A 71,826-nucleotide genomic window follows, 5' to 3' on the forward strand; every position below is an offset into this window, starting at 1 on the left:
AATTTCAATTACGGTCATTAAATGGCTAGAAAATCACTTAAATGTCTTAAAAGGTCAAATGACCCCTGAATTTCCAAAATTTGACATGACAGTTGTATTAGTAGTACAAATTTTCTCGTACATTTAAAACACCATTCATTGCCACTTTACTCCAAATTTGTCTTTCACAGCTAATAAAAAATATCTACAACATCACACACAGTTGTTTTCTAGGAACCATTTGCGATGAAAATATCTTGGTCTATCTAAGTCTCCCTCCTTAAGCTTCGCCAGCTCATCTGCTCCAGTGCCGGCAACCCCCGAATCCACGAATCCCGATCCCCATTCCCGCACCCCCTTCTTGCAAAGATGACGCCGTGGAAACGCTTCGTGAAGGCCCGTACGATGGTCGCGTCCCCCCGAGCGCCGCCGCCTACACCGAGAGTGCCGCCGCATCCGCATTGAGCGCGGCCGCTTCCACCGAGAGGGCGTCTGCGGTAGCCGACAGGGCAGCTGTAGCAGCCGAGACGGCTGCAGCTGCTGCTGCGACGATGGCTGCAAATGCCGAGGGCGCTCGAGCTGCCATCTGTGTCGCCGATGTCGCCCTGGCCCGGGTCGAGGCCATCCACGCCAAGATCGAGGATGCACACACCAAGATATTCCAGGCCACCTCGGACTCCAGCATGCAACCCACGTTTGAAAAGGCGGCGGTAGCCATGGAGCACCTGCTTCCTCATGAGGTCGCCGAACGGGAGCTAGAGATGCAGGAGGCGGCGGAGATCGAGGAGCACCGGGAGGAGGAGTTGCGCATGGCCGAGGTCGAGGTAGAGAAGAGTTTGTCCGTCGAGGAATCGGCGGTGGAGTACCAACACGAGCTCTGGCATAGCCACTACTACAAGTACTACAACCTTGAGGGCGGCGCTGAGGACGAGGACAAGGATGAGGACGAGGACGCGGTCGACTTCAGCAGGGGGGTGCGGAGTCCACCAACGGCGGCATGTCGCCAGGACAAGTCATCGACGTCTCATCTCACACCGGAGATGCATAGGCCGGCGCGGCGGCGGATTTGTTAAAATTATGCGTACCTAGGCTTTGTTTTTAATGCTGGTCTTTTGTTAGAGCAATGTTTAGGTCAACTGGCTCTGTTTAATTAGTAAAATTGCTCGATTCAGTAAGTGTGGTCTGTCTGCTGTATGCTCTTTTGTGTGCCCAAATTAGCAAGCGATGTTAAATTATGCAATGACATACCTGGGGAAATTTCCACCAAAATTTGAATTACCAAACTCATCCCATGCACGTAAAGCAGAAGAATCATTTGCGATGCACACAATCATTCAAAGTGAATGGTCTGGCGGCACCGCGCGCAAAGTTTCCTCCACATTTCCAAAATTTTGGCCTACCGCCAAAATATCTACCCCCGCCCGCTCCCCCTTCCCCACCCCCTTTTCTCCCTGACCACAAGTCACATTTCCCCTGTTTCCTCCTTCCTTCCTTCCTTCCTAAGATATAGCCGCTTCCTCGCTCTCGCCGTCTCGCATCCTACCGCCGGGGTCGCGATGGTCTTCTTCAAAGACCTCTCCAGCGGTTCCTCCTCCGGCGACGACTCCTTCACCACCCGGGTATGCCTCTCTTCTCTCTCTCGGGCTATGACTTGGAATGAAGGATTTTTACCCGGCGGTCAATTTGAGTCATTTCTTCCTCTTGTAGCTCCCTAGGACCATCAGTGGCAACGAATGGAGCGGGGTGGCTGAAGATCTATCTGCTCGTTGTCACCATCAATCTCCATGCGTGAAGCTAGTTGTGTTTGAATCTGTGGATAGTGGGAGGAAGTTTCTAGCATGTGCAGAGAAGGTTAGACCCTCTTTCGTTGTTACAAATCATTTGTTAGATGTCATTCAGACACTGTCACGGTCCCAACCCATTCATACCACACCTTCAACCAAACGCATCCTAAGACAATGTCACAGTTTGTACCTAGTATCTAAAATTGTTGCCATCTCATCAGCGGTGCCATTAGAAAATTATTTGGCACCGCTTCAGCAGTTTGTGCAGCCAACTTTGGTCCACACATTCGAGCAGCCAAGCAGTAAAATACTAAATCTTTATGGCACGAAGGAACTGGGTATCAGAGCAACTAGGTGCTCCGGAGTCCGGGTCCCTGATTTTTTTCGCTACATCGGCTCGCCAGTGCAGGGCACCGGTGCGAGATGTAGCAACAGTTGTCTTTACACCAGTTTTGGCATACATAGTGGACGGCCTTAGCGCTATTAGTTCTATGTTACTAAATTTGTGCATGTACACACCTGTTAGTATCAATTTGTTGTCATCCAAACACTGTCGCTATGCTGTTACAGTTATATTTACCTTCCTCATAAAATGTTCAATTTGTTATTTATTGTACGTGAGTAAGAACTTGTAGCGTTGTTGTAGTTAATTATAGCTTTTGGTGTTCCAAAATTTGGTTGTTGTCTCAGTAGCAATTAATTCATTTGCACATTGATCTTTTTGAGAAGATATGTCATAATTAACATGTTTCTTCAGTTTTTCAAAATAAGCATTGGTGATTTTCTATGTTGCTATAAACTCATTTCCCCTACAATTGTTACTGATCTAGTTTTAAATATTATAGGATGAACGGAAGTGTTCTTACTTGGAGTGGGTTGATCAAGAGTGGCCACAGTCTTTGAAGATGTGCCTAGCGAAGCTCTGGAGCATGTATGAGTAAGAGAACAGAGAAAGTGTTGTCAATGCTGAAGAATATTTGAAGATGCGGGATAAAAAGAGGAAGGTGGAGAATGAGTTCAGATTTTTTTAAATCAGACTTTGCTAAGATGGTGTTGGCGAAGGAGGAGGCACTTTCCCAGTTGGCCAGTGCAAAACAGGTTCTTACTGAACTGAAAGCAGAGGTGGATAAGACGAGCCTGGATGATCTCGATTAGGGAAATGAATATATTATTCTAATATTGTTCTTATGAAGTTAAACTAGAAATATGTTGTACTGTGATGTTTTCATGTAGCTATCGTACTGTGATGTTAAAATATATTTATGTGTCTGATATGAAATTGGCAAACAACTATTCGATATGAAATGTGAATTTTTGTAATACTGGAATTATTAATTGTAAACTAATAAACCTTTTAAATGTGTGATGGAACTTTGCAAACGGTTCTAGCAGTAAAAGCGCTTGTGACGGATAGCCCAATGTCACACAGTTTTCTTCTTCAAATCGTGTGTGATTTAGTTGATAAAAGCAAACAGTTAACCAAGGCAGAGCATGTGTGATAGTTACATCTTTCACACACGAGCCTACACATAAAACTGTGTAAGATGTACATACGAACGGGAACGTTTTCCCTGGATTGACTATGTGGGATGTACATAAGAACAAAAACGTATTCCTTAGATTGACTGTGTGTGATAAACATACGAATGGAAACGTTTTCCCTGGATTGATTGTGTGGGATGTACATAAAAACGGAAACGTATTCCTTGGATTGACTGTGTGTGATATACATACGAATGGAAATGTTTTTCTGGGATTCACCGTGTGGGGTGTACATACGAATGGAAATGATTGGGTTGCGATGCCTCGCCCAATCGCACACGAGCTCATTTTGCCCCAGCCTGTGTCCCAGGAGGGCCTATCCCCGACGATTTCTGGGTCGTGTGGGAAGGACCCCCTATCGCCCACACTCACTTGGCGACGGTTCCAAATGCCGTCGCGGAAAGGGGTTAAAAACCGTTTGTATAGCACCGACGCGTACCAGCGAGGGGAGGGGGGTTTGGTCTATTTTTTTAGTTTTTCCTTGCTTGCTATTTTCTATTTAATTGGGTATCCAAATGATTTTAATGGAGAGTAAAACTTGGCACAAAATTACTAGGCAATATAACAATGCCACACACACAAGTTGTTGGAAAATTTGACAAGTACAAATATTGGTTTGAATATCAAAGGGGTGATTAAATGTTGCCGGTCCAATTTTTGTTAGGTTATGGGCATTTTAAATGTTCAATTAATGTTGATTTATTTATGACAATTTCTTACTAAATATTTTCAAAAACATGAACACTTTAGCTCTGCAATTTGAAGAAATAATAAATTGACTTGTATTTTGAATTTGAATTTGAGTTGAATTATTTCCTAAATGCAATTTATTTAGGATGATCATGATGACATGACAATTTAATTAGCTTAATGGTAGGGTTAAGATCTGGGAATGTTACAAGTCTCCACCACTATAAGAAATCTCATCCCGAGATTTAAGAGGTGGAGTAAGGGGAAAGAATTGGTTACGAAATTCTAATGAGTCTTCTCGGTCTTGGTTGCTCTTCCCGAAGTAGTCGATCCTTTGAGTTGATGTCTTTATTTCTCTGCTTCAGGGCATCGTGATGAAGTTGTCATTCTTCCTTCAGGATCTCCATCGTACTTACGGAAAATATAAGGGGGGGAACTCGGGAAGGATGGAGCTCAACACATGTTAGGTACCTGGGGGCTATCTCCGTGAACAAGGCATAAAGTCATCTCTCGAGTTGAGATTCAAGAAAGTCATCGAGAGCAAAATAGGTACAATAAGAAGTTTCAATCGGATAGATAATCGTTCGATGTCTAAAACATAGTGTGAGAGGGGTCCAGAGCAACGAGAATAAGTATTGCGTATGATAACAGAATAGATCACTTGGAAGGTGGACCGTGAATTACATACAAAGTCAAGCGCGAGGAATAACTTTGGCAATAGGGGTGTACAGGAGAGTCAGGTTTTGATCCTGTGGAACTGTGGTTGATGGGCCCACAATGCTTGGAAGTGTCGGATAAAAAACTATGCTCAAAGGTACCAGTTCTTGTTGGGATGGACCCAAAAGAAACAAACCTTGGTGGTATCGGAGTGAAAAAAAGACGGTTCCGAACAGACAAAAGAACATGGTTCTCTTAGTAGGCTCGCTCATTCTTTATAGGGTCGATATTGCCGAACAAAAAATAATCATAATTATCGAGGATAGAAAAAATGGGGGATTGAGTGGCAGAAGTCAAAAACCCAGAGATTTTAGTTGTGGATCTTCACTTGGAATTCAATCCTAGTTATTTTGCTTGTGCCCCTCTTTGATAAGATGATTGCCCTTAAACTCGGTGTCAATCTTGGATTCATCAACACTACTAGGGAAAACCCTAGTAGTAGCGCGGGTTTAATGCCCACTAGTAGCGCGGGACACCGTGCTACTAGTAAGGCGCTACACCTATTCCTTAGCAGTAGCGCGTTCGACACGCGCTACTGCTAAGACATATAGCCACAGCGTTTGTTCACTCCCGCACTACTGCTAATATAGCCAGTAGTAGCGTGTTTACTCTCCATCGCTACTAGTATTCTTTTTCTCATTTTTTTTTAATTTTAGTGTATTTATACGCCGTTATACAAATTTTGGTACAATACCAATTATGAGGTTGTTATATCAATATGTCCATAACAGTGTGTCAAATGAAGGTGGATTAGGTTCAAGTGGAGGCAACATGTGGTGCATGTCAAAAGTATACTACTAATCCAAACTTGATCTAGTTTGGACTAGTAGTACTTTCGATGTGCACCACATGTTGCCTCCACTTGAATCTAATCCGCCAACACAAGCTATTTAATCATCATCATAGTCATTACCACCAACAGTAGCTATTTAATCATCATAGTCATAGTGTAGCACACATCATCATATTCAAACTCATTCTAGCTAGCTAATCACCACCAACACTAGCTGCGGTACCTATCTAATCACCACCAACACTAGCTAATAATAATCATCATAGTCATTACCACCAACACTAGCTGTTTAATCATCATAACTCATTTCTAGCTAGCTAATCACTCCTGCTGCTCTCTCTCAGGTAAAATAACATAAAACATGTGTAGCACTCCTGCTTCATCAAGTTGGAGCATGCAGATGAACCTGTCTCCTAATCGTGGGATGCGCTTCTGATTGCTGCCCCTAGTACTTCTCTGCGATCGTTCACAATTTTGCTCCAGTCTTTCACTATTAAGCATTCCTCGCTATTAGAAATCCTGAATGCACTAAAGTGCATTGTAGGATATCTTGGTCGTAAGCTAACAATTCTCATGGGACCTTTAGTCTCGATCCAATGAGGCATAACATTCATCGGGAGTCCCTGTTGAAGAACATCGTATAGTAACATACTTAGCAATGAAGTTTAGCTTAAAAAATAATGTATGCAAAAGATGCACTGAGGACAAATAGTAAAAATCTTACCATCTTTCCTAAATAGACGTTACCGTAGTTCAGTACGAACACTATTGGTCGCACGTTTTGAGTACTAAGATTTTTAAGTCCAGGAAAATACTTTGTCTTGACAGTATGAAGATCTTCAAGCCATGAAACATAATGACCTATCTCCTCGCAGTTTAGTTCTGCCCCGGGACAGTGGACGGTCATGTCTACCAAGCGCCGGACATGTTTGCTTGAATGGAAATAAGCTGTCAATAGAAATTAGTTGTCAACTATTTTTGAATAAACAATATCGAAGACATAAATATGGTTGAGAAACTCACATAATGGTATAACTGGAGGCGTCTGCACATCGACCCAGATGTCTCTATTACCTTCAATATCATCTTCGGGGCGAATATCAAAGGTGATAAACATATCAGGCTCAAATGCATAAGCCTTGCATAGTGCTTGCCAAGTTTTGCATTCAAAATAGGTGTAGGTGTCTGCGTTGTATAATTTTGCGTGGAAAGTATAACCATGCTCGGTCTTCAAGTAAACTCTCTTTACCTCCATAGTAGTTTTCATAGGACTGAAACCTATCTTATCCAAGACAAAAACTCTTGCATGGCAGGGGATACGTGATACGTTTCCGTCGTATCTACTTTTCCAAACACTTTTGCCCTTGTTTTGGACTCTAACTTGCATGATTTGAATGGAACTAACCCAAACTGACGCTATTTTCAGCAGAATTGCCATGGTGTTATTTATGTGCGGAAACAAAAGTTCTTAGAATGACCTGAAACTCCACGGAGATTATTTTTGGAAATAATAAAAAATACTGGCAAAAGAATCAAGGCCAAGGGGCCCACACCCTTGCCATGAGGGTGGGGGCGCGTCTGCCCCCCTGGGCGCACCCCCTGCCTCGTGGGCCCCCTGGAGCTCCACCGACCTCAACTCCAACTCCATATATTCGTGTTCGGGGAGAAAAAAAGATTCATCATGTTTTACGATATGGAGCCGCCGCCAAGCCCTAAACTCTCTCGGGAGGGCTAATCTGGAGTCCGTTCGGGGCTCCGGAGAGGGGAATCCGTCGCCATCGTCATCATCAACCATCCTCCATCACCAATTTCATGATGCACACCGCCGTGCGTGAGTAATTCCATCGTAGGCTTGCTGGACGGTGATGGGTTGGATGAGATTTACCATGTAATCGAGTTAGTTTTGTTAGGGTTTGATCCCTAGTATCTACTATGTTCTGAGATTGATGTTGCTATGACTTTGCTATGCTTAATGCTTGTCACTAGGGCCCGTGTGCCATGATTTCAGATCTGAACCTATTATGTTTTCATGAATATATGTGAGTTCTTGATCCTATCTTGCAAGTCTATAGTCACCTACTATGTGTTATGATCCGGCAACCCCGAAGTGACAATAATCGGGACCGCTCCCGGTGATGACCATAGTTTGAGGAGTTCATGTATTCACTATGTGTTAATGCTTTGGTCCGGTACTCTATTAAAAGGAGGCCTTAATATCCCTTAGTTCCAATAGGACCCCGCTGCCACGGGAGGGTAGGACTAAAGATGGCATGCAAGTTTTTTTTTCCATAAGCACGTATGACTATATTCGGAATACATGCCTACATTACATTGATGAATTGGAGCTAGTTCTGTGTCACCCTATGTTATGACTGTTACATGATGAACCGCATCCGGCATAATTCTCCATCACCGATCCAATGCCTACAAGCTTTTCACATATTGTTCTTCGCTTATTTACTTTTCCGTTGCTACTGTTACAATCACTACAAAACCCAAAAATATTACTTTTGCTACCATTACCGTTACTTCCATACTACTTTGCTACTAAATACTTTGCTGCAGATACTAAGTTATCCAGGTGTGGTTGAATTGACAACTCAACTGCTAATACTTGAGAATATTCTTTGGCTCTCCTTGTGTCGAATCAATAAATTTGGGTTGAATACTCTACCCTCGACAACTGTTGCGATCCCCTATACTTGTGGGTTATCAAGACTATTTTCTGGCGCCGTTGCTGGGAGCATAGCTCTATTCTTTGAGTCACTTGGGATTTATATCTGCTGGTCACTATGAAGAACTTGAAAGACGTGAAAACAAAAATTTATCCCTCAACTACGAGGGGAGGTAAGGAACTACCATCTAGCTCTGCACTTGATTCACCTTCTGTTTTGAGTAAGCTTGCGACACCTAAACCTGCTTCTGCTATTAATTCTGATATGTCGCATGTTATTGATGATGCCACTTCTGCTATGCATGATACTTATGATGAAACTACTTCTATGCTTGATACTACTGTGCCACTTGGTGAATTTCTTGATGAACAACTTGCTAGGTCTAGAGAGAATGAAATTATTGAAACTGATAATATTGAAGAAAGTGATGATGAAGACTCTCCTAATAAATATGAATTGCCTGTTGTGCCTGAGGGCTATGTTATGGATGAAGAAACTGCTAGAGACTTTCTTGCTTGCAATGATAGAAGTGATCTTAAGAAATTATTAGCTAAACTTAAACAAAAAACTCTGAATGCTAGAATGAAATATGATCCTGCTTATGCTACTTCACCTATCTTCGTTACTGATAAGGATTATGAATTTTTTGTTGATCCTGATATAATTAGTTTGGTTGAGTTTGATCCTTTTTATGGTTATGAATCTGAAACTGTTGTGGCACATCTTACTAAATTAAATGATATAGCCACCCTGTTCACTAATGATGAGAAAACTCGCTACTATTATATCCTTAAAATATTTCCGTTCTCATTAAAGGGTATGCTAAGATATGGTTTAATTCTCTTGATCCTGGTTGTATGCGTAGTCCCCAGGATATGATTTATTACTTCTCTGCTAAATATTTCCCTGCTCATAAGAAACAAGCTGCTTTAAGGGAATATATAATTTTGTGCAAATTGAAGAAGAGAGTCTCCCACAAGCTTGGGGGAGGCTTCTCCAATTACTTAATGCTTTGCCTGATCATCCTCTTAAGAAAAATGAAATACTTGATATCTTTTATAATGGACTAACCGATGCTTCCAGAGACCACCTGGATAGTTGTGCTGGTTCTGTTTTCAGGGAAAGAACACCAGATGAAGCTGAAATCCTATTGAATAATATGTTGACCAATGAAAATAATTGGACACTTCCTGAACCAACTCCTAAGCCAACTTCGAAGAAGAGGGGTGTTCTATTCCTCAGTCCTGAAGATATGCAAGAGGCAAAGAAATCTATGAAAGAAAAGGGTATTAAAGCTGAAGATGTTAAGAATTTACCTCCTATTGAAGAAATACATGGTCTTAATTTACCGCCTGTTCAAGAAATATATGATCTTAATTCATCACCTATTGAAGAAACACATGGTCTTGATAACCCGACACAGGTAGTAAAGGTAAATTCTCTCTATAGATATGATAAAGCTGAAATCCCTCCTACTAAGTTTGCTAGCCAATGTTTGGATGAGTTTGATAACTTTATGGTTAAGCAAGAAAATTTCAATGCTTATGTTGGTAGACAATTAAAACAAAATGCTTATATGATTGAACACTTGGGTGATTATATGTCTAGAGTTAAAGGTGAGCTTAAACTCATTAGTAAACATGCTTCTATGGTTACCACTCAAGTAGAACAAGTACTTAAGGCTCAAAATGATTTGCTCAATGAATTGAATAGTGAGAATAATGATTTTGCTGTTAGAGTGGCTACTAGAACTGGTAAAATGACTCAGGAACCTTTGTATCCTGAAGGCCATCCTAAGAGAATTGAGCAAGATTCTCAGAGAAATAATATAGATGCACCTAGTCCCTCTAAAAAGAAGAAAAAGAAAAATGATAGGACTTTGCATGCTTCTAGTGAACCTATTGCTGAACCACCTGAGAATCCTAATGATATTTCTATTTATGATGCTGAAACACAATCCGGTAATGAACATGAACCTAGTGATAATGTTAATGATGATGTTCATGTCGATGCTCAACCTAGTAATGATAATGATGTAGAAATTGAACCTGCTGTTGATCTTGATAACCCACAATCAAAGAATCAACGTTATGATAAGAGAGACTTTGTTGCTAGGAAGCATGGTAAAGAAAGAGAACCATGGGTTCAGAAACCCATGCCTTTTCCTCCCAAACCATCCAAGAAAAAGGATGATGAGGATTTTGAGCGCTTTGCTGAAATGATTAGACCTATCTTTTAGCGTATGCGTTTGACTGATATGCTTAAAATGAATCCTTATGCTAAGTATATGAAAGAAATTGTTACTAATAAAAGAAAAATACCGGAAGCTGAAATTTCCACCATGCTTGCTAATTATACTTTTAAGGGTGGAATACCTAAGAAACTAGGAGATCCAGGAGTACCAACTATACCATGCTCCATTAAAAGAAACTATGTTAAAACTGCTTTATGTGATCTTAGAGCCGGTGTTAGTGTTATGCCTCTCTCTTTATATCATAGACTTGATTTGAATAAGTTGACACCTACTGAAATATCTTTGCAAATGGCTGATAAATCAACTGCTATACCTGTCGGTATTTGTGAGGATGTGCCTGTTGTGGTTGCAAACGTTACTATTTTAACGGACTTTGTTATTCTTGATATTCCCGAGGACGATAGTATGTCTATTATTCTTGGAAGACCTTTTTTGAATACTGCAGGGGCTGTTATTGATTGCAACAAAGGCAATGTCACTTTTCATGTTAATGGTAATGAGCATACGGTACACTTTCCAAGAAACAACCTCAAGTCCACAGTATCAATTCTATTGGAAAAATTCCATCGATTATTTTTGGAGGTTTTGAATTTCCTCTTCCTACTGTCAAGAAGAAATATGATACTCTTATTATTGGGGATGTGCATATCCCCGTTGAGGTAACATAGTGTTATTCGAAATTTCTCCGGTTTCATGTTACTCGAAATGAGTTTGTTAACAAGACTTGATCAACCTTGGTAGTGGATTCCTTTTGATGAGCATGAGATGGATGAAGTTAGAAAGCACAACCTTCTGTACCCTCCTTTTACTTTCTGTTATTTAGTTGAAATAAAGTAAAATTAGTATTTTCTGTCTGTTTTCTGAATTATCCGTGCAATATAAAAATACCCCGAAATTAAAAGTTCTCCAAATGCCCCGAAATTGAAATATGATTTTTTCTAGAATATTTAAGAATATCTGGCACTGAGAACACAGCAGGGGGAGCAAGCACCTGGGCACGAGGGTCCAGGGCGTGCCCACCCCCCTGGGCGTGCCCCCATGCCTCGTGGGCCCATGGTGGCTCCCCTCCACTTATTCCTGCACCCACACACTTCTTCCTCCCAAAAAATCACCATCCAGCTCAAGCACGAGTTCTAGCTCATTTTGCTGCGATTTTCGATCTCCTTGCTCAAAGCACCTCTCACAAAACTGCTTTGGGGGATTGTTCCTTGGTATGTGACTCCTCCATTGGTCCAATTAGTTTTTGTTCTAGTGCTTTATTCATTGCAAATTTGTGCTGCCTAGGTGACCATGTTCTTGAGCTTGCATGTCAAATTTAGATGGTTCCAAGTAGTTCTAATGCATGATATAGTCTCTAGGCACTTGTAGGAGTAGTTGCTATCAATTTTGTTGAGTTTGGTTTACTTTTATTTGAAGTTACTAAAAATTTTAGAAATTTTCAGAAAGTGATGAAGAGATTTTTGAGGGGCTCATCGAGCCGAAGCTCGAAGGAAAAGCAAAGTGAAGAAGCAGAGAGGCCCAAATATAATCTGCCTCGCACCACGGAAGTTCGGCCGTGTGAATGGCCTTGTGATGATTTCTTGAGAGCAGCCGGGATTTATGATGATTTTTATGAATTGGCTGAGAATGCGGGCCTCACCGACTTCCTTCACGACCAGATCGAACAGTATCTCTTACTCACCAATACTTTTGTGCAAAACTTCTACTATTATCCTAAGGAATCACCTCCTTCAGTAGAGTTGCATTTATATGATGTGATTAAGAAGATGTCACTATATGAATTTTGCAGGGTTTGCAAAATACCTTTCGAGGGTAGCTTAGAGGAACCACATCGTAGAGATGTGGATGGGTTTATTGATACTATTACTGTAGGGGAAACTAGGAAGGTTTTCGATGCAAGAATCACTAGCATACATTTTCCTGTTTTACGCTACTTTGCAATATTTGCTAGTCCTTGCTTAATTGGTCGCGGAAACTGTGGAAACCTTAGTGTTCCTGATATTATTATTTTGTTCCATGCTTTATTCCGTGATGACTCTGTTAGTATGGGCGCTATTATTGCCAAACGGTTAAGTCTGAACTGTACAAAGGGCCCCATCTTTGGAGGTGTCTATGCTTCGCGCCTCGCTGCATACTATAACATACCTATTAGGCACTATGAGAAAGAAGAAAAATTGCTGCCTACTGTTTATTTAGATTATAAGAGTATGGTAGCACATGACTTTATTGTTAAGAATAGGGAAGGGGCGCTTAAATACAAACTGTTATTTGATAAACATCACCCTGAGACTATTACCTCGCCTGCTCCTTCCTTGTTTGATTTATCTGCAGGCCAGTATCTCGTTCCGCTAGCGACCATCCAGGCGTACCGGAATCCTACATCAGCCACAGAGTCAGAGCCGGAACCACAATTTGATCCTCCACGACAGTCTAATTACCAGTGGGATCCGAAAGTAATTGCCAACCAGTGGCAATCAGAGGCTTCTTCATCTCAGTACAACCCCAACTATAACTTTGGATATCCGCCAGGCCATCCATGGCAATAAACCAACTTAGTCCAAAAGCCTAAGCTTGGGGGAGTACGTATTTCCCACCGACATTACATTTATGTTCACACACTCATTGCTAGTTGTCGGTGCTCATACTCTTTCATTGTACTATCCATGCTAGTTTATTTTCCTTTTTATGCTTTCTTCTTGTGTGTTTAATAAACCTTAAGAAAACCAAAAAACTAGTTGTAGCTTTTAGCTAGTTTACTTTCTTGCTGTAGTAGTAATAATTAAAAAGAAAACCCAAAAAGATTTCATGTTCTTCTTTTGCTTATTGGGAGCTTTCCCGTGTAAATAGTTTTTATTTCTTTTCTTTTCTTTGGGGTCGATAGGAGAAGACCATGATTAAATTGTTGAAGTGGCTCTTATATGCATTATTGTTGATTTAACCAAGAGCCCATATTGCCTTGTCTTCTCCTGTTTATTGAATGCTCGCAGATTCCAGCTTAGTCCAATGCACGTGCACTATTATTATTATTCACATCGTTCGGTCGTGCAAGTGAAAGGCAATTATGACGATATATGATGGACTGACTGAGATGAGAGAAGCTGGTATGAACTCAACCTCTCTTGTTTTTGTAAATATGATTAGTTCATCATTCCTGATTCAGCCTATTATGAATAAACATGTTTGCAATGACAATTAGAGATCATAGTTGCTCGTGCCATGCTTGATTAGCTAGGAGCTTATAATGGTTTACCTTGCATGCCAACATGCTATTAAAATGGTTGTGATGTGGTATGATGGGGTGGTATCCTCCTTTGAATGATTCAAGTGACTTGACTTGGCACATGTTCACACATGTAGTTGAAACAAATCAACATAGCCTTCATGATATTTATGTTCATGGTGGATTATATCCTACTCATGCTTGCACTCAATGTTCATTAATTTAATGCATGTTCATGACTGTTGTCGCTCTCTAGTTGGTCGCTTCCCAGTCTTTTGCTAGCCTTCACTTGTACTAAGCGGGAATACTGCCTGTGCATCCAATCCCTTAAACCGCAAAGTTATTCCATATGAGTCCACTATACCTTCCTATATGCGGTATCTACCTGCCGTTACAAGTAAATTTGTATGTGCCAAACTCTAAACCTTCAAATGAAATTTTGTTTTGTATGCTCGAATAGCTCATGTATCAACTAGGGTTGTCCGTATCTTCCATGCTAGGCGGGTTATTCTCAAGAGGAGTGGACTCCGCCCCTCACTCACGAGAAAATGGCTGGTCACCGGGATGCCCAGTCCCATGCTTTATGCAAATCAAATCAAAATAATTGCAAACAAAACTCCCCTGGGACTGTTGTTAGTTGGAGGCACTCGTTGTTTCGAGCAAGCCATGGATTGATGCTTTGGTGGAGGGGGAGTATAAACTTTACCATTCTGTTTGGGAACCGCCTATAATGTGTGTAGCATGGAAGATATCGCCATCTCTTGGTTGTTATGTTGACAATGAAAGTATGCCGCTCAAAATATTATTTATCTCTATTTTAAAACCAAGCTCTGGCACCTCTACAAATCCCTGCTTCTCTATGTGAAGGGCCTATCTATTTACTTTTATGTTGAGTCATCACCCTCTTATTAAAAAGCACCAGCTGGAGAGCACCGCTGTCATTTGCATCCATTACTATTAATTTATATTGGGTATGACTATGACTGGATCTCTTTTACCATGAATTACAATGTCTAGTCAGTCCTTGATCTTTAAAGGTGCTCTGCATTTATGTTTTGCGGTCTCAGAAAGGGCTAGCGAGATACCATCTTGTTATATCATATCATGATTGTTTTGAGATAGTGTTGTCATCCGAGATATATTATTATTGCTCGCTAGTTGATTATGCCATTGATATGAGTAAACATGGGACCTAAGAGTTATTGTGAATATGGTTAATTCATAATCTTTGCTGAAAACTTGAATGCTGGCTTTACATATTTACAACAACAAGAGCAAACAGTGTTTGTAAAAGTTTTTCTTTATCACTTTCAGTTTATCAACTGAATTGCTTGAGGACAAGCAAAGGTGTAAGCTTGGGGAGTTGATACGTCTCCGTCGTATCTACTTTTCCAAACATTTTTGCCCTTGTTTTGGACTCTAACTTGCATGATTTGAATGGAACTAACCCGGACTGACGCTGTTTTCAGCAGAATTGCCATGGTGTTATTTATGTGCAGAAACAAAAGTTCTCGGAATGACCTGAAACTCCACGGAGATTATTTTTGGAAATAATAAAAAATACTAGTGAAAGAATCAAGGCCAGGGGGCCCACACCCTTGCCACGAGGGTGGGGGCGCGCCTGCCCCCCTGGGCGCGCCCCCCTGCCTCGTGGGCCCCCTGGAGCTCCACCGACCTCAACTCCAACTCCATATATTCGTGTTCGGGGAGAAAAAATCAGAGAGAAAGATTCATCACGTTTTACGATACGGAGCCGCCGCCAAGCCCTAAACTCTCCCGGGAGGGCTGATCTGGAGTCCGTTCGGGGCTCCGGAGAGGGGAATCCGTCGCCATCGTCATCATCAACCATCCTCCATCACCAATTTCATGATGCTCACCGCCGTGCGTGAGTAATTCCATCGTAGGCTTGCTGGACGGTGATGGGTTGGATGAGATTTATCATGTAATCGAGTTAGTTTTGTTAGGGTTTGATCCCTAGTATCCACTATGTTCTGAGATTGATGTTCCTATGACTTTGCTATGCTTAATGCTTGTCACTAGGGCCCGAGTGCCATGATTTCAGATCTGAACCTATTATGTTTTCATGAATATATGTGAGTTCTTGATCCTATCTTGCAAGTCTATAGTCACCTACTATGTGTTATGATCCGGCAACCCCAAAGTGACAAAAATCGGGACCACTCCCGGTGATGACCATAGTTTGAGGAGTTCATGTATTCACTATGTGTTAATGCTTTGGTCCGGTACTCTATTAAAAGGAGGCCTTAATATCCCTTAGTTTCCAATAGGACCCCGCTGCCACGGGAGGGTAGGACAAAAGATGGCATGCAAGTTTTTTTTCCATAAGCACGCATGACTATATTCGGAATACATGCCTACATTACATTGATGAATTGGAGCTAGTTCTGTGTCACCCTATGTTATGACTGTTACATGATGAACCGCATCCGGCATAATTCTCCATCACCGATTCAATGCCTACAAGCTTTTCACATATTGTTCTTCGCTTATTTACTTTTCCGTTGCTACTGTTACAATCACTACAAAACCCAAAAATATTACTTTTGCTACCATTACCGTTACTTCCATACTACTTTGCTACTAAATACTTTGCTGCAGATACTAAGTTATCCAGGTGTGGTTGAATTGACAACTCAACTGCTAATACTTGAGAATATTCTTTGGCTCCCCTTGTGTCGAATCAATAAATTTCGGTTGAATACTCTACCCTTGAAAACTGTTGCGATCCCTATACTTGTGGGTTATCAATACGCTAGTAGAATAGTAAAAGATTTAAATTATAAGTTGAAGCAAATGTCATGCTTAATTACGAAAAAAGACTTGTCGTTGTGACTTACTGTATCCACTTCGAAGTTCTAGTCCAGCTTGATGCTGAAGCGCTATCATCATCTAGGAAGATTCTGTCGCACAGGCCGCGCTCGTCTTCGTAGTATTCACAAATACCGAAATCCTTTTCGTCATCAGACATTTCCTATGTTCATAGTTGAAACATTAATTGAAAATCGATCGAAGGCAACTACCAGGATACTCAACACACAAATCCGGGGCACTCGATATTTCCTACATATTCTGGCACAAGTCATGCCAAAATTCACGAAAAAATCCGGCATGAGCTTTGCTAAAATAGGACATATCGAGCGCCTGAAATTTGCTGGAACGGAAATGAATCAACACTTCAGCAAAACATAGGCCACTCGGAGGTGTAACTTGCAAACATGACCGGCCACTTGGGCAAGCACATATCCTATTTGAGCAACACAAGATATACATTTCAAAATATCTTATAGGACTCATATTGACATGAGCATTCAATAAGCAAAACCAAATCATAAAATAAATAAGTATTCAAATTAGCATGCATTCAATAAGCAAAAGTAAATCATCTCATGCGTCCATACATCGTCGAATATTATCACTAATACATCCCGAATAGTATCATACATATAACATCACTAATACAACTAAAACCCTAGCGCACGACGGGTATCGGCGCGGGCGGTGGACACCCAAAGAGAAGGAACCATCACAGGATCATAGCTCTAGTGAGATCCCTGGAGAACCTGCCAGGTATTGGAGAACCTGTGCTCCAACGCAAACAAGTAGCGACGGACGTGCGCGTCCTCCTCACTAACACGGTGACGTACCACCTCCGCGGGGTCCTCGAGCCTCTGGACCGTCACTGGCCCACGCGACCGCCACCAAAGAAGGTTCGGGTCAACGACGGGCTGACTCCTCACCAAGCTGCGCCCCCCGGTAGGTAGAGCCTCCGAGTACCAGCCCGGCGGAGCCCAGTCCCGGACATGGCCCATCTGGTCAAGCAGGTGTCCTCCGCCGAGTCGACGACGATGAGGATGCGGGATAGGCATCGTCGACGTCGATGCGGGAATAATTGCTTTAACTAAAAAAATAACAACAAATGTGACATGTTCAACTAGTTCTATTAATTCAACTAGTTCTTACTAAAAATAAACTTATTATAAAAAAACTAGTACCTAATTAGTACCTAGTTCTTACTAACTAATTAGTACCTAGGAACTACTGCCCTAATTACCATCTAATTTGATGAACCTAGGGGTGGAAAGTGGTAGCGGATATTCCAATTATCCAACTTAAAAGTGAAATAAGTGGTCAAATTTTACTCATTTTATTATGCATTACAATAGTGTTTATTCATCATGTAAGAAAACATCCAAGCCACATCCGTATCCAATAACATCCGCATCCGATTCGTTTCCACCCATAGATGAACCCTAACTAATTTGATGCAACTAAAATTTGAAGAACCCTAGGCAGAGGTAGGGGAGGGGGAGGAGCAGGCGTGCTCACCTCGAGTGCCTGCGGCGAGGGAGGGGCAGGCGGCGTCGAGGTCGGGGTCGGGGCTCGGGCGCGCGGCGAAGGGCGGCGTCGAGGTCAGGGTCGGGGGCGGCGTCAAGGTCGGGGGTGGCGTCGAGGTCGGGGTCGGGGGCGGCGTTGAGGGTGTGCGGAGAGCGACGGGAGAGCGCGCGGTGGCCGACGGGCGACGACGGCGACAACGAAGGAGTTGGATTTGGGGGAAGTGGCCGTGTGGAAGAACGAACCGCGCAATTAAGTTAGAAGTAGCAGTAGCGCGTTCCAGGAAGTGCGCTGCTGCTAAGCTAGCTACAGCGCGTTCCTCGATACGCGCTACTGCTATTCCTTTCTCTTTTTTCCCCTTTTCATTTATTTTTCTTTACATTTTATTTTTTTCCTTTCACCTTTTTCTATTTTTTTCATTTTCATTTACTTTTCTATTTGCTCTCCATTTAATTCTATTTCCTTTAGCAGTAGCGCCTTTCAGCGTAAACGCGCTGCTACAAAGCAAGTAGCGGTAGCGCGGTTCGACGTAGATCGCTACTACTATGTGTAGCCTATCGGCTAAGCCGTGGGAATTTTAGTAGTAGCGCTTTTATCTTCAGGCGCGCTACTGCTACAACTGTATCTGTATCTGTAGTGCCGTTTACATCAGCGCGCTACTGCTACTTAGCACCAGCGTGCCTTTTTAACACGCGCTGCTGCTAAAGTTATGTGTATAGGTTTTCCCTAGTAGTGCAAAGTCCTACATGCTATGAGCTTGAAAAAGACAACCACTTAGTAACACAGAAACTAAGGATCACCAATGATGTTTCCACTCATCAATGAGGACCATTTTCCTTAAAATGGACCTGAAAACACTAGTCGTTTTAATTTCCTTGTCGTCAATTACCAAAACCCAATAGGACATAAGGTGCCCTTTCATGTGTCTCTGCTTCCGGTGATGCTGCTCTTGCAGACGAACTTATGAAAGAAAAAGATTTTCCAATCAAATGTGAGGGCCTTGATATTGATGACCTTATCACCACCTCCCCTGCAAAGTTGGCAGGTTTCCTTGGAAAATATTCGGGCTCCCCTTTGCCTTTCAGGCACATGCGCAAGTGGACTTTCAGAGATTCTAAGAATGAAGGTAAACGATTCCGACACATCGTGGGAGGGTAGTTCCCGTTGAATAAGCCATCATGGCATCTACAACTTACCACGTGTCAACCATTCCCTATATCGACGTGGCCATGAAATAAGCTTGGCAAAATAGATTGAGGGTTCATTTGAAATGGCGATAACAAGGAGTCTCTCAAATGTTGAGACCACGCCCCACCTTAGCAGAGACCGCGTTTTTTCTCAGGAGGTGTGAAAAAACATTAAATATTGAGTTGGGCATCCCACTACCATATTTTGGTGTATCAACTAAGAACATAAATCAAAGTTGGTAGGCTTTCCTTGCAACTCCATCAAACACGTAAATCAAAGTTGGTAGGCTTTCCTTGTGACTCCATCAAACGCCAAGGCTTGGATGCGAGCCGTCACCTCGTCTAGTTATGTGGTGGATAAACACATCACTAGGTTGCAGAAAAAGTTATGGTAGATATTCTCCTGTGTGCATGTGCATCGTATCTTATGCGGGAAGTTGATGCGTCGCTTTTTACACGTGCATGTATATTGTAAATGCAAATCTACTTCTCTTAATTGATTTTTTTTCTGCGGGTTTCTCGAGAAATAATATTATTTTGGCACCCTGTTAAAATTCATGTGTTCGAAATTACTGTAGTTCCCTCCTCGGAAATAGAGAACGGTTGACTTTTGTTTGACCATCCGAACAGAAGAAGAGTCGAGGTCCAAAAGAAGGGCAAGGCGAGCCATGGCGAGTGGTGGTGGGATGGAGGTGGAGGTGCGCGTCGTGGGCGGTGCCCGGAGCTGCTTCGTCGCGCTCCCGCTCCACCTCATCGAGGCCCTCTCCCGCACCTCCGCCTCAGGCGACCTCCCGCCCGTCCTCGCGCTCGACCTCCGCGCGGCCGCCGGCGCACGGTGGTCCCTCGCCTGGTCCGGCGCCGCGTCCCGATCCCGTGCCATCGAGGCGAGTGACTCCTTCATCCCTAGTATGAATTGATAGCCATGGCATCTGGTTGGTTAGATAGAGCCTCCAGGAGTCGGAATTTACTGCTACGTTTCACTGAACTGATGCTTGCTTCGGAGGTTTTGGGGATCAAATTTATTGAGATTCCGTTAAGTCGTTTCAATTTCTTTAATATTGTAAATTCTGTTCTTCGTGGATCTGAGGTCTCCGTCTTAGTATGTCTGTGTACTAAGAACAAGAAAAGTCATGAAAACAAGATCCCTGCGTGGAGAGAATTATGGAATTTTACTTAACTGTTTGATGGGTCGCTGTTGGGGTTGCATGGAATCAGAATCATCGAGATTTGTCTACTTGTTGTCAATCCAATCCAGTACTTGTTGTAAACTGGTTATCCCTTGTGCAGAATTGTAACGATCATCTATGATTTGCCCTTGATTTGTTTACCTTAAACACGTTTCTATACATTATATAAAAGAAAAAATATGCTCCAGATATTTGCAGTATGACATCAAATGGTGGAGCCTTGCAGGTTGCACAGGAGTTAGCAGAGTGCATTTCATTGCCTGATGGAACAATAGCTCAACTCAGTGTAGCTCGCTCTCTGACCAGAGCTGACTCGGTCAGTATAGAGCCCTTTAGTGAGGATGATTGGGAGATACTAGAGAGCCGTGCTGATTTGGCTGAAGAAACGATTTTGCAGCAGGTATTATCTGTCTTCTTTAGTAGTTGGTTTGTTTGCTGTGCTTGCTGATTTCATCTGCCATTAAAACCTAGTGAAGTTATAAGTTCTGCAGCAAATTATTTCTCTTAATCATATGCTACACCAACTGTTAATTCAGGTCTTACAATGAATTAAATCATCTGTACAATGCACTTAAGTGTTTCTGTATTACTTATTTACAAATCCATTTTCAGTTCTAATCCGTAAAATTTCAATTTTGTTCTTCAAACTAGGTCGGTATTGTTTATGAGGGCATGAAATTTCCGCTGTGGTTGGATGGCCATAATATTGTAAAGTTTGTTGTGGTTTCATCTTGTCCCAAGAAGTCAGTTGGTATGCCCCCCCCCCCCCCCCCTCCATTCACTTGCACGATACTGTTACATCCTTTGAACGTATGCGGCTTTCAATGCCCATGTAAAATCATATGTTGTAATTTCATCTTCCTATTTTTTTCTAGATTAAGTCATATGATGTACATTTTTAGGGAGGCTTGTGTGCACTTGGTAAGAAAGTAGCCTTTTAGATGTGTGCCTCGCAAAAAAAAATCACTTCTTATAAATTACTTTACACTGAAAGGATCTTGTTTTCATGATTTTTCTTGTATCAAGTGTGTTCTTGGAGAAAGCAAATTGAGCATGTCAGTATCTTCTGTCCATCCCCAAGTATGTTAATGGTTTGTGAGGTTTCATGTTATCTGGAACCAAGCATTAGCCCAAAACTTAAATTGCACAAAATCTTATTGCAGCATTTTGATGCTCCTTAGAGCATCTACAATGCTAGACGCTTGTATAGATGCTTATAGATTAAAATATCATAAATTAAAAGAGCATCTAAGCACTCCAGCTTTCATGTTGGATGCTAATTACATGTGCTAACTAAACAACCTAGGCGCTTGGTGCGGGAGGAAAAAGGACCAAGCGACTGGTGCATAGTTTTGTGCCGGTGCACGACCTGACACCGGGATTTAACTGGGCAACTACTAATCTGTCAGGAATCTGAACCTGGGGCCCGGGCTAAGTCTCCCCCATTGGGCATGGCCTTAAAAGGTTTGCAAACTAGTACAGTGTCAAGATTATGTATACTTCAGTGAAATATCAAAATATTCCAATTATCATCTCATCTCTTATAAACAAAATGTATTATGCTAGTTCATTAAAACGAAATGACTCTTTTGCGGCCGCGCATGCCAACGCTCGAACCAATACACAGGCCATTGTCAGCTTTCCAACAGGTAGTAGCATTAAATGCACAGGATCCACTTCCTTTTGCATGGGAGCGGCCTACACCAAGTACTACATACGCAAGCGCTCCGCGCATGCCGCGGTCAACGTGTAGGTTATTATGGTAAGCAGGCCCACCTAATCTACATTTAATCGCCCCCCCCCCCCTTCTGAATTTCAGGGGAGTGGAGTGGGCATTCTAAATTAATCCTTCAACTAATCCTAAGGCAATCAAGAATGCACTGCACACTTTCCATTTTGGGAGAAGGTCTCCTGTCGGAAACCGAGCGTTTGGACGCTCGCGCGCGAGATAGCAATGCCCTGATTAAAATTGTATCAGAATAAGCAGGGTATGCTGTATAATTTCTGAACACTGTTATTGTGTTCAAATTTAGTCTCTATAACTAGGTAAACTATTGCAATTATCTTTTCTCTACAGACAACGCTTTGTAGCTTCTCTAGTGCACTAGTACTGCACATGACTGTAGCTAATGTAATATCCTCTCAAGAGATCCTATGTATAGTTCTAGCCTCTAGGGCATCATATGGCTTGAAGTTTCTTTGCTGCACTGTACTGTATACTGTAATTACTGCTACTCCTTATTTCAAGTTATCTATTGTGCCCATTTTTCAGTTCAACTTGTGCCGGGAACTGAAGTTGCCGTGGCACCCAAAAAACGTAAAGAGAAATATCAAGATGTGCAAAAGCAAGGTTCATTGAAGGAACAGGTCGAAACAAAGGCACTCTTGCGTGTGCAAGCAGCAGATAGAAAGTATGCACATAAATTTAAATCTAAGGGCATCGAGCTGGGGGTGGTTCTGAGCTATGCTGTGCTGATACATCCAGATACAGCTGCAAGGACTTCATTCGGTAATCTCCAGTTGGTCACTATTTCATCTAAATCATCGCCTAAGGGGCTTATTGAACAAGGCAAAGAAGCTGCACAAAAGAAGGGTGTTTCAGTACCCAAAAGGACCCGAGAAGTAGTTGTCTATGTCTTATTCTCAGACTCTGTTGCTAAAGGACATGTTATGCTTCCCTACTCTATTCGTCACTTTATAAGTGCAGACACACATTCATGTGAGTTCACAGGCCAGATTTTTTCTTCCATATACCAAGAGTTATCCAGTTTTAATCTATGAATTATGGTTACAAATTGAAGCATTTCTCAATAGCCATTTTGCCAGTCTATTGTTGCATCTTCTCTGCTGCTTACTTTGCAATTATCTGAAATGGTGTTTGTCTGTTCCAGGGGTTTATGTGAAGAAATACACTGCTAATGTCAAGAAGGATGAGCCTATAATGAAAATGTGTCCATTACATTTCAGTATGCACGAAAAATATGTGCATGATAACAGCGATTTAGGCGGTCATGAAAAGGACACTTGGAGGAACACCAGTATTCCTTCAGAAAATGGCAATTTTTTTCAGAAAGCTCCTAACAATGAGCATCTTCTGAGTACAGATGCTGATAGTATTTCTGAATCCATGTCAGAACAGAAGGTACTTATTAAGCATTGGTTTATTGGGCAACTTAAAGAAATGGCCTTTCATGCTGAAAATTCTGAGATAAGTTCAGTAGTTTTACCAGCCAAAGTTTTGATCCATTTTGAAGTGGTAGATGGGAAACTAAGCAGAGGAGTTGATTTTCTCTACCTGTTAACAATTACTTTTGAAAACCCTGGTTACAACAATTCACAAGGCAATGTTGAGATTACTTGGAAAGCCCCAACTGATGATTTAGAAAACTTGGAATTGAATTTCGGGAGGTTGGAGCTGGGTGAAGCTTTATCATTTGATTCTGTAGTGGACGATGGCTTCAACAATGCTTTTAAGCTGACTCGATCTTCGTTAGGTTGGATGGAGAATGCAATGTCGGATGTGACAAAAAGTATTTTCTTTCTCCACTGAACGTGCAAATGTTTACTTTTTTTGAATTTTATTTTTTAGATACTTAGAAATATTGCTAATCTTGTTCTTTACTTCATGATTTGCATGCTTTCCTCTTTGTAGGACTATCCGTGCTCGTGTCTTCAACTGCTCTGAGGTTATTTAACAGGCTAAAGCTCCCCTTTCCTGGATATGTTCTTGTCCATGGGCCTCGAGTACGTAATGATACCCAGTTTCTCTTGTGAAATTTTACATCTGTATTGACATAACTTTTCTGTGATTTCGAAATTAATTTGAGCTCGGGGTTATGTTTTTTTTTTCCTTTTCGAATTTGTTTAACTTTATGTTCTGTTTCAGGGTTCTGGGAAAACTGCTTTGACACGGGCTGCTGCAAAATACTTCGAAGACCATCAAGAGATACTGGCACACATGTAAGCCACTCTTTACAAGAAACTGAGTTTTTTCTTTTGAAATAATGATCATTGCACCTAAGAATATATCAATGAAAGGTGGATTTTGTTGTTAAGAGCAGAATATATATGGATTGTTCCAAACTTGCAATTGGCAAGGCTAAGGAGACAAGGCAAGCAATTGAAGAGAGCATTTCTGAAGCTTTGCTTCATTCACCTTCTATCATCATATTTGACGATCTAGACAATGTAATTTCAGTCTCTTCAGATCCTCAAGTATCCCAATCGTCCAGTTCCTCTGATTCGTTAGTAAGATACTTGACTGATATCCTGGACGAGTACAAGGTAAGCAGGTGTTATCATATTTTTCCTTATTTACGTTGTTATGATATGTAAAAATTAAGTTGTATAACTGCCATCTTAATATGGTAGGCTGCTCTTGTTTTACAAGAGTACTCGTATGCCTTACTTGCTTAGCTTTACCCTGTATTCCCGGTAGGATAAAAGTCGTAATGCATGTGGATATGGACCTATTGCACTGATGGCTTCAGTTCAATCACTTCAGAGTCTTCCTCAAGAGCTGACTTCATCTGGTTATTTTCTTCCCCACTTTCCTTCTAGTCTGGTTTTGCATCAACAACTTCTGACGAACTAATAAGAAATTCCACAGGGAGATTCGATTTCCACGTTGAACTCCGTGCTCTTGCCATCCCTGAGCGTGAAGCACTATTGAAACATCAAGTTGAGGAGCATAAGTTACAGTGTTCTGAGGAAGTTATTTCAGAGATAGCGTCAAAATGTGATGGCTATGATGCATATGACTTGGTAATGTTTCCTTTTATCATGCAACTGCTCTTTATTGACTATCTGGTATCGACAAGCATGTCCAAAAATAGAATTTGTAATTTCTCTTATAATCAGAGTATACTTGTAGCTCAATCATGTAACATGCTTGTCATAGAGCACCTTATCATATTATTATTTGTATTATTGCTGCAATTTTGGGGGACATAAATTTTATTTGGATAGGAGTAGGTCTACCAGGTAAATTGTGATGTATGTGATGTGTTTTGTGAACAATCTGCAGCTTATGCATATATGTATACCACTGTATTCCAGGGAATTCTGGTTGATAGGGCTGTGCACGCTGCTGCCTCTCGTTTTGTCCTTCCTTCTGCCTGTTTGAACTCTGTAAACCCAACGCTGGTGAAGGAAGACTTCTTGAAGGCGCTGCATGACTTCCTTCCTGTTGCCATGCGTGATCTTAGGAAATATGCTCCTGATGGTAATAATGGTGGTTGGGAAGATGTTGGAGGGCTTAATGAAGCAGTAACTATTATTAAAGAGGTGCACATTTCTTGACTTCTTCAAATTATTTCTATCAGCGTATGTTAAACATAATGCCACTTGGAGGAGCTCACAACGCCGAATCTTCTTGGCTGTAAAAGTTTCACTAATTTCTATATTGTAACCTGAGCTTTAAGATATGATGACTGGTACTAATTCCATTAGGGTATCGATGGTCATTGTTCAGGGGATGAATACCCATAGCTAACGGAACATACAAATTATCCGTGCGCCAACGTCTGAAACTAAACTGTTGAGGACCTTAGCGGTAATATAAAAGTTGCCTTTTCTTCTGACTTCTGGGGACGTTGAAATGTACTGACTGTAGATACATTACAGTGAACATTGTTGTTGTATTCAAAGGGATTGTGCAAGGCATTAATAAGCCAGTTTAGAACAATTTTTTAATGAACATTGACATTGGTTTCTCATGGTCAACTAACTATCTTCTACACTCCTTCATTTTGTTACCTGTATAATAAGATGGTCCTACTTATATTTATTTTTCTCCTTATAGACTCTTGAATTGCCATCAAAATACCCAAACGTCTTTACTAAGGCACCTGTACGGATGCGGTCGAACATCCTCCTCTATGGACCACCTGGATGCGGTAAAACACATATTGTGAGGGTTGCGGCTGCAGCTTGTTCTCTGCGGTTCATTTCAGTCAAGGGCCCAGAGCTGTTGAATAAGTACATTGGTTCTTCTGAGCAATCTGTAAGGAACTCTCTTTTTTAACTGTGTCATCTGATTCTGGTCTTTGCCCTTTTCTAGTTTCATGCACATATATAAAGGATACTTGGGATTTTTTTTCCTTATTTTTCTTCTAGAATACGCTTCTAAAAGCACATCTTTTTGTATTAGAAGAAAGTGACGTGAAAGCACGATATTTCGCTGCGCCTTGTATTGCTCAAACCTATCTTACTGTTGAATATAGTTACTCTTTGTGTTGCAAAAGACCACTGAGATCACCATGTTCTGATATTAATGAGTTGATTCCAGGTTCGTGACTTTTTTGCAAAGGCTGCTGCGGCAGCACCTTGCTTACTATTTTTTGATGAATTTGACTCCATTGCACCCCAACGAGGAACACATAGTGCAGGAGTTTCTGATCGCGTTGTCAATCAGGTAAGTAACTGCCTTTGCTGCTACTCAACTTCAGTAGGTGAGTCTTTAGTAGTAACAAAAAAGGCAGAACATTATCTAGTTATTTTCTTGCCGTGATCTGTGTTGTTCTAATTGTATTTATGCAGTTCTTAACTGAACTAGATGGTGTGGAAACCTTGACTGGAGTATTTGTATTTGCTGCTACAAGGTTAGTTCTCAAACACTCAAAGCAAAACAGATTGCAGTCTCTACTTTTGGATTGTGATCTCTGTCAGTCTATCCTTTTGTCCTATGTTTCCTTCTGTGGTTGAGTCTTCATTATTTCAGTGAGCATAGGATGAAATGCTGTGGTTTTTACCAATGAGGATTTGTTTATTCAAATGCTTACTTTATTGCATTCCATTTTCTGATGGGTTGCTAATTTTGTTATGTGCAGCAAACCACAATTAATTGATGCGGCACTGTTGCGCCCTGGAAGATTCGATCGTCTTGTCTTTTGTGATTTTCCTCGATGGGATGAGCGTGTAGAAATTCTGAAAGTGCACTCTAGGACGGTGAGATTTCATTTAAAATGCATTGTTAGTTTTATTGTTTGTTCTGTCATGTTGTCCTTTTCTGTATGATCTTTTACGGCAAAATTTATTACTCGCTCCGATCCATATTAATTGTCGCAGCTTTAGTGCAACTTTAGTACAGTACTAAAGCTGCGACAATTAATTTGGATCGGAGGGAGTGTCATATTGGTTATTCACCAGTTATTGGAACATCAGCAATTTTCTATCTAGTTTTTCAGGTGTACTATTCATGAGTTTGTTTTTGCTCCTAGATTAGAAAAAACATTTCTCAATAGACTAGAGAAGATGTACCCTCAGTTTCTCTATGTAGATCTTGTACCTCTAAAAATATACCTCATAATTACTCCCTCCGTTCACAAATATAAAATGTTTTGGATATTTCAATATGGACTGCATACGGACTAAAATGAGTGAACAAACATACTAAAACGTGTCTATATGCATCCAATTCAGAAAAAAAAAGTTAGAACATCTTATATTTGTGAACGGAGGGAGTACTCCTAGATTAGAAAAAACATTTCTCAATAGACTAGAGAGGATGTACCCTCAGTTTCTCTATGTCAATCTTGTACCCCTAAAAATTTACCTCATAATTACTCCCTCCGTTCACAAATATAAAATGTTTTGGATATTTCAATATGGACTACATACGGACTAAAATGAGTGAACAAACATACTAAAACGTGTCTGCATCCAATTCAGAAAAAAAGTTAGAACATCTTATATTTGTGAACTGAGGGAGTACTCCTAGATTAGAAAAAACATTTCTCAATAGAGTAGAGAGGATGTACCCTCAGTTTCTCTATGTAAATCTTGTACCCCTAAAATTATACCTCATAATTACTCCCTCCGTTCACAAATATAAAATGTTTTGGCTATTTCAGTATGGACTACATACAGACTAAAATGAGTGAACAAACATACTAAAACGTGTCTATATGCATCCAATTCAGAAAAAAAAAGTTGGAACATCTTATATTTGTGAACGGAGGGAGTACTTTCTATTTCAGTATTTGGTCAGTTATGTAGTTTCTCTCGTTTTATGAGCAATTTCAGCACAGAATACTACGTTCACTTATCTCTGCATCTACATTCTTCTTAATTTTGGCTTCGTTCTTGTGTCTTCTGTTGGTCTCAGGTTTCATTGGCAAGTGATGCCAGTTTGGAAGATGTTGCTTCCTTGACTGAAGGATTTACTGGTGCTGATCTTGCGGCTATTATAACAGATGCTGGGTTGGCAGCGGTTCATGAAGTTCTGGACAGCAGGCAGGATGGTATCCCGGAAAGAGAACCGTGTATCAGCAAAGAACTTCTCATGTCTGTTGCTATGAAGGCTAGACCTTCTACACCAGCTGATGATAAGTCGGGGTACGATAAGGAGTTTGGCGAATTTGTGTCGTCCAGGAAGTCCCTTTCCACGAAGGTGCTAGTTGTTACCCAATTTCACAGTATCCATACTACATATTTCCGGATTGAATATTTGAATCATCCCCTTATGATTCACCTGCAATAACTATCTTTTTAACGTGATATTTCTTGCACAATTACTGAAAGAATGTTATGCAGGCTAGAGAGTCGAAAGGCAAGAAGGTGACGCTGGCTTGACTACCTCCTTCAAGATTGACAACTAACTACATGGGACAAATAAGGTCACCTGCATGCTTTGATCTGCATTGCTCATAAAAGAAAATCCATGCAAATACGAATTTCCCGAACATTTGGATGGACATTGGGTTCTCTCTGAATGCAGATGTTTGGTCTAGTTTCTCTGATGTCCAGATGGCGCGGAACAAAAGAACCCGGCCAAGGCTAGCTTATTTTGTACTACCACAAAAGAAGGAAGGGATCTGCACAAAATTCTGAATTGAGAGTGAAGGTGTTGCCATCTACCGTCGATATGCGACACTGTATTTACCAGTGTGCCCTAGTTTTTCTAATCGAATTAAGAGCGTCCCCGCGTAGGGAGGACACATGCTAACAGGGGGGGTCCTGGTTTTGGTGGTTCGACTGTTGGCTATGTTTGTTTTGAGGAGGTACCGATCCGCTTCCCTTTGTGAATAAAGATAACAAGTGGGATTTTGTGTTGCTACTGCTGAATAAGCGCCACAGCAAGGGATACTATGGCCTGCAGATTGATTTCAGCATAAGATAGGTTTACACAAATTCCAAACTAGTAGCATAATATATAGACAATGTAAAAGAAAAACTGTTGTGTAAACATTATTTTTCTCAATGAATTGTGTTTCGTTTCGTATAATTTCTTGTCAAAGAACGAAAGTTTAGAGCAAAAGTGGGCTAAGTGGCGCTAGACCACTCTGCATAATGAGGTTGCCTTCATTTTTAAATTGGCACTTTCTTGTACTAAATTGTCTTTCTAGTAGTTCCTCTGATGAGAGCGCCCAAACTCTCCTAGCCATGAAACAAAACAATCGAGCAAAGCATGACAAGTGTTGTCTTGTCCACACTGGATGCACACGGGGGTATTGGCCATATTTCGGTGGTGAAGAAGCTCGCCCGTAGGGATGTACTGTTGTGCTAACCGCCATACAAACACTTTAAGCTTTGATGGGACACTGATTTTCCAAAACAAGGTCCAATTTTTACCTTGTGCCTCAGTACTAGAGGATCCACCATTATGCTCCAACCAATCCTCCCTGCTAATTTTTGTTTAAACAATCATCATGTAATTGGACCGCACAGAAAAAAAACCCTGCTCTCTTCACTCCATGCCCCAAAAGTCATCAACTCTTCCAGCGCACACGGGGGTCTTCAATATCTCATCAGCATCAAAGGGAATGAACACCCTGCACACCAGCTCCTCACGCCAAAAAAGAAGAGGTGGGATCTATGAGCTTGGCCACAAACTCTGGTGGGTTTTGAACGAGTGAAGTAATCGGCCTTTTGTAGCTGCTCCGCGGGATCCAATTATGAGCTAAATATTTTTGCTCTCTCCTGTGCCAATCCTCCTAATAATTCTTTTAGCCATAATATCACGTCCATCAAGAATAGCGCGTCAGATCTGTGATGGATGAGGCCCTAGTTCAGCTTCCAAAATAGAGCATGCTGGATAGTATATCGACTTGAGAATTTTTGCGCCAAGGGGAGTTGGTCCGTGCAGCACTCTTAAGGATTGCCTAGAAAGCAAAGCCAACTTAAAGATCTTCAAATCTCGAAAGCCCGGATCTCCTAGCTGTAGAAAATCCTTTACAATCTCTAGCCAGCGTCACCCAGCAAAGAATAACATCTCAAGACACCTTTTTTGTTTACAATCTCTCAAGACACCCAACTGACGGTAGAAAATCCTTTGCTGGGTGACTTTTTGGTTTAGGGGTTGCTTTTTTTTAGGGGATGCTAGGTACTTGGAATTGGGGAACGCGAGGCCATTGGGGATACCCGGGTACTGGAGGCCCAGAGCCGAACGCGAGGCCCGGTAGAGACATCGTGACTCCATGAGAGGGGGGAATGGTACGTGGGCCAACATTGTCTGGTGAGGGGAAGGAAGGCGGAGAGAGAGAGAGAGAGAGAGAGGGAGAGCAGTGTAGGGAAATCGTGACTGACCACCGGAGAGAGAGAAGAAGAAGAGGCTGCCAAGGTCGACGGCGGAGAAGAAGAAGAGGCGATGGCGTCCGGGTGGGGCATCAACGGGAACAAGGGCCGGTGCTACGACTTCTGGCTGGACTTCAGCTCGTGCATGAGCCGCTGCCGCCAGCCCTCCGACTGCGGCCTCCTCCGCGAGGACTACCTCGAGTGCCTCCACCACTCCAAGGAGGTACCCATCCTTCTTCCCCCCTTCCTCCCCACGCCTAGATGGATAGAGATCTATCCTTCCTCGTCTGATCTGCCGCCGCATCGGCTGGCCGGCGGCTACCTAGATCTGTCGCCGGGGCCTCGTGTAATTCGTACGTAGGCGAGCCACTCCGGAATTTCAGGCATCTCCGGTCTTTCGTGGCAGTATCGATATACAGAGAGAAATCGATTGTTCCCGATGTGTTCTCGAACTTGGAGGGTTCATGTCGATATTGTCATGTGTTCATTTGTTATATTCCGTCGTCAATGTAGCCTACTTGTGAACCATCGACATTCTGAATCGATTCGATGTAGCCGTGTTCGGGCAAAGTAGGATTGCGCAGGGATCCTTTAACCCATTGTAGGCTTGACAAATTAGGTCGGAGTTCTTACATGCTCCATTTCATTGCGTGTTGCAGTCAACATTGATAAGCGTATTGTAAAGGGTTGTGTATCGGAGTCTTTTGTGCAATCATCTCTTAGGATGGTCGCTGAAATTGTGCTTCTGGTGATGGGATAAACTACTACAACAACAACAACAACAACAACAACAAAGCCTTTAGTCCCAAATAAATTGGGGTAGGCTAGAGGTGAAACCCATAAGATCTCGCAACCAACTCATGGCTCTGGCACATGGATAGCAATCTTCCATGCACCCCTGTCCATAGCTAGCTCTTTGGTGATACTCCAATCCTTCAGGTCTCTCTTAACGGACTCCTCCCATGTCAAATTCGGTCTACCCTGCCCTCTCTTGACATTCTCCGCACGCTTTAGCCGTCCGCTATGCATTGAAGCTTCTGGAGGCCTGCGCTGAATATGCCCAAACCATCTCAGACGATGTTGGACAAGCTTCTCTTCAATTGGTGCTACCCCAACTCTATCTCGTATATCATCATTCCGGACTCGATCCTTCCTCGTGTGGCCACACATCCATCTCAACATACGCATCTCCGCCACACCTAACTGTTGAACATGTCGCCTTTTAGTTGGCCAACACTCAGCGCCATACAACATTGCGGGTCGAACCGCCGTCCTGTAGAACTTGCCTTTTAGCTTTTGTGGCAGCTTGGCACCACTTCATCCATCCGGCTTTGATTCGATGGTTCACATCTTCATCAATATCCCCATCCCCCTGCAGCATTGACCCCAAATACCGAAAGGTGTCCTTCTGGGGAACCACTTGGCCATCAAGGCTAACCTCCTCCTCCTCACACCTAGTAGTACTGAAACCGCACATCATGTACTCGGTTTTAGTTCTACTAAGCCTAAACCCTTTCGATTCCAAGGTTTGTCTCCATAACTCTAACTTCCTATTTACCCCCGTCCGACTATCGTCAACTAGCACCACATCATCCGCAAAGAGCATACACCATGGGATATCTCCTTGTATATCCCTTGGGACCTCATCCATCACCAATGCAAAAAGATAAGGGCTCAAAGCTGACCCCTGATGCAGTCCTATCTTAATCGGGAAGTCATCAGTGTCTGACATGGTGATGGGATAAACTAATTAGGACAATTGCTGATTCTAGGATGTGACTAGTAGAACAAAAAAAAGGTAATTATACTCAAGTACTCCATTTGTAAAGAATATAAGATCGTTTAGATCACTAATAGGTCTTATATTTCTTTACAAAGGGAGTATCTGTTACATCCTGCCATGTGTGATGGGATTATATAAGAATTTTATGTTTTATTTCAAAGGGATAATACACCGATTCCTTAGAACCATTTTCCTGGCAAAAAGAATACCTTAGAACCAGCTTCGGTCCATTCATTGTTATTGAAGTACTTTCGGGTGCTAGATAAGATGACAGTCTGAACTCATATTATTCTGCACTTCCATTTCATTGTGCCGGGTGATTTTATGAATCATTGTAAGCTGATAGTGAAATCGTGAACTTAACATTTGTTATTTCTTCTACTGCAGTTCCAACGCAGGAACAGGATCTACAAGGAGGAGCAACGTCAGATAAGAGCTGCTGCTCGCAAGGCCAAGGAAGAAGCCGAAGGAGCTCCTGCTGTTGCAGCTCACCACTAGCATCCCTTTTCAATTTTTTCTTATGCTTTTGTTTGCTGCAAGTGCTTCCATGTTCGGCTATGAGCAAGGCAATAATTACCTAAACATTCTACCCTCCCAACTCCATGACTTGTTCTGAGAGCATGAGTTCGATAAACTACCTTGGTCATCAAGTTTGTGCATGTTTGAGATATTAAGCGATAATAAACGCTTGATTCAATCATGAAACATGATGTTTGTGCATGTCTGCATATCTTGTACCCCCTCCGTTCCTAAATATAAGTCTTTTTAGACATTTCAAATGGACTACAACATACGGATGTATGTAGACATACTTTAGAGTGTAGATTCGCTCATTTTGCTCCGTGTGTAGTCACTTGTTGGAATATCTGAAAAGACTTATATTTAAAAACGGAGGGAGTGGTAACTTCATGGCATTCTTCTGCTCAAGAAAGAGCAACACGATGGTTCAATACAATTCACAATAGCGCTTTTCTTTTAATTGATTGGCACTGGCACTTCAGGTGCTGAGGATGGGCTTGTCTTCAGTTGTTCGGATTCTACCTCCTCCTCACGAACTGATTAATCAGTTTATGGACTAAGATTGGAAAATGGAAGATTTCCTGCAAAAAGAAAAGTGAAGATTTTTCTTCCTTTAGTGCAAATGGTGTGATCGTTCTTCAGATTGTTTTTGCTGCAAATGCAAACAGCAGGCTCTAATAATATTCTGTGTCAATTTGGTGTTTCAGCTGTTCATAAAGCCTTGTTTATGGTTTGATTCGGTATTCATACAGAAGAAAAGGCATAGCACTGTTGTTGATTTTAAGTGGATGTGAGCAGAATTCGTTGCACATATTAGTTCTTCTAGCTGATCAAATTCAAGACATTGCTTAAACCTTGGCGCTGGAAACAAAGCATGATTTTATTTTTTATTTTATCTTTGCGTTTCATTGCATTGAAGAGAAGGGATAGTACATTCCTCCTAGGAGGCTGGGGTTACAAAAGATTGTGCTCTCGATCAGTGGACGTCCCAGGATGTGGGCAGGACTACCCTGAGCCCCTTTGCCTCGGCTTGTGCCCAGCATGATTTTATTTTCACAACACAAAGCTACAGTGACAATAAAAAGAATGTGATAACCCCAGAGCAGGACGTACATTAGCTCTTATTCCCAAGCAACCAGATGATTTTTTTCAACCAAAACAACAGGTGAAAAGAAACCACCTCTCACATCTGGCATTACTTTGCTTTAAACTATATACAACACAAAGGACTGCCTTTTCAGTCCCCAGTGGGTCTTAACGAATCGCTAACCCCTAATCTAGAATACCAACTGCCCAGCGCATATCTTCTGAGGAACTTGTGAGTCAGACGTGAGCTTCAACTCAAAATAATTAAATCTTCATTTGCTCCCAGCGCATATCTTCTGCTGTCAATGCAAACTGAGAGGCGCCACCGCGGGGAAAAAAAATCTACCGGCAGCTGTCAAAGTGCACCTAGAACTGCCTTGAGCTCATGGTCTCGCCTATTCTTTAGGAAAATAGCAATCTTTTACAGATAGCCGGTCAAAAGCATCAAAATTTGCCTTTAAACCAACAAACTGGCTTCCTAGCTGCGCACAAGCAGCATGCGGCCATCTGCACCCCTCTCTGCTGCGGAAGGGGCAGAGCGTTTCGCAAACTTGGTTGCTTGGTGTCTCTGATACCAAACTGTCCTCAATCGCAGAGATGGATACAGACAGGTCAGCATTATCATCTTGCTGGGATACAGTGTCAGCTTCTCTTCGAAATGAATATGACATCTCCTCGGACTTGTCCACTTGGTTTTCGTTCGTCGAGAAATTAACAGTGCACCCTATAGTTTGGATCGCCCTTTTAATGGCGACGTTCTCCCTTCGAGCCCTTTGAGCCATGGCTAAGGCTGAACTACTTGCACGCCTCTCCCTCTGCAAGTCTGTCAGCATAGACTCCATCTTCATTTTAATATCCCTTGATCTTGATTCAGCCATCTCCTTTGACTGCCCATTGCATGAGAAAACAAAGGAATACATGAAACCTATCTTCAGCCATGAATTTTTGTCTGCTAACTTATGTATTATAAGTACTAAAAAAATAGAGAAGAGCCTGCATAATAAATAATAAAAGGCTATAGAAAAGTACCTTGACTGAGGCCTCGTATTTTTTACGCATGGAATGCCCATGGGATTCAAGACCGCCACCTTGTGATTCAGGGGGACATGTCCATCTCAAATAAAACTGAGGCCATAGAGTTGGAGCAAGTGCTGCAGCAGGGGGTACAAGGGGGAGCCAATACCTCTCTCGGTCATAAAATGGATTAATGTGCTCATGGAAGCTACCACCAGAAGCCCGGAGATCAGCCAAGTACGTCCACATGCAATGGCAAGAGCTTGTAACCCCAGATTGCTCTCTTTCCCGCTCACTTGCATTTGGAATAAAAATTAGCCATGCAGAATACTTTACAATTAAGATAAACCAAACAGTGCAGAAAGAATCAAACATTATCTTTTTAACCAGAGACTATCATGGTCTGGACAAGCACATTTTTGGCACGTAATCAATAGGATCTCCAATTTGTGGATTATACAGCTTAAACAGCTTAAAATTTGTGGATTATACAGCTTAAAATTTGTGGATGATGGATTCTAAAACAGGATGTGGCATGATTACTGGGTCAACTAATTACTAGATAATACACATGCAGCCTGCTGACACTTTGAATTGATTTGAGCACCAAATGTGTACTAATAGATACCTAAGATAAACTTCAGAATTGCTCAGTGCACCCTATAGTGACTTAATTCAACTGCAATCCTTCATAAATAATCCTGCTAGTTGTTTTTCCATGAGGGGATACTTCTTAAACATTAAAAAGCATATGGAAAACCTTAGAAGAATGAGGGCATGTCTCCTTACAGAGGTTCCTTTTATTCGATACATACATACAAATTTTAACTGAAAATTGATCTGAACTTAAAAGAAGTTCAATTCTTACATGATGTCCTACTAATAAATATATCGACACAACATCTGCATTTCAAATTTCGCGTTTTTCATATGCTTCACTTTTATTGATGATTCACACATACAATGGGAAGGGTGTGATGAACATGCCTTTGTCTCCCCCCCCCCCCCCCCCTTCTCCCCCCACACACATGCGCGCGCGCACACACACACACACACACACGACATACGAACAAAAAATTGCCAAGACGGTCTCTAGATTAAATACCTATTGCATAGGAAGTTCCCAAAGCGACATGATAGCACACAATCCATAAAGTCAACTAGGAATTTCTGCAACAAGAATAGTCCAGGTTATGCATATCCATGAAGAGACCTAGTGTTAGCATGACCATACAGCTGCAGAAGAAAAAGAAGACTTACAGATGAAAACTGAAATGCAGCTGGGTATAGACGTAACAACTGAGCAATACAATCAAGCCACTGAAACAAAAGATGCGGTATTAGAAGAGAACAAGCTCAAGTAATTAAACAAAATGTATATCAAATACCTCCAAAGCAAACACAAATGCATGAACAAGACAACAGAAACATCCAAACTGTATGATAGGTCGCCCCTATTATATTAAAAAGGAGCCATGCAGTTTTGTTCTCAAATGCTCGAACACATTGATAATCATTAAAGCACACCATGCTGTTAACTGATGTCACTCCATTAGAAATTTAACACTTCTGAGAGGCATGATTTGTGAAGGGTCTGCTGCACAGCCTAACTAAACTGTGAGCAGCCTTTAGCCCCCCAAATAGGTAAAATCCATAATCTATTAAATAGAACAAGTAATTTGAATATTAACATATAAAAGAAACAGCCTATCATTTATTCATCAAAGCCACCAGTTGGTAGTTGCTGAGACCAAGGCAACTCCTATTATTTATTGATACAATCTACAAGACAAAAGGAAAAGAAAAGTAGCACTTGTAGGCTACCTGTAACAGTATGGGTGAACTGTTGTTTGATGTCTGGGATTGAACTGATGTATTAGAGGATGACCCTGGTGTTCCTAAAGAACCTCTGCTCGGCGAACTGGTTAAATTCCCAACAGATGGTTGCCTTAGTAGCTCATACTGTGATCCCCCATTCTCGGACACTGTTGGAATTCCCAATCGCTCTGCAAACGGGTGACCAAAAGCTAGCCAATCCTTTTCCACAAGGGCCTAAAAACAGTTTGGTAAAAGAGTGTTATATATCCAAGTTCCAAAACCAAGTCTTTCATACTATTGAAGTGACACAATTGAAACAAATCAGCAATCGGGAACTATTATACATTAGACAACGTAATGTTGATTAATGGCAGGGCACAGGAACTTAATGTGAATATGAACTGCAGTTTTAGTCTTAAAAGTTCAGAAGGCCATATATCATGTGAAGAGGCATGTGCAACAACTAGTCCGAGGAAATGGCATGTCATTACATTACATTTCCATTTTAACAACAAAAACAATCAAACATCAAATATAATTCTAAATATTCCATTGAAGAGTTTCATGACAGGAATGGAGGAGAAGTGGAAACAAAATTATCTTGCCACAGGAGCACATTGCAAACTTTGTGGTCTCTGCGAGTCTGTACCTGGAACCCATCGAACGTTCTATAATAGGGGTCAAGCAACAAACAAGCAAGTGCAATCAACTGGGTTGTGCGGTCCCAACCATCACTGCAAAAGAGAAACAAAAATCAGAAATTAAAATTTGATCGGAGCAACAAAGCTGTAGCAATCATGCAGCCTAAGATTATCATTATTAATGCATGAGAGGTGAGCAAGACAGCCAGGATTTGGAGTCCCTCTGATTCCTAGTAAGACTAGTAAACAACAACAACAACAACAACAACAACAAAGCCTTTCAGTCCCAAACAAGTTGGGATAGGCTAGAGTTGAAACCCATAAGATATTGAAACCGTTCTGGCACATGGATAGCTAACTTTCACACATCCCTGTCCATGATTAAATCTTGGGTCACAAGCCATGTTCCAAACTCAAAATGAACAAAGACCTACCAACCAGCATTTGGTTCTTAAGGCCTGCTTTAACACCAGATCATTATATAAGGTAACCTGCATGGTATAGTTCAACCACTCCAGTGGCATTGGCATGTAATCCCAGCTACAACAAATGATTAAAGGAGCTACGGCAGCAAAAGGGTGAAAATAGGCTGGCTTCACTACCTCCAAATGGTAGTTCAATAACCTCTCAAGGTGGTTTCACCATTATTTCACATCCTAGGGTCACAAGAGTAAAAGGAGCAAATTTTCAGGTTCTGATTATGCAAGTTTGACAACAAGTGGTAGAAACTTGGGATACATATCATTATTATTATTATTTTAACAAACGGGTTCAGATACTAAAACAGTAAAACCTTAACAGCAAACAGTGTCCATCCTTCCATGCAATGTATAAATGAATTTATGCACATCACATAAGCAGACTCTTGCCATAGTTGAGGGTTCAAATGGTTTTCTTTTCCTACTGATCACACAAATATTTCATAATCATTCGCAACAGATCTTTTGTTATCTGAATTGATAAGCACAAATATGATGAGCAGAGAATAGCAAATCTTCCCTGCAGACACTTGCATGCATGACATGTCTGAACTAAATGCAAAATCAATAAGCATGATCACAGAAAACAGAACCATCAATGTTCTCCATTTACAACAACCAGCAAATTAGTTCAATTAGCACATCTTATCGATACTGAGGTAAGTACAAAAAAACCTGCAATGGACAAGAACTGAAGCTGATTCCTGGGCAATTTGTGCAGCAATCCATGAAGCACCAACCAGGATGTTCTGGATATGATTTAGCCATTCCCCTAACATCGAAGAAAACTGTGTCATGCTATTAAGACTGCCTCCACCCCAGGTTGATCCACGATTTCTCTGAAAGAGAAAATATTATATTATTCTTGTGTTTGCTTCTCAGTGAACATGCAGACATTACAGTGTGAAAAAATCAAATGCTTGCCCGGTCTCCGACGAGGGATACAGCTGAAGAGGAACCGTTTGATGATATTGACCCATGGGCATCCACATAATCCCTAAGGCGAGAAAGACTATCTCTCATTGTGTGGATGTTTTGTATTCCTAAGAAAAGAACCTGGTTCCAAATCCAATGAATTATAGAAATAAAACAAAGTATAAAGCAGTTCTATAGAATACCCATACAAGCCGATCTGTGCATATACTCTTACCTCAGATTTTGGATAATTAGAAGATGACTCTGAGCCACCACCCTTTGCCCCATTTGCTAAAGCATTTGCTCTTGGCCGGGCATCAACTATGTATAATTTCCTGTTTATATTGGAAGCGGGAAATTTGCAACATTAAAAGCATTGAAACTGTTCATAGCGGTTAGGTATCACCGTATCAGAAAGTCAATATGTGCTAAGAAATATGGAATGGAGGGCATAAAAGGCAGTGGCTTATACTAACTAGAATTTGCTCATGTTAAACACAAAAGTAGGTAAAATTTAATATGACATGACATCAGCTATGGGTTCTCAGCTCTGCATGTGAGGATAGAGAATAAGACAGTCGATAGCATTAGCAACAGTGCAACACCGTTTGCCTGCATACATCTGTTTTTTCAACTACATAACTGCCCATGCGTTGCAACGGAGGCATAAATATTCTAGTAGCTTAGCCCGCGACTGCGCATCCGTCAATGTTAAATTGGTGCATTAAAATTTGTCTTGATGGAGTACTATCTTGTTGTCAACGCAATATTGGGTGATTTAAGCCATATGGAAAACTGGCTTAGCCTATCTAATGCTTGTTATCTTCTACACTAAGAAGTGTTCAAGTGTGGTCCTCTGGATGTTTATAATGTGCTTGCACATTTTTATTTCCCTGGTCTGATATTGAACACATTCCAGTTTTCAAACTGTAGACCAGATGTTTATAATGTAGTCCTCTGGATGTATTCAATCAAATGGTAGTAGTTCAAGTGTAACCACTAATTATGCCCCTTCTGTCTTGAATAGATGAAGTTCTTCATCTGCTTGCTGCTCACAATCATCAACTACAGCTTGACATCATCTACGCGGTCAGCATGCTCGCAATTGATTAAGAGCATCCACCAATCGAACATGTGTTTGTGTTGTGATGATAAACCGCTGATGTTCGCTGATCAAACATCTTGTATTTTTCATCTGGACCGTGGCATGTGCCATGTTTATACAATAATCATTTTCCTTATTTCTGGAATCATGATACTTATAACTGATTATAAGAGCTTATTTGTTGCTTTGCATAATCTGGTTGTACGTTCGTTGCATGTAAAGTTATTTTATGAGTTGAGTTGTAAAGATTGCACTTTTAATTGTAGTGTTGCCATTCTGCACCAGCTTGTTCAAAACTGTGTGTACCAAATAGTAGAAAGGGGATTAAGGGATGTGAAGGTTGGATTGGTGAGCATTTGAGAGGATTGGGTGAAGAAGAGGAGCCACCAAATCCCCTCCAATCCCAACCCCCTTGGGGCTGGAAAACCACCTCTACCAAATGAGGCCTTATTGGCTTGCCAACAATGAAAACAAGATTTTGTTTGGTAAGTCAACAAGATGTGGGGAAGTTGAGACAGTTTTCAGGAAATCCAATGGGACAAAAAAACAGAGGTGGGATGGGGAGAAATCAAAACGGGGAGTAGGAAGAGGGTTGGACAAAGGAAAGAGTGAAACGGGAACCTTTCGTTCATTTTTAGTAGAGATAGAAATAGAGAAAGAAAAGCACATGTAAGAATTAAGTTGCAAACATCATAAGTGAAAGAGGGCTCATAGAGTCAAGGACACATTATAAGAGACGATACTTAAATGATATCAGAGCCCAACCAACATAGACATGTAAAACATGCTTTGATTACCTTGGAGGCAAATTCGCATCAACATTTTGGGTGCAGAGAGCAGAAACAAGCTTCTCGTCAGCATTGCTGCAGAAATTACCGTATGATTAGACCAGCAGCACTCAGAGGTCAGCACACATGTCAAGGCTATTTATTTAGATCGATGTAAGCTCACTTTCTAAAGTTCATCATTAATCCCACCAGCGGTTGAGACGATCTTGCCAAGACAGCTCCAGAAACTGCAATACAGACAAGTTCACTTCTTACTGCATATTATTCAAAAAAACTAAAACCAAAATGCTAGCTGATGCCTCCTTCACGGTTCTTTTTATCACCGCTATAACCATGCTTTTAATCACCAAAACATGTGTAGTTTGCCCGATCAATATGGATATAAAATACCTCCAACTCCAAAAGGAAGGCATATGATTTGGTATTGTAATTGTTGATAGTTTTCCTACAAACTTGGTCAAACTTTGCACCATTTGACTTCAAACAAAATTTGTGTGCCCTCTTTTCAAGCACGGCGGATGTAGAGACTTGGTGTTCAGCAACATGAATGAACCACTCGAATTTCAAACTTACTTAAGAAAATACATATAAAACATGATTTCACATGACATGATTAAACTAGAAAGAAATAAGGACATCAGAGAACCAGGAAGTTCCCATTTCATAGTAGCTACTCTTGGGATTTTATTTGACATTTTAACAAACAGAAATAGAACTGGTTGGCAGACCAAATAGAAGGTTCATACCCAAACGTAGTAGCATTACAAGTACAATTGACTGGTTTGGATATACTTGCAAGAATACTAACAAGAGTTGTGGTGGTGCCAGGCTTTTAGCCGGTAGTAAAGGAGATAACTGACCATCTATGAACCAACAATATTTTACAAAAGAAAATGCTGAGGTTATTTCATGCATAAAACAATTTCCAAATATAGTGAGTAAAAAAATTACAGGGGAAGGTAAAAAATGTTTGCAAGGAATGAAAAATGAGTAGACATACCAGGGTTACACCACGAAATAATAGGCAAGCGTCTGCCGGCTCGGAAAGTAGAAGCTTGCCACAAATCTTCATCACTAAAAGAAAAATATTTGCATGTGTGACTTGTTGAGGATGTATTTAAAAGAACAGAAATTATCACATGATGTTGCCAAAGGCAAAAGAATACCTTATGCTCTTAGGAACAATCAACTGAGAGGGGTATGTTGAACACAATGAATAGCTCGAATTAACTGTGGTTAGTCTCCAATTGTTACGGAAATAATATTTTTCAACTTCAAACTCACTGCCTTCGCTAAGAAGACGATGGTATTCCTTCATGAGACGCATCTTTGGATCGGATTTCTTATCAACAGTGGATGGGTCACAAGAAAATGCATATAGCTCCCACAGCTGAGAAGGTTTAGCATATCTTCTCAAAGCGTCAAACACTTCATTTTTCTGGAAAGGTAAGTATCAGAAGTAGATCTCTGAAGATAAATGGCTAATCTAGTAATCTGGTATAACAAAATACAAGTGCATGTAAAGTTAAAACTGGATATTGCTCAACCTAAAGAAAATGCCGCGCTTATTTCCAGAATAAGCTAAAAAAAAGTAATCAATAAACAAATGCAATAGTTTTTGGCTAGAATGGAAAAGAATATCTACCTGCTTGGTTCTAGGACGAAAAGCGAACACAATAACTCTCATGTCTTTACCTGAACAGAAAAGTAACCAAGTAAAAGGTGAGGTAATTAAAATGTATTTTCTGAACTTTTCAAATGGTCAACAAAATCACTGGAAATAGACTGCACATCCATTAAAAAAATGAATGAAGCAGCAACAGAACAAAGACATTTCAACTATCACGGTAAAAATCACAAATCTGAGTCGTCGGGGTAAAAGAATAGAAGAAATGGTGGATGCAGTTACAGGATGATATGTAAAAGAGATTCCTCACACCAATAGTATCATTCTTCCACTCAGACTTACTCAAATTTCATGATTAAGTAGCTGTTGGTGCTCAGGGCAACCCTACGAAGTAGAAACTCACCAATGACTTGAAGAAGTTCACGAGGCTGCTTCTTATCATACTGGCGTGGTACGGATTGAAGCTTTACATCCTGCAGAAAAACCAGTCTGATCAATAATCCATAAGAATTGCTTGCAAGCATTAGAGCAAACAACAGTGGTCATGCGCCAAAGAAGATAAACCAAACTTAAACCAATAAAGTGTCCACTGATAGTAACCTGGAGACTTACATCATTTAACTTCTCAATTGTACTAAGGGGTATGGTACCTAACTCTATTATGCTTTTTGTTACCTGGCTCTGAAAAAAAAAAGGAAATGTAAGACAGAATATACAAAGTTCTTATTCCAAGAACAAACCAATAAATTTTCTAGATTCCAATTCGATGGAATGAAATTGAGAGCACAATGTAGAAAGTGAACAATATTAAAAGAAGAATCACATGGCAGAAGGAATTTGTATTTAAGTGCAAGAAGCATCACGCCGTGTAATATTAGTTTTCACGGTTCCAACAGAATAATAATATGATTGCTTACCACAAAGAGAAGACGGAAATTTGTCACTGAAACAATGCCGGCCTCATCTGTGTTTAGTAGAACAACACCATGGCCCTAAGTAAGGAGAGGTAAGGATGATCAAATTCGAGATGGACAAATGTGAAGACAAACATGGGAATGAGATTCATTCAGTGAAGGTTTCTGGTTTATGACTGGAAATGCATTATCATTTACAACTCGTGGTTTTCCTTATTATTAAATTACGAACACTAGGGAAAAACAAGTCACTATATAACCTTGAGTACTAAATTGATTTGGCCCCACACAGATTAATAAGTACTTCAATTTAAGAATATGTCATGTGGAAAATTGACAATGATAGGCAGTTAGGCATTTATTTCCCTTGTTAGCAGAAATTTCATGGTATGGGGGGAGCAAATATAGCAGAAAGGGAGGAACTAGCCACAGACTAGTCCACTGAACCTTGAATTATCTCACCCAACACAAATTCTCCTTGGGTTATCTTTGTTCTCTGTTGAGTTGACCACGGTGGGGCTATTGTCTAGTTCTCTCTGTCTGGCAAGTGAATATGCATGGCAGTAAAAACCAGATTATAATTTCAGTACACTTCATTTGTCTGCCTTTCACATTTATTCCACAATTTTTAGAGGCATTCCATAATTATTTCCTGTTTACTGATCCTATTAGCTAACAAATTGATTAACGCGTGCCATGCATGCACTCCGACCTATGAATTTCCAGTTCAGCCACTAAATAGCCAACTATGTACATTACTACATTGGACCTGCTATATGCTATTACACAACCTCCAAATCTTTTGGAATGCACTAATTGCGATCTAACTCCAGTATCTAGCACATGAATGCTGGAAGCACAGCCCTACATTGCGCGGATACTTCAGAAAGCACGCGTATCTGGCCAGATACTGCCCGGATACTCGGATACTGCCCCGATACGGCCCGATACGTATCTTGTACGTGTCCTTTGATTTATTTATTTTTAAAAGAAACTAATGTTTGATACGTGTGGGATACTGCTGCGATACGTTTTGGATACGGAAAACCCTTCGTTCGACGTGAAAACACCTAATGGAGCCGCCGTACATCCCCATAACTCCTCAACTCGTCAAGTCCTCTCATCTCCCCACTGCACACATTATGTCCTTCTGAATTCCAATAGTTGATAGCCGGCTCGCCGGCGGCAGGAGACTTCCACATCTCTCCTGCAGGAGGTATCACAGCCTGTAGACCTGCCGCGCTGGCCTTTACTCAGATTTTATTGTTCGGTCAACTAACAGGTTCCACCTAATGAATGGTATATTCAACAAAATTAATATCAAGTTGTTTTTTATGAATTTGCTCACACAAACTTATTTGGTTAGGTTGTACATATAAACAATGGAAATAGCAATTTAGTTCCATTTAGGACAATGACATGCCCAACTGTACTCGATTTTTATTGCAGATCAACTGTTTGTGTACATAATACTTTATTATTGAAGGAAGCATCCATAATAATGTTGTACGATACTGCTTATTGTGATAAATTTCGTTTGTGTTAAACACTAGTTTTTCCTGTGAAAATTTACATCCAGCTTAGGCACATTATTACATATATATGTTAACTGAAAAAAAAAAGGTGTGTAGAAGTGGAACCTGATGAGACTAGAAAATAAAGGGAAACACACATTATCTACTACCTCGCCGCAACAAATCATATAGTATAGCAATATTGCAACCGATATACTAGCCCATTTGTTATATAGAATTTGAGGTATGTGCAATGCCATTGGGCTAATCTAGAACGGCCACAACCAATACATATCAAGAGTTAATGACAATCCACGCCACCAGGCTCGCCGTATACCATAAGATTGCATATGGTTACCAAAACATATCAATAGGTCGCGAAGCGGAATTCACCAACCTCACAGAAAATGAAATCCATCGAACTGGTGAGGAATTTAAACTTGGGGGATGGAGTCGAACCTGGGCATAAACCTCCTCGTCCTCGAGCAGGAACTCCTCCATTCCCTGCGAAGACCTCCGCGACCTCGGATCCTTGAAGCGAGAAAAAAAAGCACAGAGCCGCATTAGAACGTCAGACCACAGCCACAACAGCAACCTAACCCTACGCACTCGCGCCGGAGGGGTGCAGGCACATGCGCGTGCTTATCGGTTCCAGGAATGGAGCGATGCGCGCTCGCAGCGTGCGGTGGCCCCGACGCGGGCACGCGGGCCGCGTGCGAATCGGAAGCCCCAACTCCCGCCGAGGCGTCGGGCGCGCGGCCGAGGTGGTACAAGGTGAGGGACCGCGGGGCCGAGGAAGGTGTGGGGACGGGGGCTGGGGCTACCGTACCTCGATTTGGTTCCAGTCGATGGCGTCCCAGCTCCCAGAGGCCTCCATCTCCGGCGAGCGGAAGCGGCGGGGTACCCGACAGCGCCGCGGCTTCTCGTTGTCGTCGCGCGCGCGAGAGGAGAGAGAGAGAGGGACAGAGAGAGAGAGCGGTGTTGCGTTCGCGTGGGCTTTGGTTTGGCGTTGGCTTGTCGGGGGAGGCGACCGTCTCGCATTCGTGACGGCGCGGTCTCTATGCAATGCACGGTTTGTGTTCGTGTGCGGTGGCGTGAGGCAACCTACGAACCATGGCGAGGCATGGGACGATGGACGAGTTCGTTCCAAGTTTCCTCCTCCAAATTATTTTCCTGCGGATATTAAAAAATGTGTATTTTTATTAATATACAGTACGCTCATATACTCGCTCTATGAATGCACGCACGCATATCCTACTCCTATGAGTACCTTCGAGAGACTAAGCCGGCACATTATCTTGCGATTGACGAAGTTGTCACATTGTCACGTCTAGGAATTAAACTTTGGTGGGCTGGTGATATCATTGTTCTTCTAACCATCCAACCACAGGTTGATCGGCAAAAAAAATATATTAAAATATCATATGACTCAGGTAGCAGTGGCTCAAAAACTTAACGGCATAGATTGGGCGCAACCTAGTTGTGTACCATTCGGTTGGGTCTGACTCAGAGATACAGCTAGCTCTCGAGTAGGATGTCGACTCATCGGCTGCCTCCTGGACTTGTTTATGTATAGTTAGTGGTCGAGTCGTTTTGGAACTTCTCGTTCTAGTCCATCAAATGGGCGCATGTGTTGGTTGGCAGCTAATTGAGAAGAGCAAACACGGATACCCATCATGGGTCAATAATAAATGTTTTGAAAAACCATGTCCGCAATTATAGACGGCTTGAAGCATTGTAACAGTTCATAGAACAACTTTAAGATAATAATCAGACTTGCCAACGTGTGAGCGTCTTGATTGTCTCTTCTTCATGGGTATGCGACGGGAAGGGCAAGGTAGTGCTATGTTTGCGTAGGTAAATGAATAATATGTTTAGTTCACGGGTTACCTGTTCTGGATTACGCTTCTTATCTTACTCCAATAGAGGTACTCCCTCCGTCCGCGAATAAGTGTACATCTAGGTTTTATCCTAAGTCAAAGTTTTTGAAACTTTGACTAACTTTATAGGAAAAAAATAGCAGCATTTATTGCACTAAATTATTATCACTAGATTCGTTTTGAAATGTACTTTCATGATATACAAATTTGATGTCATATGTGCTACTACTTTTTTCTATGAAGTTGGTCAAAATTTTAAAACTTTCACTTAGAACAAAAGATAGAAGTACATTTATTCGCGGACGAAGAGAGTAAGTTGTAGTGTGATGCTTACGCGCTTGCAGCTTCACCACTTAACCATTACATACCTAATTGTATTTGTGAGTGCTAGTATCCTTAATAGTGAAACTTGCTGAGTGCCCCTGTACTCACCCTTGTCAATACAAAACTTACATATATGGTGATGGACGACATTAGCTTGGTTGCCTAATGTCTTGCAAGTGCACAAGACATTGTAGCAATTTCATCATAGTAAAATTTGTTGATCCCACGGGGAGTGAAAAGGAATGCACTACTATCTATGCAGTTGCGTCGTCACTTGCGCAGCTACGCTGACACTCAAAATAGAGTTTAAAAATAATTCACTAAAGTCGGTTGCTAGGGGAAACAACTAAACGTGGGAATTAAACTTAGTACTGGGATGAACGAAAAATAAATACTAAACTAAACAGAGAGATAAAGTAGGAGAATTTATGCGATGTCTTAAATTAGTATGTTGGCGCCTAGGTATGGTCTCGTTTTGCTTCGGTGTTGATTGGAGTTAAGCTTTTCGACTACTAGCACATACGACTGAGTCAGTATCTTGCATTACAGGATACACGCAATTTACAGATGGTAGAAGGGCCCTCACATAACATTGTCTCTCGAATGACGCTTATTAAGACAACTTAATTGTTCTGCTTACCGTCCCATACCAACGGTGAAGGAACGCAGAGCAACAGAGGACAGATGACTTGGCGATTCAAAGACTAGAGGAGACCGTCGGTAACGCTCGCAACCAAACGGTGGTTGCTGGGGGCAGCTTCGCGTGCTTGAGCACCACCTGTCGGGTGAGTGTTATGTTGTGTGTGGTCTCTATTTTGTTTCCTTTTTGTGTAGTTGTTTAACCGGGTTATATGATTGTAGCCTGGTTCCCGACCTTGGAAGAGGAGGTTATACGGGCTTTGTTATACCTTCAGTAGTTGAACGATGTAATGTATTTTACTCTCAAAGACTATTTTTCTCAGTGTGTCGTCTTGGGGCATGTCGTCGATCCACTCGATCGTGTTCGCCAGGTTACAGGCTTGCAATGCTGGCGCAGATTCAAATGAGAAAGTTGATGGCTTCTATCTTTGGAGGGGGCACTCAGCAAGTTTGATCTCTTCGCCCGGCTTGGCAAGGTGATGTAGGGTAGAACCCTAGATGCCCGATCTTTCACGAAATGGAGTGGATCCTACGAAGAACACGACGAACAGGAGGGGAACACACTCATATCAACGGGAGAGATCACACATGTGCTAGATCCATGAACATAAAGAGTGATACAAGATGCAAACGCAACAAAGGACGATACAATCAGTAGCAAGTTCTTCTCTGAGAGGAGGTCTTGAGGGGTCTTCCCGTGAGGGGTCTTGAATCCAATCGATGGATCTTCTCCGTAGAGGCCGCGGTCTCTCGATGGAGTAGACCGAATGGATGAGCAAAGCTCTGCCTCTAAAATGAGTTAATCCTTTGCTAACCCTAAAACGTGAGGGAGAGGGAGTATATATAGTCTAGCGGGGCGAAGGGTTACATGGGCCTCGACCCTTTACTGTGCGTAGACAGGCTGCACCAGACGTCCGGGCGTCGGGCCGGATGTCTGGGGTGGGGCCGGATGTCCGGGCTGGCGGGGTCCAGCTTCGGTGCTCTCTGGATAGGTGCGGTCCTGATTTCCGGGCTAGTGGCCGGATGTCCGACTGCTCATGATGGGTCGGATGTCCGGCGCCTGGGCCGAATGTCCGGGCTGGCGGGGACCGGCTTCGGGGAGGTTCTGTGAAGGATGCCGGATTTCCGGGCTGGGGCCGGATGTCCGGGCTCGCATCGGGTCGGATGTCCGGGTCCTGGGAGATGTTCTTGACTCATTTCGTTGGTTCTCTTCATCCATGAACTTGGGGACTTGTCCGTCTTCATGTGCATCTTCGAGAGGGTCCTCTTGGTACCTAATCATGCATAACATTCTGGACTTAGGTAGTAGCCATGTCTCGAGAGGGTCATATGGAACATCACTAAGGAGAGATGTCACCTCGTTCTCGAGAGCTCTAGCTCGTGCTCGTGTCATCGGTTCTCTTGGCACTTGGTAAGACGATGGTAGGTCCATGGGGATGACCATATGATGCTCCGCATCATCCCCCCCCCCTGGGAGAGATCCGACCTCGGATCGAAAGCCTCATCACCATGGTAGGGAAAGAGATCCTTGACGTTGAAGACGTCGCTCACGTTGTACTTGTCGCGCGGGAGATTGATCTTGTATGCATTGTTGTTGTAGCATGCTATCACCTTGAAGGGTCCGTCGGCTCGAGGTAGAAGCTTGGATTTGCGTTCGTTGGGGAAGCGGTCCTTGCGAAGGTGTATCCACACGAGATCTCCAATGTTCGATGTCATGGTTTGCTTGTTGATGTTGAGCTTGGCCACGAGTCATTGTACTTGGCGCTCGATGGTGTGCCTTTGTATCTTGATGCATCTCCTTGAGGTAGTTCATTTGTGCGCTTGCGTCCATGTTGATGCGCTCTTGTAGTGGTAGAGGAAGAATGTCCAATGGGGACAACGGGTTGAAGCTGTAGACGACCTCGAAAGGGGCCTTGCCGTAGTCGAATGTCTTGCGTGGTTGTAGGTGTACTCGGCGATGGGTAGGCACTCCTCCCACTCCTTGATGTTCTTCTTGATCAACACGCGTAGTAGAGTAGAGAGTGTCCGGTTCGTCACCTCCATTTGGCCGTCGGTTTGGGGATGGTATGCTTAAGAGAACAAGAGCTTGATTCCGAGCTTGGCGCATAAGGTCTCCCAAAAGTAGCATAACAACTTGACGTCGCGGTCTGAGACAATAGTCTTTGCCACTCCATGTAGGTGCAAGATTCCCCTACAAAAAAGATTTGCAACATGTGAAGCACCATCTATCTTGTTGCATGGGATGAAATGAGCCATTTTAGAGAATCGGTCCACAACAACAAACACGGAATCTTTGCCATTTCTAGTTCTAGGTAAACCAAGCACAAAGTCCATACTAATATCTTCCCATGTGTGATATGGAATAGGAAGTGGCATATAGAGACCATGGGATTGAGCTTTAGACTTAGCTTTGCGACATGTAGAGCATCGGTTGGTGAAGCGTGAGATGTCGCGGAACATCTTGGGCCAAAAGTAGTTCTTTGAGAGCGTAGCAAATGTCTTGTCGCGTCCAAAATGTCCCATAAGTCTTCCTTCATGAGATTCTTGCAAAAGTAACAAACGAAGAGAAGACTCGGGGATACATGATATGTCTCCAACGTATCTATAATTTATGAAGTTTTCAAGCTGTTATATTATTATTCTTGGATGTTTTACAATCATTTTATAGCAACTTTATATCGTTTTTTGGGACTAACCTATTGACCCAGTGCCCAGTGCCAGTTGCTGTTTTTTGCTTGTTTTTTACATCGCAGGAAATCAATATCAAACGGAGTCCAAACACCGCGAAACTTTTTGTGGATTTTTATGGACCAGAAGACTCCCGATGGGCCAGAGCAGCACATGGGGGGTTCCCCGAGGGGGCACAACCCACCAGGGCGCGCCTGGGAGCCCAGGCGCGCCCAGGTGGGTTGTGCCCACCTCGGTGGCCTCCCACACCCCCTCTTTGCCCTATAAAATCCCAAATATTCCAAAAACCCTCGGGGTTAACCTAGATCAGAAGTTCCGTCGCCGCAGGCCTCTGTAGCCACCAAAAACCAATCTAGACCCTGTTCTGGCACCCTTCCGGAGGGGGGAATGATCTTCGGTGGCCATCTTCATCATCCCGGCGGCCACCACGATGAGGAGGGAGTAGTCCACCCTCGGGGCTGAGGGTTTGTACCAGTAGCTATGTGTTTAATCTCTCTCTCTCTCTCTCGTGTTCTTGAGATGTCACGATCTTGATGTATCGCGGGCTTTGTTAATATAGTCGAACCATATGGTGTTTTCCCCTCTCTATCTTGTGATGAATTGGGTTTTCCCTTTGAGATTTCGTTTTATCGGATTGAATACTTTCATGGATTTGAGAGCACTTGATGTATGTCTTGCAAATACATACTCGTGGTGACAATGGGGTATTATTTTGATTCACTTGATATATGTTTTGGCACTCAACTCGCGGATTTCTGAGGTGACATTGGGGTAATCTACACATAGGGGTTGATGCATGTTCTTGTCTTTGTTTCTCCGGTAGAAATCTTGAGGCACTCTTTGAAGTTCTTTGTGTTGGATTGAGTATTACGAATCTGAATTTGCTTTGGTGTTATTTTAGTATGAACTCTTGGATAGATTGATCGGAAAGAATAGCTTTAAGGTGGTTTCGTACCCTACGAACAATTTATTCTTATGTTCTCCACTAGATAGGAACTTTGGAGTGATTCTTCATCTCACGTTGAGGGATGGTTATATGATCCAATTATATTAGCATTGTTGAGAGATTGCACTAGCGAAAGTACGGACCCTAGGCCTCATTTTCAAGCATTGCAATACCGTTTTTGTGCCCGTTCACTATTTGCTACCTTACTGTTTTTATTTATTCACATTATAAAAATATATTTCTACCATCCATATTACACTTGTATCACCATCTCTTCGCCGAACTAGTGCACCTATACAAATTGCCATTGTATTGGGTGTGTTGGGGACACAAGAGATTTCTTGTATTTGATTGCAGGGTTGTTTGAGAGAGACCATCTTCATCCTACGCCTCCCACAGATTGATAAACCTTAGGTCATCCACCTGAGGGAAAATTGCTACTGTCCTACAAAACTCTGCGCTTGGAGGCCCAACACGAGTCTACAAGAATAAAGTTGCATAGTAGACATCATGCTCTTTTCTGGCGCCGTTGCCGGGGAGGTTAGGTAAGCGGCACTCACATCCCGTCAACGAAGCTCTTTTCTGGCGCCGTTGCTAGGGAGGTGAGTGCATGAAGGTATATCTTTAGATCTTGTAATTGAATGTTTTAGTTTCTTGTTTTATCACTAGTTTGGTCTATAAAAAATGGAATTGAGGTTGCATCATATTATTGATCATCTTTATAATATCTTTCTTGAAAATGATGGATCGGAGAATTGTGCTCAATTATTAGAAGAAGAAGTCAATAAAATGTTTGGCACAAAATATTTGAATGATGAGCATGATTGCAATGTTGTTAGTATGAATTCTTTGAATATCCAAAATGCTAATGATAATTGCACAAGTCATGACAAAAATGTTTCTTATAAGCATGTCAATTTTTGTGGGTGCATAAAGTTTGTGAAGATGTGCCTTATAGGGAAGATAGATTTTGTAAGAAGCATAAACATGATGAAACCAATTCTTTGCTCAAAGTAATAGATGAACTTGCTACAAAATTATGTTCTCTTTGTCCTATTACTTGTGAACTTTGTAATAAGGTTGGTCATCTTAATTTCCAATGCAAACTCTTTCATGATCGAATCGTGTCCAAATATTGCAATAACTTGATCACCCTAGAACTTTATAAAGAACTTTGTTTATTTTTGGGGAGTGAAGAATTGACATATAAAAATAGTTGGTTTGAAGTATTCATTCTCACAGACGACACTGAAACTAAACTAAAAGATATCTATATGCTTTGCATGGTAAATTGCAACGAGAATGCTTATATTGCCAACTATAGAAAGATGGGAAAACCAATAGAATATAAAAGGAATACTAATGATAGGGTAAAGATTTCTACTTTCCCTCCTATTGTCTCTCATGATGAAATAGGTGATGAGGAGGAGCTCCCTATTCAACCAATCTCATCAATAAGAAGCTTGAAAAAATTAATTAAACCCACACATGATGTGGTGAAGAAGAAGAAAAGAATAAGAAAGAATAGAGGTAAAAATGTATCTCTCCCAAATAGTGTTGCTCCTATTATTTTTGTGCCTCATGAAAATAAATCAAAAATAATTGTGGAGGATGATGCACTTGATGATGATATTGCTTCTATGTCTTATGACACAATGTCCGAGAGCACTATTGATGATGATTTTGTTATGCCCATTACTTGTTGTGAAGATTATGATTGGGAAGATAATGGTACTTTTTATAATCTTGGAAATCTTTTTGGCACCAACTTGGGAAATTATGATGGTAGCAATTGTTATACCGTTGGTGCTATTCATACTATTAATGATGAGAGTGGTTATGCTTATGAGATGCCAAGCCACAAGCTTGGGGATGCTATGTTTGATGATAATGGCATATTTGAGAATTTATTCGCTGCAATTAATGTTTGTCCCAAGCTTGGGGATGCTATGCTTAATGAAGATGATCTTTTTAGTCCCCTTACTTTGAATGATCAAATTTGATATGATGATTGCATTCCTCCCACTTATGATGATTATTGTGATGATACTTATGTTATAAAAAGTAGTGATAATTATTGTCATAATTTTGAATATCCTTCTAATGAACATTACTCTTTTAATGTGGGAACAATTTATAGTATTCGAGTTTCATATGATACTCCCACCATTGTGAATGAGAAGATATTTTCTTATGTGGAGAGTAATAAAATTTCTACACTTGTGGATCATGAAAAGAATGTTTTATGTGGTGGATATATTGATGAATCTATTCATGATGCTACTGAAAATTATTATGAGAGAGGAACTTATGATTCATGATGCTCTTGTTATGTTTCAATCCGTATCTTTTATGCGAGCATCATTGAACTCATCATGCCTAGCTAAAAGGCACTAAAGAAAAGCGCTTGTTGGGAGACAACCCAACACTTTTACCTACTAATTTTATGTGTCACATGATTAGGCTACTGAGTAACCATGTTTTATAGCTTTTGTTTCAATAAAGCGCCAAGTAAAGCCTTTGGGATAGTGTGGATGATAGTTGACTTGAATCTGTGCAAAAACAGAAACTTTTGCTTCCAGAAACAGAATTGTTTAAATTCACTGGAGCGTCGAAAAATTCTAAATATTTAAAGATGATTGATATACAAATTGTCTACGTGGTCCTAATTTTTCAGAAATTTTGGAGTTGCAGAAGTATGACTAATATTCAGTTCTTTACAGACTGTTCTGTTTCTGACAGATTCTGTTTTCAATGCATAGTTTGCTTGCTTTCTAGTTTCTATGGCTTATATTTCTCAATATAAAATGTGGAAATGATATGCTATAGTAGGTATTGTGTGGAAACAATTAAGAATCTTGTCTTTGACAATACCAAAGTGAAATGGTTTGCTCTTTATCATACTAACCTATCTTACGAAGTTCCGTTAAGTTTTGTGTGATTGAAGTTTTCATGTTTTGGGTGAGATGTCGATATGAGGAGAATAAGGAGTGACAAGAACTTAAGATTGGGGATGCCAAAGGCACCCCAAGGTAATATTCAAGGAAGATCCAAGAAACTAAGCTTGGGGATGCCCCGGAAGGCATCCCCTCTTTCGTCTCCAACATTATCGGTAACCTCACTTGGAGCTATGTTTTCATTCGTCACATGATATGTGTTTTGCTTGGAGCATCATTTTATTTTGTTAGAATTTGCTTGCTGTTATTTAGAATAATGTTTTGCATCTTTTATTTCAATAAAAATGTCAAGTATAGCCTTTGCCATGCTTATCTTGCAAGTATATGTGTTGTTGTTTGAAAACAGAAAGTTTGCCAATGTTGCAAAAATTCCCTAGAAAAGTCAGAATGTAAAAAGTTGAAACTTTTTGCAGAATAATCTCTGATAAATTTTCTACAGTGTGGTAACATTTTCATAATTTTTGGAGTTTAAGAAGTATTGATACTCTTGCATTCTTTAAAGACTGTACTGTTTTGGCAGATTGCTATTATGTTTGCATATGTTTGCTTGTTTAATGATTCTATTTGAGGATAGGAGTATTAAATATGTAGAGGAATTTAGTATGCACTATTGAATAATAATTTTTGTGATTTTCCACATTAGAGAATGATAAGGTTTTTGCATTGGTTTATACTAACTTATCTCACGAGTTCTTGTTGAGTTTTGAAGCTTTTGAGATTTAGGAAAACCGTGATATGAGAAGAATTGAGGAGACACAAAAGCTCAAGCTTGGGGATGCCCAAGGCATCCCAAGATAATATTTCAAGAAGTCTCAAGCATCTAAGCTTGGGGATGCCCCGGTAGGCATCCCACCTTTCTTCATCAACAATTATCGGTTAGTATCGGCTAATCCTAAGTTTTTGCTTCTTCACATGATGTGTGCTATTGTTGGAATGTCATTTTATTTTGTTTTGCTTGGTGTTTTAATAAAATTCTTAGATCTGAAACTTTTAAATAAGGGAGAGTCCTCAAATAGCTACCTATTTACTTAACTACTCGTTTGATCTTCACTTATATCTTTTTGGAGTAGCTTGTCATTTACTCTTGTGCTTCACTTATACCCTATGAGTAAATTGTTGAATGAATTGAATATCATGAAGTTGAAATTATATGTTCATATCATGCCTAGTGGTAGCTTCACATTGGGTTTACAAAGTGAAATCTTTTGAGGCTTAACAATCACAATATTGGTCATACAAGCAATTCACGAATGATTAGTAGAAGGAAGAGAACTTTCACATGCAAATACACTATCTTGGTCTTTTGTGATTGTGAGCCCCCATCAAAATATTATATGCCAAAATTGTTGACGTTGGACAAGGAAGACAACGTAATGGTTTATGTTTGTTCATATTCACATAGAAGTTATATTGTCATAGATCCTTCAACATGTCGTGCTTGGCCCCCATCTTTGCTAGCCAAAAATTCCGCACCAAGTAGAGGTACTACTTGTGCATCCAAAAACCCTTAAACCCAAATCTTATTTTCAAGATTCCACCATACCTACCTAAGGATTGAGCAAGATCCTTCAAGTAAGTTGTCATCGGTGCAATAAGGCAATACAAATTGCTTCTAAAAGTGTTAGATCATTTAGTGTAAGAGAAAATTGAGCGTTGTACGAACTTGTGATGGCAAAGAATAAAAGTGACAAACTGCATAATAAAGGTTGCTATCATAAGGGAAATATAAGTGACGTTCTTTTTGCACTAAGGGGTTGAGCATACAAACAAATAAGCGCATGACAACCTCTACTTCCCTCTGCGAAGGGCCTATCTTTTACTTTTATGTATTTACTTTTATGCAAGAGTCAAAGTTTTTCTCTCTATTCCTTTTATTTTTCTCCTTTGGCAAGCATCATATGGTGAGGAAAGATCTAGGCACATATATCCAGTTGGATATGGGTAGCATGAGTTATTATTGTTGACATCACCCTTGAGGTGAATACGTTGGGAGGCAAAATTATAAGCCCCTATCTTTCTATGTGTTCAATTGAAACATTTTGCTCATGTGTATGCGGTGAGTGTTAGCAATCATAGAAGACTATATGATGGTTGAGTATGTGGAGCTCTTACTGACTCTGTTGAATAAGTTGAATTGCAATTGCTTGGTGACTAGAATATAGGTTTTGAGTTTCAAGAGAATTCATTGTTTGAACCTTAACATGTGAATTGGTTGCTACTTTAACATGATGAGTTTTATGAGAAAGAGTTGCTGTTATGATGCTAGGAAAAGTGATTGAAATTGTCATTGATCAAATTTGTGCACTTTGCTAGCATTCAAACTTCGTAAATTATTTCTTTTATCATTTACCTACTCGAGGACGAGTAGGAATTAAGCTTGGGGATGCTGATACGTCTCCAACGTACCTATAATTTATGAAGTTTTCATGGTGTTATATTATCATTCTTGGATGTTTTACAATCATTTTATAGCAACTTTATATCATTTTTGGGACTAACCTATTGACCCAGTGCTCAGTGCCAGTTGCTATTTTTTGCTTGTTTTTTACATTGCAGGAAATCAATATCAAATGGAGTCCAAACACCGTGAAACTTTTTGTGGATTTTTTATGGACCAGAAGACTCCCGATGGGCTAGAGCAGCACCTGGGGGGTGCCCCTAGGGGGCACAACCACCAGGACATGCCTGGGGGCCCAGGCGCGCCCAGGTGGGTTGTGCCCACCTCGGTAGCCTCCCGCACCCCCTCTTTGCCCTATAAAATCCCAAATATTCAAAAAAACCTCGGGGTTAACCTAGATCAGAAGTTCCACCACCGCAGGCCTCTGTAGCCACCGAAAACCAATCTAGACCCTGTTCTGGCACCCAGCCGGAGGGGGAAATCATCTCCGGTGGCCATCTTCATCATCCCGGCGGCCACCACGATGAGGAGGGAGTAGTCCACCCTCGGGGCTGAGGATTTGTTCCAGTAGCTATGTGTTTTATCTCTCTCTCTCTCATGTTCTTGAGATGTCACGATCTTGATGTATCGCGGGCTTTGTTAATATAGTCAGATCATATGGTGTTTTCCCCTCTCTATCTTGTGATGAATTTATTTTTTCCTTTGAGATTTCGTTTTTTGGATTGAATACTTTCATGGATTTGAGAGCACTTGATATATGTCTTGCAAATGAATAGTTGTGGTGACAATGGGGTATTATTTTGATTCACTTGATATATGTTTTGGCACTCAACTCGCGGATTTCCGAGGTGACATTGGGGTAATCTACGCATAAGGGTTGATGCACGTTCTTGTCTTTGTTTCTCCGGTAGAAATCTTGGGGCACTCTTTGAAGTTCTTTGTGTTGGATTGAGTATTACGAATCTGAATTTGCTTTAGTGTTATTTTAGTACGAACTCTTGGATAGATCAGTCGGAAAGAATAGCTTTAAGGTGGTTTCGTACCCTACAAACAATTTATTCTTATGTTCTCCGCTAGATAGGAACTTTGGAGTGATTCTTCATCGCATGTTGAGGGATGGTTATATGATCCAATTATATTAGCATTATTGAGAGATTGCACTAGCGAAAGTACGGACCCTAGGCCTCATTTTCAAGCATTTCAATACCGTTTTTGTGCCCGTTCACTATTTGCTACCTTGCTGTTTTTATTTATTCAGATTATAAAAATATATTTCTACCATCCATATTACACTTGTATCACCATCTCTTCGCCAAACTAGTGCACCTATAAAAATTGCCATTGTATTGGGTGTGTTGGGGACACAAGAGATTTCTTGTATTTGATTGCAGGGTTGTTTGAGAGAGACCATCTTCATCCTACGCCTCCCACGGATTGATAAACCTTAGGTCATCCACTTGAGGGAAAATTGCTACTGTCCTACAAAACTCTGCGCTTGGAGGCCCAACACGAGTCTATAAGAATAAAGTTGCGTAGTAGACATCAATACATAGTTTGTTAGTTCTCATAAGATAATCATCTTTGATGTAATAGCGTTCCCAAGATGTATGCGTAAAAAATTTGGCATATGGAATAGCAAAAGTAGGATCATGCGCGTACAAGTCTTTTATGTGCTCAAAGCCAATGACATTCAATTCAAGTTTAGTAACAAGCATGCATTTGCGGGAAAGTGCATCTGCCACAACATTTTCTTTGCCTTTGATGTACTTGATGACACAGGGAAAAGACTCAATGAATTCACTCCACTTAGCATGACGCTTGTTCAACTTAGTTTGACCCTTAATGTACTTAAGCGTTTCATGGTTGGTATGAATGACAAATTCATGGGCACGAAGATAATGTTCCCACTCACGCAAAACTCGCACTAAGGCATATAGCCCTTTGTCATAGATGGGATAATTGAATTGTGCTCCGGAAAGTTTTTCGCTAAAGTAAGCAATTGGGCATTTCTCTTGCATTAACACACCTCCTATGCCATTACCGCTAGCATCGCAATGAACTTTGAAAGTTTTGTCAAAATTGGGTAATGCAAGCACGGGAGCATGAGTAAGCAAAATTTTAAGTTCATTAAATGCGGTATCTTGGGATGGTCCCCAAACAAAGGGTGCATTTTTCTTACTCAAAGCATGTAAAGGGGATGCAATGGTGCTAAAATCCTTCACGAATCTACGATAGAAACCGGCTAAGCCAAGGAAGCTACGCATTTGTTGCAAGTTGGTTGGTTGGGGCCAAGTTTTAATAACATTGATCTTAGATTCATCAACATGACACACCCTTAGAAGACACGGCGAAACGCAAGAAAATGAGCTTATCAACACCAAAAAGGCATTTGTCTGTATTAGCATAAAGGCGCTCTTTTCTAACAGTTTGCAAAACAGTTCTAAGATGGGTGACATGATCTTTGAGAGATTAGCTAAAAACAAGTATGTCGTCGAAATAGACCACAACAAATACACCAATGTAGGGGCAAAGAACAAAATGCATGACACGCATGAAGGTACCGGGTGCTTCGGATAAGCCCATTGGCATAACAAGCCATTCATATAAGCCAAATTTGGTCTTAAATGCGGTTTCCATTCGTCACCTTCTTGTATGCGGATTTGGTAGTAGCCACTCTTAAGGTCAATTTTAGAAAAAAATGGTGGCTCCGCTAAGCTCATCTAACATATCATCAAGGCGTGGAATAGGATATCTATAGCGAACGGTAATAGCACTGATAGGACGACAATCGGAACACATGCGATATGTACCATCTTTCTTGGGAACAAGGATTACCGGGATGACACGTGGGCTCAAGCTTTCTCGTACACGGCCATTGTCGATGAGTTGTTGTACTTGCCGTTGGATTTCCTTGGTTCATTCGGGATTGACGCGGTATGGTGCCTTGTTAGGAAGAGGGGCTCCGGGTATGAGGTCAATGCAGTATTCGATGCCTCGTAGTGGAGGTAGTCATGGAGGTAGCTCATCGGGGAATACATCTTGGAATTCCTGCAATAGAGAAGACAACACTAAAGGTGGATTGTGAGAGGTGTTAGTTTTGGTGCCTCATCCTTGCACAAAAGGACACAGTGCATAACACTTGATGGGTTCTCACACACTTCTCTCATCTCACTTTTGGTAGCAAATGGCACGAGGTTTTTCTTGTCACTCATCGTGGAGGCACTCATTTTTGGTTTGTGGATCTCACTCCCTTTCGGTGTCTCACTCTCTCACTATTCTCTCCATGATGTTTTGTTGCTTGCTTGTCGATGATCACTTGGCTTGGTGACATAGGTCATAGCACGTACTCCTTTCCCTTCATCTTGAAGCTATAGTGATTGGTACGCCCGTTGTGGATGACGCCGCGGTTGAATTGCCACAGTCGTCCAAGTAGGAGATGGCAAACGGACATCGGAATGACATCACACTCCAAAGTGTCTTCGTATGCTCCTATCTTGAATGAAACTTTCACGGTGTGCTCTACTTGGATAGTGCCGGAGTCTCTAAGCCATTGGACCTTGTAGGGGCGAGGGTGCTTCATCTTGGCCAATTGGAGCTTGGAGCATAGTCCTTCACTCGCCAAGTTATGGCAACTTCCTCCATCGATGATGACCTTCACGAACCTTCCATTGACGCCTGCCTTGGTGTGGAAGATATGGCATCTTTGGTCTTCATCTTGTTGATGTTGAAGTGTCGAGACTTTAGAGACAACGAGAGCGGAGCTCGAATCTTCGTCACAAAAGACTTGATCATCTTCATCCTCGTTCACGCGCCGGTGCATGGCCACTTGCTCAAGGGCCTCCATTTCCTCTTCACTCATGGAGTCATAGGTGCCGTCATCATTGAGGATCATGGTTCGCTTGTTAGTACACTTGAAGGACTTGTGGCCTCGGTCGCCGCATGTGAAGCACTTGATGGAACTTGTCTTGATGGTCTCATCCGGTGGGGTCGTAGATGATGAAGCTATATATCGGCTTGAAGTTGCTTGTAGTAGGAGGATGGCTTGAGGATGTTGAAGTTTTCTTGTAACTTGACTTGTCACTGTTGTTTGTAGAAGGTTGCTACTTCTTGAGCTTGCGTTGGTTTTTCCCTTGAATAGGAAAGGGTGATGCAGCAAAGTAGAGATACGTATTTTCCTCAGTTAGAGAACCAAGGTATCAATCCAGTAGGAGAAAACGCACAAATCACCTAATACCTGCACAAACAATCAAACAACTTGCACCCAACGTGATAAAGGGGTTGTCAATCCCTTCACGGTCACTTGCAAAAGTGATATCTGATAGAGATAGACGAAACTAAACAAACGATAAGTAAATATTTTTGGGTTTTTGGTTTATAGATCGGAAAGTAAATGATTGCAAAATAGTAGATCGGAAACTTATATGATAAAAATAGACCCGAGGGCCATATGTTTCACTAGAGGCTTCTCTCAAGATAGCAAATAATACGGTGGGTGAACAAATTACTGTCGAGCAATTGATAGAAAAGCGCAAAGTTATGACGATATCTAAGGCAATGATTATGAAATATAGGCGTCACGTCCGTGTCAAGTAGACCAAAACGATTCTGGATCTACTACTATTACTCCACACATCGACCGACTCCTGCCTGCATCTAGAGTATTAAGTTCATGAAGAACAGAGTAACGCATTAAGTAAGATGACATGATGTAGAGGAATAAACTCAAGCAATATGATGTAAACCCCATCTTTTTATCCTCGATGGCAACAATACAATACGTGCCTTGTTGGCCCTACTGTCACTGGGAAAGGACACCGCAAGATTGAATCCAAAGCTAAGCACTTCTCCCATTGCAAGAAAAACCAATCTAGTTGGCCAAACCAAACCGATAGTTCGAAGAGAATTACAAAGATATCAAATCATGCATATAAGAATTCGGAGGAGATTCAAATAATATTCATAGATAAGCTGATCATAAATCCGCAATTCATCAGATCTCGACAAACACACTGCAAAAGAAGATTACATCGGATAGATCTCCAAGAACATCGAGGAGAACATGGTATTGAGAATCAAATAGAGAGAAGAAGCCATCTAGCTACTAGCTATGGACCCGTAGGTCTGAGGTAAACTAGTCACGCTTCATCGGAAGGGCAATAGAGTTGATGTAGAAGCCCTCCGTGATCGAATCCCCCTCCGGCGGGATGCCGAAAAATGCCCTAAGATGTGATCTCACGGGTACAGAATGTTGCAGCGGCGGAAAAGTGTTTTTGTGGATGGTTCTGAGGGTTTGGGAATATATGTGAATTTATAGGACGAAGAAGTAGGTCAGGGGGGCTTGGAGTAGGCCACAAGGCAGGGGGCGCCCCCTAGGGCGCGCCCCTGTGGCTTGTCATCTACTCCAAGGTCTTCTGACTCGGAGTCCAAGTCCCACAGGTGTCTTATGGTCCAAGAAAAATCACCGCGAAGGTTTTATTCCGTTTGGACTCTGTTTGGTATTCCTTTTCTACGAAACTCAAAAACAAGAAGAAAAAAAACTAAAACTGGCACTGGGCTCTAGGTTAATAGGTTAGTCCCAAAAATAATATAAAAGAGCATATTAATGCATATAAAACATCCAAAACAGATAATATAATAGCATGGAAAAAAATTATAGATACGTTGGAGACATATCAAGCATCCCCGAGCTTAATTCCTGCTAGTCCTCGAGTAGGTAAGTGATAAAAACATATTTTTTGATGTGGAATGCTACCTAACATATTTATCCATGTAATTTTCTTTATTGCGGCATGAATGTTCAGATCCATAAGATTAAAAACAAAAGTTTAATACTGACATAAAAACAATAATACTTCAAACATACTAACAAGGCAATTATGTCTTCTCAAAATAACATGGCCAAAGAAAGCTTATTGCTACAAAATCATATAGTCTGGCTATGCTCCATCTTCATCACACAAAATATTCAAATCAGGCACAACCCCGATGACAAGCCAAGCAATTGTTTCATACTTTTGATGTTCTCAAACTTTTTTAACTTTCATGCAATACATGAGCGTGAGCCATGGACATAGCACTATAGGTGGAATAGAATGTGGTAGTTGTGGAGAAGGCAAAAAGAAGGAGATAGTCTCACATCAACTAGGCATATCAATGGGCTATGGAGATGCCCATCAATAGATATCAATGTGAGTGAGTAGGGATTGCCATGCAACGGATGCACTAGAGCTATAAGTGTATGAAAGCTCAAAATAAAACTAAGTGGGTGTGCATCCAACTTGCTTGCTCATAGGGCAATTTGAGGAAGCCCATCGTTGGAATATACAAGCCAAGTTCTATAATGAAAAATTCCCACTAGCATATGAAAATGACAACATAGGAGACTCTCTATCATGAAGATCATGGTGCTACTTTGAAGCACAAGTGTGGAAAAAGGATAGTAACATTGCCCCTTCTCTCTTCTTCTCTCATTTTTTTCTTTTCTTTTCTCTTTTTTTGTTTGGCTTCTTTGGCCTCTTTTTTTCTATTTCCTCACATGGGACAATGCTCTAATAATGAAGATCATCACACTTTTATTTACTTACAACTCAAAAAATTACAACTCGATACTTAGAACAAAATATGACTCTATATGAATGCCTCCGTCAGTGTACCGGGATGTGCAACTACTCAAGAGTGACATGTATGAAAAAAATTGTGAAAGGTGGATTTGCCACAAATACAATGTCAACTACATGATAATGCAAAGCAATATGACAATGATGGAACGTGTCATAATAAAATGGAATGGTGGAAAGTTGCATCGCAATATATCTCGGAATGACTATGAAAATGCCATAATAGGTAGGTATGGTGGCTGTTTTGAGGAAGGTAAATGGTGGGTGTATGGTACCGGCGAAAGTTGTGTGGTACTAGAGAGGCTAGCAATGGTGGAATGGTGAGAGTGCATATAATCCATGGACTCAACATTAGTCATAAAGAACTCACATACTTATTGAAAAAATCTATTAGTCATCGAAACAAAGTACTACGCGCATGCTTTTAGGGGGATAGATTGGTAGGAAAAGACCATCGCTCGTCCCCGACCGCCACTCATAAGGAAGACAATAAAAAAATACCTCATGCTCCTACTTCGTTACATAACGGTTCACTATACGTGCATGCTACGGGACTCACAAACCTTAACACAAGTATTTCTCCAATTCACAATTACTCACTAGCATGACTCTAATATCACCATCTTTATATCTCAAAACAATCATAAGGAATCAAACTTCTCATAGTATTCAATGCACTTTATATGAAAGTTTTTATTATATCCCCCTTGGATGTCTATCATATTAGGTCTAAATTCATAACCAAAGCAAATTACCATGCTGTTTAGAGACTCTCAAAATAATATAAGTGAAGCATGAGAGTTCAATAATTTATACAAAATAAAGCCACCGCCGTGCTCTAAAAAGATATAAGTGAAGCACTAGAGCAAAATTGCCTAGCTCAAAAGATATAAGTGAAGCACATAGAGTATTCTAATAAATCACGATTCATGCGTATACCTCTCAAAAGGTGTGTACAACAAGGATGATTGTGTCAAACTAAAAAGTAAAGACTCATATCATACAAGACGCTCCAAGCAAAACACATATCATGTGGTGAATAAAAATATAGCCTCAAGTAAAGTTACCGATAGACGAAGACGAAAGAGGGGATGCCTTCCGGGGCATCCCCACGCTTAGGCTCTTGGTTGTCCTTGAATATTACCTTGGGGTTCCTTGGGCATCCCCAAGCTTAGGCTCTTGCCACTCCTTATTCCATAGTCCATCAAATCCTTACCCAAAACTTGAAAACTTCACAGCACAAAACTCAATAGAAAATCTCATAAGCTCCATTAGTATAAGAAAATAAATCACTACTTTTGGTACTGTTGTGAACTCATTCTTTATTTATATTGGTGTAATATCTACTCTATTCCAACTTTTCCATGGTTCATACCCCCAATACTACCCATAGATTCATCAAAATAAGCAAACAACACATAGAAAACAGAATCTATCAAAAACAGAACAATGTGTAACAATCTGTAACTCTCGAATACTTCTGTAACTCCAAAAATTCTGAAAAATTAGGAAAACAGGGGCACGTAAATTAATCTTCTGCAAAAAGAATTAGTATTTTATCGCGCTTCTGTGATTTTTAACAATTCTGGGACTGAGCGCAAAAGTTTCTGTTTTTCAGCAAGATCAAATCAACTATCACCGTAAGCTATCCCAAAGGTCTTACTTGGCACAAAAACTAATTAAAACACCAAAACACAATTACTACTGAGGTAATAATGTGTAATTTATTCAAGAACAGTAGCAAAAAAGCACAAAAATAAAATTGGGTTGCCTCTGAAAGTGCAATCTTGCTCTTAAGTATATTTTTGATGTTGGTGACAAAATACATATAGGGGACTAACCATGTTTGCTGAGTATATACACATGACATCAGTCCTCTGGTTGTTTTAATGTGCATCATGGACACATCATATGAGATATTACTCAAGCAATTAACCAATGAGGAAAGGAGCAAACAAAGACGAAGCATCGTGCTCTTTTATATATTTCTTGAGTAATAGGGATCCCGCAATATTAAGAGGGGATCCGAGGTGTAGGTTCATGGCTTGCTCACAATCTACCTCACAAGAAGTTTTTCACAAAGATCAAAGTCCCTAGCAAAACTCCTTAGCCAAAACCCACTACTCTTTCTCTTCATTCTATCCACAAGCTGACCCCATAGCCGGATCATCCGGACTTGGCCCCGGATCATCTGGGCTTGTCCCTGGATTGTCCGGAGCTGGATCCGGATCGTCCGGATAATGCATCCAGGGGGCATCATTTGGCACTGATTATAGCCGGATCATCCAGACCTACCCCGGATCATCCGGGCTATGCTCGGATCATCCGAACCTCGTCCCGGATCGTCCGGATAATATCGCTCCCTGCATCACAAAACGTTGGTGGATGAATCCGGATCATCCGGGCGTTCATCCGGATCATCCGGGCTTACGACCAGATCATCCGGGCTGTCCTCCGAACTGTCCAGCCTCCACGCAGCTCTGCTGCTACCACTTACATCCGGGTCTATAGCCAGATCATCCGGACGTTGTCCAGATCATCCGGGCAAGTCAACCTCTGCTCAAAATGGCTCTAATCTGTTGTGGGTATATATAGCTCCTTACCTCTTCCAGATAAGGCTGAACACTCCACTCCAACATGCCCCAAGAACACATGTGCTCCCTCTCTCTTGCTCATCCATGAAATCCTAGATCCCGGTTTGATTCTTGAGAGTTTGAAAGAGTTGTTCCAATCAAAAGAAAGATCTTCTCCCTCTCCTTCTTGTGACCGAAGAAAATCGTGATTTGAGAAAGTCTTGAGCTTTTTCCCCTCGGATCTTATTACTCTTGGAGGTTGGAGACTCCTAGGCGGTAGGAGTCTTTCGATGAGGAATCAATCATTGTGATTACCCCCGGAAAGTTTGTGAGGGTTTGGAGACCACCCCAAGGTCTACCACTAGTGGTTGAGAAACGCCTTTGTGGTGTTGTCTCAAAGGGATAATAGGGTGAGCCTTCGTGGCGTTGGTGTGCCTTCGTGGTAACATCCACCTCTTTAACGGTGACGTAGCTTCCCTCCAAGGAAGTGAACATCGACATACATCCTCGTCTCTTGGAGTTGCGGTTATTCCTAACCCTAACTATCTACTTGTGGTTACTTGTCTCTTAGCACTAATATTATATTGTGCTTTCTTACTCTCATATTTGTGTTACTTGTTTATCTTGCTTAGCTATTAGCATCATACTTGCAATTGTTAGGCTCACTTTCATATTCCGCATTATTGCCTAAAATTGCGAAGTAATAATTAAAATTTGTAATTGTACCTATTCACCCCCCTCTAGGTCCATCTCGATCCTTTCAATTGGTACCAGAGCCTCGTGCTCTATTCTTGTGGCTTAACCGCCCTAGAGCGAGATGAACTCCGATGGGACTCCCCTTGCTGCGGATCCGAAGAATATGGGCGCGGCTTCCACGGAAGTCAAATCCTTCACTTCTGAGGATCTGGAACGGGCGCTTGCTAAGCAAAAGGAGGAGCATGATGCTTCTCTTGAGGCCTTGGTCCAAATGAGACTAGCCACACTAACCACGATGCTTGCACCACTTTCTGGTGGTGTGGCCTCGAGGCCTGCTGTGCCTACTCCTTCACTTGGCCAACAACCTCCTAGTAATGAACACTCTAGTGTTCCTTGGCTTTATGCAAGACCTCAACTAGAGAAACCAAAGTATAACCCTCGAGGCAAACCTCCTTTACTTGATGACACTACCGATTTTGCTTTGTGGTGAGTTACTATGCAGGATCATCTTCGATATGGAAATGATGAGATGTTGGAGATCTTGGAGTATGGCTACCAAGATGTTGACCCGAAGAATCTTACTCCAAGAGAGGTATATGACAAGAATCTCAATGACACAGCAACCATGTGCATAAGGAGAGGTATGACTGACAAGCAAAGGAGACCATACATACATATCACAAGTGCCAAGGAATTATGGGATAGCATTGTGAGGACCAAGACCGGTACCTCCACTCTCCGGCTTGCTCAATATGAAATTGCCAAGGGTCAATTGCAAAACTTTTGTATGGAGAAAGGTGAATCTCCCAAGCAACTCCTTGAGTGTCTCATGACTCTCACTGCTGACATCGAGTCATGTGAGTGTGATAAGACACAAGATGGATTCAACTTAACTAAGCAATTTCTCGTGGATAAGTTGCTACATGCTCTTGCTCTGTATCATCACCAAATGGTGTGGGACATAAGACAACACCGTGGATTCAATGAAATGACTCCGGATGACATCATATCCACTTTCCAACTATTTGAAGAGTCAAAGGCAAATGCTACAAAACATCTTGCCATGCATGGTACCTCAACATAAAAAATCAATCTTGCATTGAAGGCCAAGCATGTATATGAAGAAGAGCAAAGTGAAGAAGATGAAGATGATGAGGATGAAGACGGTGATGAGATTGACTCCGATGAGAGCCCTTAATATGAAGACATTGCCCTCTTTGTCAAGAAGTTTAGTGCGGGAAAATTCAAGGGAAGATTCCAGAAGAAGAAAGTGAGAAAATGTTACAACTGTGAAGAAGCCACCCACTTCTCCAACGATTGCCCCTATGAGAAGAGAGAAGATAAACCAAGGTTTCCCAAGACCTTTCCCAAGAAGAAGTTGCCAAACCCTTTGAACTCAAAGCTCAAGAAGAGAGATGGGAAAGCAATGGTTGCTCATGAAGAATCCGATCCGGATGATGTTAGTGGTGTTGCCGGAGTTGCTCAAGATTCTCAAAACACTTTGAGGCTTGTCAACAAGAGTGGTGATGTTGTCACCTACAACTATATGAAAGACTACAAGGGCAACGCTCACAAGTGCCTAATGGCAAAGGCCGTGGTAAAAGATGGAGAGGACCAAAACTCTCCTGACAAGGTCAAGGTAACCCCACGATCAAATCCTCCTCTCTTCACTCCTCCTACTCCTAGTGATGAGTACCTTGATGCGGAGGATAATTATGATGATAATGATATAGATGACCCCATGTTTGCTAAATTAAAGAAGGTCATGTGCTCCCTTAAAGGAAAGAAGCTCATTATGTTTCGTATGCTTATGGAGATGGTGGGTAAGCACACCGTCACCATTAAGGAACTTGAAACCCTCGTAACCGAGGAAAAGGAAAAATATGAAATCCTTGAGCGGAAAGTCCAATATGAGGAAGCACGAAATGATGAACTATGCTTGAAAATTGGTGCAAACATTGATATTCATGCTAAAGATCTTGCCTCCTTGAAAAAGGCTAAGGACTCTTGCGAAGAGTTGATGAATGATAAAAGTAAGCTTGTGAAGTCTCATGCTTCCCTCTCTAAGGATTGTGAGCTCCTATCCGTGTCCCTCAAGACTAAGGAAGAAGAGCTCACCCTTCTTACAAAGAGTTTTGAGACGCTCAAGCTTACTTATCTTGAAACTCTAGCCAAGGCTTACTCTTCTCCTATTATCAATGTTGATGCTTGTACTACTAACTCTAGTAGTGATCTAGCATCTATTCTTGAGGAGAATTGCTTTCTCAAGGTTCAAATCGAGAAAGGTCTCATGACATGTGCTCAAGGACAAAAGAACCTTAATGAGGTATTGAGCCAACACAATGAGGTGTTTGCCAAAGAGGGCACGGGTTTGACCCAAGCACAAGCAAGAAGAAGACGCCTTCTCAAAAGTGCACCACCCCTCTAAAAGAAACATTTGTACGAGAAGGGTACAAGGAGAAAGGTAAGGTTGTTAGTGGGAAGGCCACAAGGGGCATGCCCACTCTCAGCAAGCCAAAAGAGTTCATGCCTCCATCCTATGTACTTCGTAAGACTAAGGATGGAGAAGTTTATGCAAAAATTGTTGGCCCTCGAAATGCATTCCGATTCTATGCTATTTGGGTCCCTAAGACCCTTGTGACTAACTTGAGAGGTCCCATTGCAAAATGGGTGCCTCTAACCAAGTCATAATTGTGTGTAGGTTGCTTTCTCTGGTGGAGTAAAATGGGTGATTGATAGTGGATGTGCCAATCATATGACCGGAGATAGCAAATTGCTCTACGATTTCATGGAAGCTATTCAACCATTTATGAGCATTATGTTTAGTGGAGGATCAAAAGGACAGGTACTCGGGTTGGGCAAGGTGGCAATCACAAATGACATGTCTCTTGCAAATGTCATGCTTGTTCAATCCCTTCAATATCATTTGCTTTCTGTTCGCCAATTGGCTTCTGTTGGTTATGATGAAGGAAATATGCCCTAGAGGCAATAATAAAGTTGTTATTTTATATTCCCTTATATCATGATGAATGTTTATTATTCATGCTAGAATTGTATTAATCGGAAACTTGATACATGTGTGGATATATATAGACAAAACACCGTGCCCCTAGTATGCCTCTACTAGACTAGCTCGTTAATCAAAGATGGTTAAGTTTCCTAACCATAGACATGTGTTGTCATTTGATGAACGGGATCACATCATTAGGAGAATTATGTGATGGACAAGACCCACCCGTTAGCTTAGCATATAGATTGTTAAGTTTTATTGCTATTGCTTTCTTCATGACTTATACATATTCCTTTGACTATGAGATTTTGCAACTCCCGAATACCGGAGGAACACCTTGTGTGCTATCAAACGTCACAACGTAACAGGGTGATTATAAAGATGCTCTACAGGTGTCTCCGAAGGTGTTTCTTGGGTTGGCATAGATCGAGATTAGGATTTGTCACTCCGAGTATCGGAGAGGTATCTCTGGGCCCTCTCGGTAATGCACATCATAATAAGCCTTGCAAGCAATGTGACTAATGAGTTAGTAGCGGGATGATGCATTATGGAACGAGTAAAGAGAGTTGCCAGTAACGAGATTGAACTAGGTATGAAGATACCGACGATCGAATCTCGGGCAAGTAACATACCAATGACAAAGGGAATAACGTATGTTGTCATTACGGTACGACCGATAAAGATCTTCATAGAATATGTGGGAACCAATATGAGCATCCAGGTTCCGCTGTTGGTTATTGACCGGAGAGGTTTCTCGGTCATGTCTACATAGTTCTCGAACCCGTAGGGTCCGCATGCTTAACGTTTGATGACGATTTTGTATTATATGAGTTATGTGATTTGGTGACCGAATGTTATTCGGAGTTCCGGATGAGATCACGGACATGATGAGGAGTCTCGAAATGGATGATAATTAAAGATTCATATATAGGACGATAGTATTCGGACACCGGAAGTGTTCCGGGGGTACCGAGTACGTATCGGGTCACCGAAAGGGGTTCCGGGCACCCCCCGGCAAAGTTATGGGCCTTATTGGGCCGAGGGTGGGACAAACCAGCCCCCTGTGGGCTGGTGCGCCCCCATATGGGCCGATCTAAGTGGAGAAAGGAAAAGGGGAGGAGGAAAGGAAATAGAGGGAATAGGATTCCCCCTTCCTTTCCCCTCTCCCCTCTTTCCTCCCCCCCTCCGGAGATAAGGAAAGGGGGAGGCCCAATTGGAGGAGGCCCCCAAGTAGGATTCCTCCTACTTGGGGTGCCCCAAGGCTGCTCCCCTCCCTCTCCCACCTATATATACATGGGGAGGGGCGCCTAGAACACACACCAACAATTGTTAGCCGTGTGCGACGCCCCCCTCCACAGTTTACGCCTCCAGTCATATTCACGTAGTGCTTAGGCGAAGCCCTGTGCGGATTACTTCAGCATCACCGTCACCACGCCGTTGTGCTGACAGAACTCTCCCTCAACACTTTGCTAGATCAAGAGTTCGAGGGATGTCATCAAGCTGAACGTGTGCAGAACTCGGAGGTGCCGTACGTTCGGTGCTTGATCGGTTGGATCGGGAAGACATTCGACTACATCAACTGTGTTAAGCTAACGCTTACGCTTTCGATCTACGAGGGTACGTGGACACACTCTCCCCCTCTTGTTGCTATGCATCTCCTAGATAGATCTTACGTGAGCATAGGATTTTTTTTTGAAATTGCATGCTATGTTCCCCAACAGTGGCATTCGAGCCAGGTCTATGCGTAGATGATATGAACGAGTAGAACACAAAGAGTTGTGGGAGGTGATAGTCATACTGCTTACCACCAACGTCTTATTTTGATTGGGCGGTATTGTTGGATGAAGCGGCCCGGACCAACCTTACATGACCACGTTCATGAGATCGGTTCCACCGACAGACATGCAACTAGTTTTGCATAAAGGTGGCTGGCGGGTGTTTGTTTCTCCAACTTTAGTTGAATCGAATTTGACTACGGCCGGTCCTTGTTGAAGGTTAA

The 71,826-nt window shown here is 41.6% G+C and overlaps 3 protein-coding genes across 9 annotated transcripts; 2 read left to right on the top strand and 1 right to left on the bottom strand.

The window, feature by feature from the left end:
* The first annotated feature begins 19,772 nt into the window (after positions 1 to 19,772).
* Positions 19,773 to 29,607, top strand: LOC109755198 (peroxisomal ATPase PEX1). 6 transcript variants are annotated; one of them, XM_073502937.1, is made up of 18 exons: positions 19,774 to 20,078; positions 20,608 to 20,781; positions 21,033 to 21,132; positions 22,654 to 23,100; positions 23,273 to 23,911; positions 24,034 to 24,125; positions 24,268 to 24,341; positions 24,438 to 24,493; positions 24,580 to 24,665; positions 24,820 to 24,913; positions 24,991 to 25,145; positions 25,440 to 25,667; positions 26,185 to 26,385; positions 26,671 to 26,796; positions 26,922 to 26,983; positions 27,212 to 27,329; positions 28,489 to 28,773; positions 28,917 to 29,607. In XM_073502937.1, the coding sequence occupies exons 1-18, from the start codon at positions 19,863 to 19,865 to the stop codon at positions 28,953 to 28,955; spliced, it is 3,192 nt and encodes a 1,063-aa protein (XP_073359038.1). In that variant the 5' UTR covers positions 19,774 to 19,862; the 3' UTR covers positions 28,956 to 29,607. The 6 variants fall into 6 exon arrangements, with proteins under 6 accessions (XP_073359037.1, XP_073359033.1, XP_073359038.1 ...); XM_073502933.1 differs by having other exon boundaries at positions 24,443 to 24,665; positions 28,917 to 28,999; positions 29,101 to 29,607; XM_073502935.1 differs by having other exon boundaries at positions 24,443 to 24,665; positions 28,917 to 28,999; positions 29,114 to 29,607.
* A 1,206-nt stretch (positions 29,608 to 30,813) lies between these two features.
* Positions 30,814 to 33,384, top strand: LOC109755201 (NADH dehydrogenase [ubiquinone] iron-sulfur protein 5-B). The gene is made up of 2 exons (XM_020314101.2): positions 30,814 to 31,119; positions 33,067 to 33,384. The coding sequence occupies exons 1-2, from the start codon at positions 30,970 to 30,972 to the stop codon at positions 33,175 to 33,177; spliced, it is 261 nt and encodes an 86-aa protein (XP_020169690.1). The 5' UTR covers positions 30,814 to 30,969; the 3' UTR covers positions 33,178 to 33,384.
* An 833-nt stretch (positions 33,385 to 34,217) lies between these two features.
* Positions 34,218 to 46,274, bottom strand: LOC109755197 (phosphatidylinositol-3-phosphatase myotubularin-1). 2 transcript variants are annotated; one of them, XM_045231772.2, is made up of 20 exons: positions 45,929 to 46,217; positions 45,559 to 45,630; positions 43,589 to 43,663; positions 43,284 to 43,352; positions 43,075 to 43,144; positions 42,690 to 42,739; positions 42,211 to 42,482; positions 42,045 to 42,118; positions 41,208 to 41,271; positions 41,054 to 41,119; positions 39,387 to 39,486; positions 39,161 to 39,292; positions 38,912 to 39,075; positions 37,766 to 37,850; positions 37,123 to 37,350; positions 36,559 to 36,618; positions 36,404 to 36,468; positions 35,468 to 35,593; positions 35,314 to 35,372; positions 34,218 to 35,171 (listed from the first exon to the last, which is right to left on the bottom strand). In XM_045231772.2, exons 1-19 carry the CDS (start codon positions 45,974 to 45,976, stop codon positions 35,360 to 35,362), a joined length of 1,833 nt encoding a protein of 610 aa, XP_045087707.1. In that variant the 5' UTR covers positions 45,977 to 46,217; the 3' UTR covers positions 34,218 to 35,171; positions 35,314 to 35,359. The 2 variants fall into 2 exon arrangements, with proteins under 2 accessions (XP_045087707.1, XP_020169683.3); XM_020314094.4 differs by having other exon boundaries at positions 35,314 to 35,593; positions 45,929 to 46,274.
* Positions 46,275 to 71,826: the final 25,552 nt, after the last annotated feature.

Source organism: Aegilops tauschii, chromosome 7, assembly GCF_002575655.3.
Source record: "Aegilops tauschii subsp. strangulata cultivar AL8/78 chromosome 7, Aet v6.0, whole genome shotgun sequence".
Classification (NCBI taxonomy): Eukaryota; Viridiplantae; Streptophyta; class Magnoliopsida; order Poales; family Poaceae; genus Aegilops; species Aegilops tauschii.

What these genes read in the sequence shown, in the direction of transcription:
- LOC109755198 (XM_073502932.1), top strand. Translation starts at nt 19,863, where the DNA reads ATGGCGAGTGGTGGTGGGATGGAGGTGGAGGTGCGCGTCGTGGGCGGT. An exon ending in TTCTTGTCCATGGGCCTCGA is followed by an intron (nt 24,126 to 24,267) that starts GTACGTAATGAT and finishes GTTCTGTTTCAG; the next exon opens with GGTTCTGGGAAAACTGCTTT. An exon ending in CTGATCGCGTTGTCAATCAG is followed by an intron (nt 26,797 to 26,921) that starts GTAAGTAACTGC and finishes GTATTTATGCAG; the next exon opens with TTCTTAACTGAACTAGATGG.
- LOC109755201 (XM_020314101.2), top strand. Translation starts at nt 30,970, where the DNA reads ATGGCGTCCGGGTGGGGCATCAACGGGAACAAGGGCCGGTGCTACGAC. An exon ending in GCCTCCACCACTCCAAGGAG is followed by an intron (nt 31,120 to 33,066) that starts GTACCCATCCTT and finishes CTTCTACTGCAG; the next exon opens with TTCCAACGCAGGAACAGGAT.
- LOC109755197 (XM_020314094.4), bottom strand. Translation starts at nt 45,976, where the DNA reads ATGGAGGCCTCTGGGAGCTGGGACGCCATCGACTGGAACCAAATCGAG. An exon ending in CAATTGAGAAGTTAAATGAT is followed by an intron (nt 43,145 to 43,283) that starts GTAAGTCTCCAG and finishes GTTTTTCTGCAG; the next exon opens with GATGTAAAGCTTCAATCCGT. An exon ending in GTTCACCCATACTGTTACAG is followed by an intron (nt 36,619 to 37,122) that starts GTAGCCTACAAG and finishes CTTTTGTTTCAG; the next exon opens with TGGCTTGATTGTATTGCTCA.